The 72,089-nt window shown below is 35.2% G+C and overlaps 5 protein-coding genes and 1 non-coding gene across 11 annotated transcripts; 3 read left to right on the top strand and 3 right to left on the bottom strand.

Moving 5' to 3' along the window:
* Positions 1–29,464: 29,464 nt before the first annotated feature.
* On the bottom strand, positions 29,465–32,235 carry LOC149417699 (low molecular weight phosphotyrosine protein phosphatase-like). Its single transcript, XM_089640141.1, has 4 exons — positions 32,030–32,235; positions 31,651–31,841; positions 31,005–31,166; positions 29,465–30,757 (listed from the first exon to the last, which is right to left on the bottom strand). The coding sequence occupies exons 1-4, from the start codon at positions 32,064–32,066 to the stop codon at positions 30,677–30,679; spliced, it is 471 nt and encodes a 156-aa protein (XP_089496267.1). The 5' UTR covers positions 32,067–32,235; the 3' UTR covers positions 29,465–30,676.
* Positions 32,236–33,607: 1,372 nt separating this feature from the next.
* Positions 33,608–49,035, top strand: Axs (Abnormal X segregation). Of its 6 annotated transcripts, none has more exons than XM_089640137.1 (11): positions 33,608–33,682; positions 34,813–35,061; positions 36,045–36,438; positions 37,691–37,866; positions 38,711–38,869; positions 39,458–39,665; positions 40,462–40,682; positions 41,383–41,610; positions 42,921–43,064; positions 45,116–45,370; positions 46,914–49,035. In XM_089640137.1, the coding sequence occupies exons 2-11, from the start codon at positions 34,858–34,860 to the stop codon at positions 46,986–46,988; spliced, it is 2,064 nt and encodes a 687-aa protein (XP_089496263.1). In that variant the 5' UTR covers positions 33,608–33,682; positions 34,813–34,857; the 3' UTR covers positions 46,989–49,035. The 6 variants fall into 6 exon arrangements, with proteins under 6 accessions (XP_089496263.1, XP_089496262.1, XP_089496264.1 ...); XM_089640136.1 differs by having other exon boundaries at positions 33,610–33,693; XM_089640138.1 differs by having other exon boundaries at positions 33,620–33,687.
* A 789-nt stretch (positions 49,036–49,824) lies between these two features.
* On the bottom strand, positions 49,825–57,866 carry LOC149417697 (low molecular weight phosphotyrosine protein phosphatase-like). Its single transcript, XM_089640133.1, has 4 exons — positions 57,706–57,866; positions 57,136–57,323; positions 51,919–52,080; positions 49,825–50,621 (listed from the first exon to the last, which is right to left on the bottom strand). Exons 1-4 carry the CDS (start codon positions 57,746–57,748, stop codon positions 50,541–50,543), a joined length of 474 nt encoding a protein of 157 aa, XP_089496259.1. The 5' UTR covers positions 57,749–57,866; the 3' UTR covers positions 49,825–50,540.
* A 1,330-nt stretch (positions 57,867–59,196) lies between these two features.
* On the bottom strand, positions 59,197–63,928 carry LOC149417696 (protein THEM6-like). The gene is made up of 3 exons (XM_089640132.1): positions 63,594–63,928; positions 60,855–61,069; positions 59,197–59,451 (listed from the first exon to the last, which is right to left on the bottom strand). Exons 1-3 carry the CDS (start codon positions 63,733–63,735, stop codon positions 59,221–59,223), a joined length of 588 nt encoding a protein of 195 aa, XP_089496258.1. The 5' UTR covers positions 63,736–63,928; the 3' UTR covers positions 59,197–59,220.
* Positions 63,929–64,682: 754 nt separating this feature from the next.
* Positions 64,683–64,754, top strand: TRNAQ-CUG (transfer RNA glutamine (anticodon CUG)). Its single transcript has one exon. It is a non-coding gene; the product is annotated as a tRNA-Gln (tRNA).
* Positions 64,755–66,462: 1,708 nt separating this feature from the next.
* LOC149417694 (copper homeostasis protein cutC homolog) lies at positions 66,463–70,800 on the top strand. Its single transcript, XM_089640131.1, has 2 exons — positions 66,463–66,544; positions 67,444–70,800. Coding segments are annotated over exons 1-2 (762 nt in total). The 5' UTR covers positions 66,463–66,542; the 3' UTR covers positions 68,204–70,800.
* Positions 70,801–72,089: the final 1,289 nt, after the last annotated feature.

Raw genomic sequence — 72,089 nt, 5'->3', positions numbered from 1 at the left:
CAAAATTATCTTTTAATTACTGTCTTTATCTGTGTTTTCTCCTTAAATAAATAAATAAAATAAAATAAATAAATAAAATAAATTAGCAATACTCATTTTTCTCCTTATATGGTTCAATGAACCCAAATTCACTTTGAGTTTAAGTATCGTTTTCAAAATTGGAACTGATTGTGTGAAGATTCAGACAAGCGATGAAGTACCTACCATTGTGTAACATAATTTTTTTAACACATTTTTTTTAATTGTTACATCTTCTAAATTGAAATTGGTGCTCTTAGAGAAAAAAATAGATATATCTTTTGAGATTAGTAGGAAGGTACTTCAATTTTTTTTTCCTTTTTCTCGAAAATTTCGATTTTACTGCATTATTTTATCAAAATATCTTGATGCGAATGCGAAGTAAGAACGCTTCGAAGAAACTTAATTAAGGAAGACTATTATAAATTGATTTGTTTTTTGTTGTTTTTGTATCCCGAGCAGCGCCGGAGGTTCACCTTTAGACAACAATATCCCTTTGAAATACTAATTCAGTTATTGAATCACATCTCCAGTCGACATAACATTTGATATATTTTCACAACATATCTATTGTCCCATAAATAATCCCACTGGCCGTGTCGGAAACAATGGGGTATTGTCTTTGATTAGTTCACTGCAAAGGACGGTAATGTAGTTACAAATCAATATCTGTATATCGTTAACATTTCAATATTTTAATTATTAATCCATAATCCATTGTTAAATTGTTAAAAAAAACAATCTATAAGTTTTTTCTATTAGTTTTATTCTGCTGCCGGCACCATAAGTAGTTTTCACTTTATGCTTTCACGATAAATTATGTAAATCAAGTGTAAAAAACTGTCATGCGATATACATATTTTACAAGGTTAAAAATACTAAGAACTACGTATTAGCTTTGGAGGCAGCGATTTCAATGATGAAAGTTTATTTCAATAACTGAAACAATTTTCGTTTTGAAGCTTTCCTACCGATGACCGTAACTCATAATCAATTCTGTCCAAAACCTCTCCAAACCCTTGAAATCATTGTTACAATGGCAGGTTGGTTGGGCGGTAAAGGCAGAGGCTGTCTTCAATGGTCATCAAGAACATGAACTATCCAAATTGGCAGAGATCTCATTAAAGGTGCTAGTAAGCGTAGACCTAAGTACTAATATTTCGTCGAAACTTGATCCACTATTGGAACGCGATTAGCGATGCGCTTGCTTGAGCTTGCTTGCTAGGTACGCTTGAGCAATGCTAGTAAACTAGCAAGATAAAATGCATATTAATGCCTATTGTCAAACAATACTTGGCCGTCAATAATTGTCTTGCAGGGCAAGATATTGTCGTATTCCGCCAAGATCGTCGTGATATTTTCAGACAAATTCACAACACAAAATATCTCTTTCTAAGAATTGTATCTCTATTAATAATTGCGTTCTTTATTATGAGCGCTTTGGTGGCAAACAGAGACGCACATTATGTAAATGAGCGCGAAGGAAGAGTTGAGTCAAATGATTTGACTCGATATAGATATATTTTCGTAATATCCGTAGTCGAGCGAACTCACTGTCAAGACAGCACATTAATACGTCCACAAGAAATTTTATTTATTTATTTTTATAATATTTATTACATGGAAGCTTTTGACTGTCCAACTAGGAAGGTTTCCCCTTTTTAGAACAGTCAAATTAACAGGTTTTAAATTATCTTAGAGGAATACAGGATTTAAGAATAAAGAAAATAAGTATGCAAAAGCGAAGATACAACTTCGTTCGTGATAAAAAATTATCAAATTACATTTTTTAGTAATATTTCAGAATCAGTCCTTCCTAGATCTAATAAGCATGTTGTTATTTTTGGACCGAAGGATGACAATTCACACAGTTTCAGCTGTGAGGGGATTTTTTTTAATATATTTTAGGATCGAAATATGAGAATTGTTTCTGATAAGCCGCTCTTTTGCTTAAGAAATAGAACAATATTGCGAAATAAAGCTTGACAAAAATATATAGCCGATAATAAATTGTCATAAAAAGTTGCTCGTTCGGTTCCTTAACAACCAGCGAAAATATGAAAAGATAAATCGACCATAATCCTCCGTTTTACAGGGACTGGTATCCGCAATTTTAAAACAAAAACTTACCTAGATCACTTGACCTTTGCACGTAACAACTCCTCCAATACTAGATCAGCATCGGGCATTGTACGGATTGTTGTGATGATCAGATGATCGTTAATCCTGCCATTTGAAGGGCTTTATTGATTACTCAAGTAATCTGAAAAATACAGATGTATTGTATTGAGCGATGAGCACCTTGCCATGATCATCGCACAACCCACAATGGACTCTTGCGAAAGCTGGGAAGATGCTGCCATAGAAAGCTGCAATAGTGGATTGTTGCTGATCTACTTCCTATTTTGATTTCGCTTTTTGAATTGTGATGATATTATTGTATATTGTTTAGCCAATTTTTATTTCCCACGAAAATTGCGCAGTCAATTTTGTACCTACTGCTTCACCCATTTTGGTGCTCCAAACAGTAATCAACATGGAAAACCTCCGATTAAGGATTCATATTATATTCGAAATAAACAAAAAATGCCATCGGGTAAGTTTTTAGATTCTCACGGCCAAAAGCATTTTTGTTGTTTGTTTTTGGGGTGTTATGCCGTGTTGCGCTAACTCCTTCTTTAGCCGACGTTTCGGACAGCGTTGCAGTGTCCATCATCGGGGCAGATCCGGTAGATCCGAAGATGTGATCTAATCGCTAAGTGTAATCGCTTCGGATCTACCGGATCTGCCCTGATGATGGACACTGCAACGCTGTCCGAAACGTCGGCTAAAGAAGGAGTTAGCGCAACACGGCATAACACCCCAAAAACAAACAACAAAAAAAAAATGCCATCGTTTATATATTGTTCTTATATTAAATTAATCATCACAACAACATACCTACATACTATTTTCGGTTGTCTGTGATAATGTGCGTTAGTTATTCCTGTGAGAAATTATTCACGTTCAATTAACTCAAATTTTCTTTACGCGAAAATTAATCATACTCATCAGGTCTGAACTCTCTAATGGTCAGTTATTTCACAGAACTTGAACAATTCATCAAATTTTAAAGTTAATATTCAAGTTCTGTGAAAGGTCTACTCAAGTTCTATTCGAGTTCTATTCAAATTCTATTCAAGTCATATTCAAGTTCTCTTCAAGTTCTGGGAAATAACCAGCCCACAATTTAATATTAAGAGAATTCGAATAGAACTTTGACAGAAATAAAATATTAACTTTAAAATTGCTTGTAATGTAATAGTTCTGTAGAAAAACTGGCCCTGAACGTACGTTAATGATTTTAAACAATAATTAAATATCGCAATTTTTCTTCGCTGCGACAATTCGGAATAAAGAAGAATAAATGTACACTTAAAAGAAACGCCAGTTATGTTTTCTAAACGGTAGTTAATTAGCCATATCTTAACTAATCTTCTCTACCATACTCTAATAATAATAACAGTGCTCGATTTCAACTAACCAAGTAAACACGGTGTTCAGTATGCATGTCATACGAGAAGGCGACGATGTCGGTTTCGGGTATAATTCTGCGTGAAATGAGGCAATTGATGACAAGTGCATTGTCTATGACCAGAGTTCGTGATGCGAGTCGGGGAATTGACAAGAAAGCATCGACGCTGTCGTGACAGAGAACTGATTCTGATACAGAGGGACGTTAAATGGTTAATAATTGATGTACATAAATTAACTTAAAAATAGAAATGTACGATGCGATGCTTACTGTTATTAAAAAGGGGGTCTTCTAGATGTAGAATAGAGATAAACAAACAAGCGCGTACAGTATGAATCCATCGAAAATTAGCCTGATGTTAGTTGCGTTGATCAGTGCGAAACGGAAAATTTGTTGGTCTAACGGTTATCTCTGGCCTATTTTAAAGCTTTTCTGTTTCAAATTTCTGGTCAACCCTAGTACGTTTCAAATATATGAAAGAAACTAAAAATATGTTATGATACAGGATATTTTTGCAGATTAAAATGCAGGTCAAAACATAGATAACTTGGTGATATGAGTTAAATTGGTGATGAACTACCGTAACTGAGTGATTAATGATTTTGATTTCAGGAAAGAATGACAAATTACATTGTTCTGAAATGAATAACAGGAATACGAGACATGAAAAGACTTAAAAAGTCATATTCCTAACTTGGTGATAACTAATTTTACAAATGAACAATTACGTCCACATTGTTCAAAGAAACGAAGTTAGCAGTCCACAATGGATTGCTGGTACCTACCCTGATGTATGGCAGTGAAGCATGGAACTGGCAGAGGAAGGATTAATTCTGTAGAAATGAGTTGCCTGAAAAGAACTTTAAAAAAAAAGTTTTGTAAAACCATGAATGATCGTGTGAGAAATGTAAAGATCCGCAAAGAACTTTTTTTTTTAAAGATATATATTTTATATAAAAATATAAATATTTTTTACTAAAAAAACTAATTACATTAAAAATGTTTTCTTTTTAACCTAACTACCCAATTTAATAGAGAAAACGTTTCTCGTGTTTGAGTTGGGGAGTAGTGCCATTACAATATACATTGGGTAAAGAAAAGAAAGAATGTTTTTATTTATAAAGTAAGAAATAAACAAAATGTATATAGCATGATAACAAAAGTATAGATAATGAAAATAGACTAAAATAGCAGTTACTAAATTAGATACACAGTCAATTTAAATAAATTTAAGAATATATTTATTTACATTTAACATTAATTTAAGAATAGTAGTAAAATAAAAATAATATTATTACATTTCGACTAATAAGTAGGTAGTAGGTGGTATAAGTAAATGGAGTTATTTCATTCATTTGGAGTAAACGGAGCTGATAATAATTGTAATTAGTAAGATAAGGAAAGGGACGCTCAGATAGTTTGGGCATGTAGAGCAAATTAACGAAGAAAGAAGTGTAAGGAGAATATGCGACGCAAATGTGAATGGTAGAGGAAGTCCGGAACGCTCAAGGAAAAGTGGCACGATCAAGAGTACTAGATACTCTAGTCGGGCGATTTCAAGAGTCAGAAAAACAACAGAGCGGCGATTGCAATACTCTATCTGGCATATAAAAGCGTACATCTAAATAAATTACATAATAATAAGTTGAAAATAAAATAAAATAAAACATATTTCGCACTTATACTGCGGTAGCTTGAGAATAGAGGTTACTCGGTTTTATACAATAAACAAACTCCAATTATGGTACCATAGCCAAGTTTTCGCAGTTTACATTATTTTTAGCATGCAAATGTCCAATGATTAGATAAAACGCCATATTATTAAATAAATTTATTTCTTATTTTAGGAAGAAAAAGAAATGATTCTGAAATGAAACTGGCATTCGATAAGGCTTAATCTCACGACGGTTGATCTCCCGGGCGGGTGATCCCTCTGACACTCGATCCCTTAAAAGATTATTTTTTATTATAATTGCCGCCCTTGTAACCTACGCAGAGAGGATATATAGCCATATAATAAAAGCCAATATACTTATCTGTAGGCCTCCTTTGTCTAGGGGTAAGGCTCTCGACTATCAAGCCGAAGGTCGCGAGTTCAAATCCCGGCGTGCGCAAGTAAATTTTGTTTCTGTTATTTCACAATTCAATCATGTGCGGTTTCATATTTAAAAAAATCTGCTGACGTCTCTGATGGAAATCCGGTATTCATTAATTTTTACTAGTACACACAAAAGGCTATTAATTTAATACCTGATTATCTCTAACAAACTAGATATCGAGCGTATTGTTTGCTATAAATGCCAATATCTCGGTAATATCAATAAACAAACCAGACAACTACGAATAAATTTATAAAAGGAACAAGATCTACATTAATGTCAACTAAAAATTATGCACCATTATTATGCAAGTAGATTGAACAAGTCAAATGAGTAGTAAAATTAATTTATATTCAAGTTCTCCTTTCACATTATGTCACCCTGGTAGAAATATCCCATAAAATCTCGTTTATCGAATAAAATGGATTCATGATTTAATGGGATGTACCTTTTAATATACGGCAGGTTGTATTGCATTTTGCGTAAGCCAGTTTGACAATAAAATATAGATAATTAATAAACATCGAGTTACACCAATTTTAAAACATTCAGTTCATATGTGGAATTATGCTTGACACCTATATTTTGTATGCAGGAAACCATTAAGTCTCCACCAATTGATACATTTAAGCTGGATTGAGGGAGCCATATTAATAAAAAGAAAATGTAATAAATACCAAAAATTTTAATTATGTATAATTACCGGTCGGTGGCTGAGTTAACATCGCGTGTGGATCCCACCCAGGCGTAGTGTGTTCAATTCCTCGACTGACTAAGTCCTCCATCACAACACAACCAACATTTTCCGTTTACTATGGTAGTAGTAAGAGATTTTTAAATATTGTCAAGTTATTAGTAACACGGGAGTGATTGTCTTTCTTTAAAAAAATATGTATTTAATTAACTTAGATATTTGTAAACTTGGATTTCAATCTGTAAACCACAATGTAATCATTTTAGTACCTACACATTATTTTATAACATTTGTTTCAACCATGTAAAGAGCGATAGATAAACATTTATTTCCTGAAATTATTTGTTGCCAAAACTATTGCGTACTAGATTTGCTTGTCGGCATTTCATATGATATCAAATTGTCTTTTTTTGTTTTGTTTGATAGGTTGATTCTATCTGTAGTTATTTTAATGCCGTCTTACCTTATCTGAATCGAACGAGTTCTTACCATTCTTACGAAATACTAAAGTACAAAAAAAGAGTAACACAATAATTACGATACTGACCTAGTGGCATAGTGTTATTATAATCTTTGAATCTTGTCTCTGAACTCGCGGGTTCAAAACCTGTGTAAAATCTCTTTTGAACTTGAAATCTCGCTTCTGGGTATCTAGCACGGTAGATCGATAAAACTCAATACGACACTGACGAAATCCTTCATCTATGATCAGTTGGCGATATTTGCGAGCACAGAATATGATTCAAATAGTCGGTAGACATAAGCCGCTGCTTTTAGCGCGGCCTCCAAGGATAAGCTGTCAATATGCAGAACTTTTTGGATAATGTCATTCGTTATGCAAAATAACTGGCTTATTAACTAAGCTCTTAGAATTGAAGAAATCGTATACACAATCCACAGACTTAATTAATTCTTATACGACGCGATCAATTGATTCCGTTTCAACTTGGAGAAACAAAAGTTGTTAGTTTTGACTAAAGACCTCATGAACCAATTAATTAATTTCGCTTTTTTTATCAAAAGTACATGCGGACTGTCAATGTATATTAAAGTTAATGTTTCAATTGACATTGTCAATTAATTAGTATTTTTAACTATTACGTAGCCATCTGGCGTTTAGGAATTTCAATTCATACACAAATGCGCCAGTGTTTTCAGTGCATATCAATGTCTTATTTATTTCATTATCACTATCAGTCTGGCTATCAACAGTGCAACCGTGCTCGAAAAATCGGTATAAAATATTATAGATAGTTGGGAGGGAATGTGTATGAGGAAGAGGAAGGTGAGGAAGAAAAAAACTCAAAAATTCTGAATGGTGGTCTTTCACATACTGCGATAATCTTCCACTCTGAAACCTACCGCAAATACTATATAAGGTAAATTATTTTTAATCAACAGTGGAGGCAGTCAAATAATAATGCAAAAAATAGGTAAATCTTTTATAAAACCTTTGAAGTGGTTTAGGTGCCTATATCTTGTTGCAAGACATAGTTAGAGTTAAAAGGAACATCTGCGGCCTTTTTCATACAAAACATGAATTTTAATGGATTTGAGGCCAAAATACCAAGTCAAACTGAATAAAAAAAAATTGTGAAAAGGATTGGATGTGATCTATTTTTTTATAAATATAAGCCATTAAAGATTTTAGGGGCAACTTTGGCAATTATTTGTGGGTTCGATCCCGATTCGACCCACCGCGCAGTGGTCAGACGCGTCGCCGCTAAGACCTGGACCAAACTCACCCCATGAAACCGGGCACCCCAGATAAGTATGCGAACCAAAAAATAAAATATTTCGTGCCTATAAGTACTTTAAAGTTAATCTACTTATCTCTGGCTGAATTTACTATACGTTATGGAATTACTTCTTGGGGACATTCTTGTAAAACTAATACAAGCTATATACAAACATTACAAAACTCCATTATAAAATTGTTAATCCATAAATATGACAATCAACACAGAAGTAACATTAAATTAATATACAAGTCTCTGAATATTTTACCTGTTAGAGGATTATTGTTTTATAATATTGTAAGTCAACATGTTATATTGTCTGATTCATTATATAGGGAAAGAGTTTGCCATAAACATAACACAAGATTCACTCAAAATGAAGGACTGGTAGTTCCGAAATGTACTAATAAATATGGTGAAAGAACTTTAAACTATATAGTACCCAAATTTTTTAACCTATTACCAATGACAATTAAAAATAATAACGTGTATACTGCTAATGTTAAATATAATCTAAGGAAATGGTTATTGGATAATAATGATCTATACTGATGCCCCTGAAATGGAATTCATATTCTTGACTACCTACCTCTATTTATGAAACTATTGATGTACTTGTTGATAATACTAATTTGTTCATACATTTATTTTTACTTGCTTATTATATAATATATATGGCTTTTATGCTGCTATTTAAACTTTTCTGCAATGTAACCAATTTATGTAATTATGTACCGTTCAAATTGTATCTTATGAGTGTATAAATGTTGTCTCTATGTCCCTGCTGACAAACTACATTAGTAGTTTAGCGGGTTTAAATGGGAATAAATAAAAAAAAACAATTTCTGAGATTTGTCTACACGAGTATGGATACTATCTGTGGCTCTACAATACATTTCTATAATGGTTTGAACACTCGGTTATCATGGAGATCATTCATTTCTATGTTCCCGATGGTTATCTTCGTCACCGACAGCGTACATTACACTGTTCTATCTTCCAGCCTGAATGACTAACTTGCCACTGGTCTTGCCGGAGGGCAGAGCAATATTGCTGTTGAACAGAATCAATTCGGATATCGACATTTTTAACATCAGTGTGTGTCAAGGTGCCTTTAAAAGGCAAGCTCTGTTTTTACTAATATATTCTATATATATAATAATTATTCTGTACAACTGTATTTAAAAACGCATTAAAATTAACAATTTTGAAATGCTTTTAAAAATTAATAAATTGAATTGAATTATTGAAGAAAGCAAACACTTTGTGGCATGACATTATATAAATGGAAAAAAATCTTTTTATTAAACCACTTTATTGAGTTACATATGTCGACCGTTTTCGGTTGCACTTAACGAACATTTGAAACATAAAAATCCGAAAAAGATACGGTTACATCTAGGACTCGAACCCAGGGCTCTTGCCATGCCGGGGTACCGCTCTACCAACTGAACTAATGGGACCCTATCTCCTTCGGTCACATTTAATTATAACATACTTCGAATACGAACTACCAACATTGTTTTCATTTTCTCATCGCACATTTTTATTGTCTGCTATATTCATGTTTGATCACAAAATTCAACTCGAACTAAAATAAAATATTAAAATAATTAAAATATTCATCCTATACTTGCAGAAAAAATCAATAGATGTCGCACATTAAAATTAAAATAAGATATATATATATATATATATATATATTTTTTTTTTTTTTTTTTTTATATATACAATTATATTATTATTGGGTTTATAAAAACAGTTTATTTTTAAACAAGTTCTGCTGTGTAATTATTATTACGCGTGACAGCTGTTTCGCCCTCTGAAGGCATTATCAAACTGTCCAGTTTGTACAGTTTGATACAGTTTGATAATGTTCTGTACAGTTCTGTACAGTTTGATAATGCCTTCAGAGGGCGAAACAGCTGTCACGCGTAATAATAATTACACAGCAGAATTTGTTTAAAAATAAACTGTTTTTATAAACCCAATAATAATATAATTGTATATATAAAAAATAAAAAAATAAAATGGAGTTCTACAAATTAAACTTAATAACAATAAATAAAATAAGATATATTTATCTAAGACACTGCCTAGATTGCATTTAGTTAAGAAGAAAATAAATCATTTATAAATTGAATTGCATTGAATTGCAGTGACTTTTGGCAGAAGTGTTGGTTATGCAATGAATAATTCCCGGAGCGGTGGTAACCATACCTGCTTCCAAAAATGCGCGTATTTTACTAATACGTTATGCACACTTCATAAATTCCTATACGACCCTTTTCCGTAGATTTTATGTGTGTTCACCGTTTCTTCTAGTCTTCTCAGACCACCGGACTAGAATAATATCATAAAGCTGTTTCGAACCGCCTATTCCTTGTCCAAGTAACGTTTTATGTCGGCCATGTCTGATATGTTGTTAGTCGGTTCTCTCCAGCGAATAGTGAATAGTGATCCACTTTTAAAAGGTATTCTAGGAGAATAGGATTGTATGTGAGAGTCCGTCCAATGTGCCAACCCATGAAGAGACTATCTGATAGAAACGTATTGTTGGTGTGTTTGTGTGGCCGAAGTAAACTCTATTTTATCTTTCCTTGGAAAAATCTGACAAAACATTTTCAAATTAAATTTAACTACATTAAATCCGACAAACCTATGTTTGTGGCATTATAAAATAAAGAACTGACTAGTATTTTAAAAATATTATCATAAGAGCTAGTGAAAATACTCTACCCAAACCTGGAAGATGGATTAAAAAAGTCTATGAAAACACTCTATCCTGGAGAGAAGGACAGAAGTGATTGTTTCACTGAATTTGAACAATTCATCAAATTTCAAAGTTAAAATTGAAGTTCTGTGAAAGTTCAATTCAAATTATCTTATTATTACATAATGGGGCAATTGTTTCACAATAAGAAGTTGAATAGGACTTTCATAAAACTTGAGGAGAAAACTTTGAAATTTGACGAATTCTTCCAAATCTCTAAGAAATCTGTAATACAACCCGTCCTAAAAAATATTCTATATTTATTTTTATATTGTTTATGTTTTATCTATACCTATACTGTACTGGACGGGAGTCCGCACAAGACTGTAGATTTAGGCGCCGGGTCCAAACCGTGTCTTCAACCGATGAGAATGCTCCTTTACGGCCGATGATGATGATGATAGTTGTATATTTGATGAAATCTGCCTCCCGCACCCAGGCTTGGTGAATGGTGGGCACTGGGTGTGCTTTCGTCTCTGCTCGCTTCTGGTGTTGGCGGTTTTCCAAAGGAGGGCCGGCTGGTCTCGAAGAGGTAACACCAGAAGATCTTGGAGCAGAAGACTCGGCGAGGTGAGGCAGATGTTGGGCAGGAGTCACTTGTAGATAATAAAACGCTTGGTTTTGGTGGTAAAGATGAACTGATTTATTTTTAATTATGTGGCTGCTTATATTTAATTAGCCTGACTCGCGCCCGACATTGGGCTAGGAGCCCAAAAGTGGTGGGGGGTTGTACCCGCGCCAACAATGAGTTTATAGCCTCCGACAAACTGTTGCATATTCATTTTGTCGGCAGCAATGGTGATAGTGGTCGCTTAAATTTGCGAGTTAGAAAAGATTTTGAACGCTTACATGAATGACAATTACATAGTTTAAAAGCATAGTAGTTATGAGAATGTGTATCTTGACAACTAGATTTTTTGTTTGCCAAGATACGACAAAAAATAAGAAATGTTTGTAAAATAAATGTGTAAAAATGATCTCAAGCGATCAAATTTGTAAAACATGTTAAGTTAGTATTTTTCCGAGGTCCCCCGTAACATAGCGCTCAGAAAGAGATAAGATTCACTATGCTACGAGGTTCCTGGATTTTTGTACACGCAAAAAAGGTAAAAAATATTGTTCAAAAATGGGTTTACATATGGGTGAAAAACAGCTTTTTTAATATCTCCTCAGCGGTAGTATATCGAAAATAGTGTTTATTTGACTACCGCCGAGGGGATGAACAAGTAAAATATACATATTTGCAATGTTTAAAAATTGATTTTTCTATGTAAAATTTACATAGAAAAAATGCTGGACATTGATCCACGCGGCAGGTAAGCCGGCGATGTGGTATCGAAGCCATTCGGAGTCAAAGTTTTCAAGCCGCTTGGGCCGAAAACTGGACAAAATAACCAGTGGCGGGGAGTGGTGATTTTGCCAGTGGCGTGGAGTAGGGACATTTTATAAAAGTAAACAATTTTTATGAAATTAAATAATATGGTCAACTACGTCCGTTACACTCCCCCCGTTTAGCTATGCTGAACTAAAAAATAGGACGTTTGTTGGTACGTCGCAGTCCACGGCGGCCAGTCCCTCTGGGATGGTGCTGGGCTGGTGGTACTGTTGATGTTGCATCGGTAGGCGGGGCCGGCAGGATTACAGCGAGCTTCACATCGGGGTGGACGTAAAATCCGGTGCTCGTCTGGATCCGGGCGGTCCTCACTCGGCCGTCTGCAGCAGGGGTGAATGGAGGAACATGGTGGGCTAGCCTTGATGGCGGCAAGGGCCCCATCAGAGGGGGGGCTGGCTTGCTCCTGCGCATCTTGCAGGTGGGGCAGTTGTGGGCGATCTTGCGAAAATTTGTTCGCAGTCGCAGCACATGGTAGCTGCCTCGCACCTCAGCCATTGTTCTCTCATTATTCGGATGATCGGCTTCCTGGTGATGACGTCTCACCAGAAGTCGTGCATATGCATGATCACCATCCAAAATTATTGGCGTCCGCACTGCTTGGGGCACGTTACTGAGGGCTCGTATTCTTGAGTTCATCCTCAGTAGGCCGTCAGGTCCAAGGAAGGGGCTCAAGGCTTTGAGCCTACTGTCACTTGGTAGTGGATCTCCTTTCTGGAGCGCATTTATGTCATGATAAAATGTCTCTTCTTGACATTTTCTTGCCCATCGGGCCTCTGCTTCCTTGATTTCATCGGTTCTTAAATGATTATCAGGTTGTTCGTGGCTTTTTCCACGACACCTTTTAATAGAACGATGTATCCGGCAGGTAGTTTGAATAAGATGATTAAATGAGGAGAATTTCTTGATGTCGGGCAGTGTTTCTGCCACAGTTGAAGAAAGGCCAACGTTTTGGCGCCTTACTTCAATGTGCCTGGGAGACCCTTTCGCGGGGCCGACTGATTCTCTCGTACCATTTGCAGGCACAGATCCAGCTGGTACTCCTCGTACGGCCGCCTGTATCAGAGGTGCTCGCGGTACGGGGCCAGATGGTCCATGGGGCGTGGTAGAATGCCACCGGGCATGGTGCCTGGGTGGCTTCCTCTGCAAAGATGCTGGCACAGATCCAGCTGGTACTCCTCGTACGGCCGCCTGTATCAGAGGTGCTCGCGGTACGGGTCCAGATGGTCCATGGGGCATGGTAGAATGCCACCGGGCATGGTGCCTGGGTGGTCTTCTCTGCAAAGATGCTGGCACAGATCCAGCTGGTACTCCTCGTACGGCCGCCTGTATCAGAGGTGCTCGCGGTACGGGTCCAGATGGTCCATGGTGCACTGTATAATGCCTCCCGGCAGTGCGCCTGGGTGACAGTGTGGCTCGTATGGCCAATGTAGTAGCTTCATTCACATGTCCAGAGGTCCCTCCGCCATGGGTGGTCCACCCCAACGCCGTTCGTGATAATATTCGCGTAGAATCACGAACGTCGCGCACTTCCCTCGAGACAATTAAGTTAGCATTGTCTTGCCCGATGAGAAGTGTGGGGGTGATGCAGCGACCGTGGTACCTCTGTACAGGAAGGCTGAGCTGCTTGATGGTATTGGCTTTGATGACGTACTCATCAGAGATTCCGGCGCCGCGTATGGTGATTGGCACGCGGCGGGACGTCATGTCTGTTGAGCACATGTTTTTTGCTCCGTGTAGTCGTAGCTCACGGGCAGGTCCGGTTGTGCCGAGTTTTTGTGCTGTGGTGGCGTCAATAAGGGTGACTGTTGAGCCCTCGTCCAGAAGCGCAAAGGTTTTAATCTGCCGCTTCGGGCCCGACAATATGACTCCCACCACTTTTAACACGGCACTTTCGGTGTGGCGTCACATATTGTGAACATCTGCCACAGTAATGTCATTATCACGATTGTTATTATAGTTGTGAAGAAGTCGGTGGTGGGGGGATCTGCACTCCCCCACGCCGCACCATTCACTAACTTTGCACTGTTTTGTATAATGTTTGCCATTGAGGCACAATCGGCACAAACCGGCGTCGTTCACTGTTTCAAAACGATATTTTAAGTCTTTCGCGGCAAAAGTGCGACATTCGCTAAGTTGGTGGCCATTTTCACCACACTCGACACACCCGGCGCGGTTGTCGAACTCGCGAACTTCATCGTAACTGTTTTGCACTTTTTCCCCGCTTCGATTATTTTCTCGATTATTACCAGACAAAATTTGGGGCATTCGATTATTACCAGACAAAATTTGGGGCTTTCGATTATTTTGCGCGAACTGTTGTTTTTCACTAGAATTGTTGTTGTAAACATTGTTTTCCCGCGATAAAAACCGTTCTGACGCGGCAGACGTGTTTAAACTGTTGTCACAAGTGTCACTTTTGTTCGAATTGTTTTTTCGCGAAAACTTTTCTGACGCGGCAGACATATTTAAGAAACTTTCACAGGTATCACGTTTTTTAGCACCGTTTTTGCGCGAAAACTGTTCCGTTGTCGCGAGCGTGTGTTCACGGCGTGGGCGGGACCTCGCGGGGTCAACCAAACCGGACTTTGGGATGGCGTTCGCGACGGTTTTCAGGAAGGCGGCAAACTGGCAGATGGTAGCGGAGGCCTCGTAATGCCGCACTTCCATCAGCCACGCCAACCGCAAGGTGGGCGGCATCTTCCCCGCGATGTCACTGAGCAGCGCTGGATTCGTCAGATAGCCATCATTGTTGAGGGAGCGGAGTGATGCCACCAGGTTTTGAACTGTGCCAGAGAAGTCTGCGATGTCCTCCAGAGAGGCCTCAATTGTGAGGTGGGGCAGCTTCTTCACTTTGTCCAGCATCAGAGCAGCGAGTGAAGTAGTCCCTCCAAATCTCTGCTCCAGGACTGCCAGGATCTCCGGAACCTGGGCAGGGTCCATCAGAAGGGGGCCGACGGCTTCTCGGGCTTTCCCCTTGAGGGCCCGCTGTAGGCGGATCAAGTTTTCGCTGGAGGTCATCCGACATGTGGAGGTAGACTGGTTGAACTGAGCCCTCCAGGTGGGCCACTCCAGTGGATCTCCAGAGAATGGAGGCAGGTCCTTGGCCATAGATTGTCTGGCAATAAGGGCCGCCATTCGTGGATCGTCCTCGATTGTGGGACGGGGGCTGTCCTGAGCCCTTGAAGCTCTGATGGCTTCTGTCAGGGCGGAGGCCAGCTGAGCCATGGGACTGCCATCATGCTGAACCCAGGCTCTGGTATGTTGGGCCGTCTCATCCGCCGTAGGTTGGGGCGGGAATCTCGGCATGGAGCTGGTACTGGCTGTGGGCGGGCCATCTGGCCGTGCCGGCACGCCATACTCCTGTTCGCGCAGTGGTACGGGCGGCACATGTCCAGATGGTCCAGATGGTCCAGAGGGTCCAGGTGGTCCAGGCTGTGTCCATGGCACGTCCCACTGCTCCAGCAGTCCGGCAGGTGATTCTGGCGTCGGCGCTGGGTACCCCGGGTGGGGCAGAGGTACGGGCAGCACAGGGCCATGAGGTCCAGGCTGCACCAGTACTGGGCATCCCTGAATGGTCCAGGGTGCTGGTTGCGCAGGGCCTGCTGGCTCTTGCTGCGCTCGTGATGCGTACCTCTGGTCCACCAGAGGTACAGGTCCGGCTGGCACTTCAGGTACGGCTTGCCTCTGTTCTATCAGAGGGGCGGGCGGTACGGGGCCAGAGGGTCCAGGCTGCATCATGTTTGGCCACCCTGCATTGGGCCAGGGTGACGAGGGCGGGGGACCGGCTGGCCTTGGCTGCGCCGCTGCTGAGTACCTCTGGTCCACCAGAGGCACCGGGCTCGGTTGGCCGGGCTGCACCCATCCAGGGCTGTACCCTTGGAAGCGCCAGGGTCCTCCTTGGGCAGGATACCCTTCCAGGAGTACGGGTCCAGATCGGGCAGGCACTGCTGCTGCTGGTTCCTCGTACCTCTGGTCCACCAGAGGCACCGGGCTCGATTGGCCGGGCTGCGTCCATGATGGTGGTGACCTCTCCAGGAGCTTCGAAGGTCCAGGAGGGGCAGGGGCTGCTGCTGTTGGAGCTGATTGAAGAGCTGCTTTAAGTCTCTCAATGTGCTCGGTTTGACTGCGAAGCTGTTGTCGCAATGACTCCATCGCATCCTCTTGAGATGTGGAGGGCGGTGAGTCATGATGTGCAGGTGGTGCCATGTCAGGAGTAGTGCTGGGCGTGGGCATGGGGGTTACGTCAGGCGTGACGTGAACCGCAGCCGTGGCCTGAGACCCAGCGTCCAGGGCATCTGCAGATGGTGTTGAGGATCCATCGTCTTGGATCCGGCTCGAAGGACCACTTGTACTGGACGGGAGTCCGCACAAGACTGTAGATTTAGGCGCCGGGTCCAAACCGTGTCTTCAACCGATGAGAATGCTCCTTTACGGCCGATGATGATGATGATAGTTGTATATTTGATGAAATCTGCCTCCCGCACCCAGGCTTGGTGAATGGTGGGCACTGGGTGTGCTTTCGTCTCTGCTCGCTTCTGGTGTTGGCGGTTTTCCAAAGGAGGGCCGGCTGGTCTCGAAGAGGTAACACCAGAAGATCTTGGAGCAGAAGACTCGGCGAGGTGAGGCAGATGTTGGGCAGGAGTCACTTGTAGATAATAAAACGCTTGGTTTTGGTGGTAAAGATGAACTGATTTATTTTTAATTATGTGGCTGCTTATATTTAATTAGCCTGACTCGCGCCCGACATTGGGCTAGGAGCCCAAAAGTGGTGGGGGGTTGTACCCGCGCCAACAATGAGTTTATAGCCTCCGACAAACTGTTGCATATTCATTTTGTCGGCAGCAATGGTGATAGTGGTCGCTTAAATTTGCGAGTTAGAAAAGATTTTGAACGCTTACATGAATGACAATTACATAGTTTAAAAGCATAGTAGTTATGAGAATGTGTATCTTGACAACTAGATTTTTTGTTTGCCAAGATACGACAAAAAATAAGAAATGTTTGTAAAATAAATGTGTAAAAATGATCTCAAGCGATCAAATTTGTAAAACATGTTAAGTTAGTATTTTTCCGAGGTCCCCCGTAACATAGCGCTCAGAAAGAGATAAGATTCACTATGCTACGAGGTTCCTGGATTTTTGTACACGCAAAAAAGGTAAAAAATATTGTTCAAAAATGGGTTTACATATGGGTGAAAAACAGCTTTTTTAATATCTCCTCAGCGGTAGTATATCGAAAATAGTGTTTATTTGACTACCGCCGAGGGGATGAACAAGTAAAATATACATATTTGCAATGTTTAAAAATTGATTTTTCTATGTAAAATTTACATAGAAAAAATGCTGGACATTGATCCACGCGGCAGGTAAGCCGGCGATGTGGTATCGAAGCCATTCGGAGTCAAAGTTTTCAAGCCGCTTGGGCCGAAAACTGGACAAAATAACCAGTGGCGGGGAGTGGTGATTTTGCCAGTGGCGTGGAGTAGGGACATTTTATAAAAGTAAACAATTTTTATGAAATTAAATAATATGGTCAACTACGTCCGTTACATATACATTCTTAAAATGTTAAAATTAATAAGAAATAATTAATTTTTTTGTCGAATCAATAATAATTTTTTTTCATGAGAATACCGCAAGTTTTCCGCAAAAGTACCAACTGCTCCCGACTGTCCGTAGTGGGACGATGGTATTCCGAATAGGGTTTGTTGTGAGGCTGAAGGTGGCGGTTAAGGGAAGGAGATCAGAAAAATGAAAGTTTTGAAGTACTTGGCTAATCAAATCTGTTCACGCTCTGGAACGGGTCGCAAATAAACTATTCATATTATTGTTTTGAATTAATAACTGTGAAAAATAACACAAATTCAATAAATAAAATATATGTGACCCCATTTTCTCACCACGGTGACACTTAGAATATTTACCACTCTGGAATTTGCCGCGGGTACGAATTTAGATACACGGAGAAAAAGGGTATTGCTGATTTATTAAAATCCTATTAAAAGGGTAACAGCAGGCCATTTCCTAAAATATATTATATCCTATCAATACCTTCATAATTTATCGGAACACGTGTGCAGCTGCGTTTATCCTGTTATATTATATTATTACGGAATGCGAAATTAAATGGAAATAAAGGGATTTTTAATGAATTAGCAATACTTTATATCAGTCAGTTTTTATATTTGTAGGTAGGTACTATTTAGTTTTGAAAACAGTTAGCAGACTGCGCGTCCAAAAAAGTATGTGTTTGTGTTTTTATATCAAAACCAAAATTTCCTCTGAAAACATCAGATTTAAATTTTTTATTTATTACAAATTAATATCCTATAAAAACACAGCACAAATCGTATAATAAGAACAAAAACGGTAGAAATCAACGGAGATAATGGTAGGTACCTAAGTACAAATTAACTACAGTATTTTTTTTTCTTTATTCAGTGTTTTTTGGTTATTACAATGTTTACAGACCACCAAACTAGGCACATGCCCGTCTTGTCATATGATGTTTTTATAAGCAGGTACAAGTACCTACCTACCTACTTAATTAATTAATACTACGATTTCACATTTAAAAAATAACATTTACTGGAATTATCATTTACCATTAAAACGGCCACCATCTTTAACCGGAACCAGAACGTTACACACGCGTAGTCTTCGCTAAGCTCAGTCAATTATTTTTATGTTGAATAATTGGCCTGTCTACGACCTAGGAAAAGAAGATATAAACTGTTGATGGTAGTTTTTTTTCGAATCGGTGTCATATTGCAATAAGGAACTACACTAAAAAATATTGTTGCTTTAAAAATATATAAATCAACAAACGCTGATACAGAATATATAAGTTTTAATATATAGTATTGTTAAGTTGTGTGATAATAATAATTATTTTTTTAACGATAAACTAATGTTTATAAGACAAGGTTTTATGTATAGCATAAAGGATAACAAATTATTATAAGCAATGAAATATCAATACAAATTGAAAATATCTCCCGAGTAAAAATAAATGCCGCCAACGGGAATTGAACCCGTGCCTTCTGATGTCCGGTCAGGTGCTCTGAAACCACTGAGCTATGTCGGCTTATTTCCAACCCGCTAAATAATTCAATATGTACTAGTACCTCAATCAATAATTACTAACACAAGTTAGTAGTGTTAGTAACACAAGTTGGTTGTTTACAGGTACATTATTATAATTTACATTATTAGTTTACAATATTATAATTTATATATGTTTAATATTATTATATGGCTTATATTTACATAGAAAATGAAATACTTGTTTTTCTTCAACAATAATATGTAATAAAAAAAATTCCACATAGAATTTATAAATCTTAATTTAAAAACGATTAAAACACCATCACATTAAAACACACCGTTTGTTTGATACGACTGAACTCGTGATTAATCACAACCAGTCTACGTGAATAATATGTATATGGTCTACAAAATATACATCAAGGTTGCCAATTCTCGGATGAAGTGGGAAATTCAAAAAATGGGTTTTTCGCGGAGAGCATCTTTTTGTGAGGAAAATGTGGAGATTCTGGGCATTTCTTTTCCGTATTAAAAAAATAATATTTACAATAATTAAGAGAATGAAAAATATTTCGTTTTCTTTCGCAGCATAAAAGTCTATGTTTAAAGCATTAACGAAAAATATTTCAATAGAGTTTTGTTTCATTTTGGAGATTAAGGAACTTTTGGGGATTTCGTGGAGAATTTGAAAATATCTTTATCTCTTATTGGTATTTTAGAACACTCTAGATTCAATATATTAGTGACGATAAGCTAGGTATTAAAAGCGAGTAATCTTAAAAAATATATAAAATAACGTTTGCTATTTGAGACTGATCATCGGTGACGTAACGGTTCACCTCCATAGATTCGATACGTTTTCACGAGATACCAAAAATTAAATTTTAAGAATTATTTTAACTGTTAAAACTAACTTTAACAATAAAAAATTTACAGGTATTTAATTGATAAAAAATAAATAAAAATGGATTGCAGTGCCTCATTCTACTAATTTTCTGTTCAGTGGTACCAACACAAAGTTTCGCTACAAGCTAAATAAATTGTTAAGACAATGCATAGAGTGTTCTCGCCGCGGCCTATCGAACATATAATATAATTTATTATTAATATCAAATATCACCGTACGACACACGCTAAACTTGTACCAACGCGTTTTCTTTAGACATAAATGATATATTATATTGGTACGGTACAAGGAATGTTGTATGGGACAACAAGTTAAGTATAAGTTTGTACTTGCATTCGGTTATTCTCATATTTGTTATGCTTGCTTTAGCTTAGTTTTATTTTATTTAAAATATTCTGTGATATTCATACAATCTTTCTCAATATTGAGAAAATAGTCAGACGAAAGAATTGGAGAGAGTGAAGTTTATAGGTTTAACAGGAGTGTACTCGAAGTGAACCTTCACACAAGGACGATTTGTAAAAATTAAAAGGAAACGCAGGCATCGAGAAATTCAGCCTTGCAGGGTCTTTGCTTTACCACGTAGCTAATTCTACCCTATCATATTTAACTATCAGAATTATCTTCATTTTCTTGACGCATATTTTTATTGGCTGCTATCTTTATGAATGATGTATGTAAAGATTTTCCTGAACTATATGTAATCTATATAGGATCTTTTATAAATACATCATTTTTTTATATGTGCAACATCTATTGACTTTTCTACAAGTCTATGAGGAATAGAGACCGAATCTTTATTCTGATTTTTCTATTTCAAATTTTTATTTGAAAGTCGCCAATTCTATAATAATATATTATTAAGAGTTCATGATTGTACAAAAAAGAGGAATCATTATTTTGTGGTCATAACACATGGCCACAAAAAGAATGAGTTCGCTTCTTGATTCTAAAGATTATTAAACCAACCTGACTATGACTGTTAAACCAATCTGACAGCTTGTATTTGGGCCCGCTCCGTTCTCCTTACCTTAGGCATATCGCATCTGAATACAGGGAGAGTTTATTGATATGGCAGATTAAAAAAACTGCGTTAATCTGTTTCCTATATCGAGTGCGGATGTCAATCCAATTTATGGGTGCATGCAGGGCCGGCGCAAGGGGTAGGTACAGCCGCCTAGCACCCCGTATATATATATATGTGTGTACCTATACAGGGTGTATCGGCACGTACCCGACAAACTTTAACTAGCTATTCCTTAGCACATTTGGAGTAAAAAATGTTATGGGCACTTTGCTGTCCGGTAACATTTTTTTTAATAAAAAATTTACTATTCATATTTTCACCACATGTCACCAATATTTTATCCTTTGTCAAAGTTTGAAAACCCGTCTGGCAATATTTTGTTCGAGTTTTGTTGAATAATGTACGTACGTACCTACGTTGGCGCGCTTTTACAATCACAACGAAATGGCACGGCACCATTCGTCTCATTTTTAACTATTATTATTTAGTGTGTACGAAAGAGCGAGGACACTTTTTGACACACTTGCTAATAACACTGTTGAATACGAGAAACAATTCCAATGACAGTGACGGAGTGTGGATTTTTTTTTAATTGAAAAACAATGTTACTGGACAGCAAAGTGCCCATAACATTTTTTACTCCAAATGTGCTAAGGAATAGCTGGTTAAAGTTTGTCGGGTACGTGCCGATACACCCTGTATAGATTATTTATTTAGTTAAACTGGAATTTTACAGATGATCACACTTACGTGAGAACAATCCAGTTATAAAAACTCAGTTAAAACACAAATAGGGACACATAATTACAAAAATCTACTTATACATGAAACATAAATTTGCGTACACCTAAATAAAGATTCGCAAACAAATAAAAATACGAAATTATAAAAAATATATAAAAGCTCGCTCAAATGACAAATAGTTCAAAGAGAGGCAAGAGACAAAAGAGACACAAGTAATAAATAAGGGTGCGTATAAGCAGGAGAAAATTTCTGCGAGCCGAACTACGAATTACGGGAAAGGAACAAAGCAACCTCAAGCGGTGTTTAGCGCCATTATAGCTGTGTGGTTCCAGAGTGGTCATACGTTCAATATCGAAACTTGGTTGACTTGCAAATGCAAATTTGGTAAACAGATCAAAATGAACACGGTGACTGCCATTTAAAACCATGCGGAATGTTTGAATTCTGAAATGTGGTAAATGCTGTGCGTAGACAAATAGATTTTTTTTTCAAAATAAGACAATTTTTATTGTAAATTTTCAGTTAAGGATTGATCTGAAAATAAATTAATAACGACGGATCACCAATTCCAGTACATAAACTAAAATTCAGTTCACCGCACGTTTCAGCCGCCCGTGTGGGCCATGCCCAATGCACGTTAAACTGCGGCGCCCCTGGCATACTCCGTCCCACTTTAAAATGTCATGACGTATTGTTAGGCGATATCATCGTCTCTTTCTGCCGCCGAAAGTAATTCTTCAAACTTCAAGTATTTTGTACAGATACTTTGAGTTGATCCCAATGTGCGACATGGATGGATGATGGGGTGACCACTGAAGATCAATAAATTGGGACAGGATAATATTTTGTATTTATTTTTAGTACACGCACTGCGAACTGTGAATAGTTACAGTGACCTCGAAATTCCTAACAGATAAATCTGTGTAATTTTCATGATGCGGGAACTCACAGTTTGTGAGTTTTTATGGATTTATTTATTTAATCTCATAATTGCATGTCATAGAAAACAAGCATGAACATATTCTAGAAATATATTTTATTTATTATTCGCATAATGACGACAGAAATTATAAGCTCTAATAGGATACAAAATAAGGAGATACATACAAGAGATAAAAAAAATTATAAACAACTTTAAGTTAGATATGATTTGAGATTTGAGATAAGTATTATAGTGATTTATTTTTGGGGTATTATGCCGTGTTGCGCTGCCTCCAACATTTCGGACACCATTACAGTGCCCATTATCAGAGCAGATGTCTAATCGAAGAGTTGGGTTTAATTAATATTGATTTAAAAGATAAAGTAGTATAGCCTTTTTGTACCTACTTTCCGCGCAGTTAAACAGATCCGCCACATCTACGAATCTTTTGCTAACTTCATGTAATCTAGGTACAAGCGAATGTTTGAAATGCTCAGTCCTGGCATACCAACAGCGTAAAAAACTGGTTAACTTTTCGTTAAACTGGTTAAGTGAACAAAAATATGTACTTACTTTGATTGTACATTAAATTATTCTAGAATATGCTTTCGACGGGAGAGTTTCTTTCAATTACTTTTCAGTGTTTGAATTTCATTTTCAGGATTTCCATCGTGAGATAAATATGAAATTATGAAAGATCAATAGTTCTTTACCTAATAAGGTAAACTTTCCAAAAACTGGGCCCTATTACAATGCTTGTTATTTTTTAAAACTAAAACCCCTGCATTCCGGATTTTTACCGATGTATAACATTTTTCTCTTTTAAACTTTAAGTTTTTAAGTTCTTAGAAAAATTTATGTTATTTAAAAAAAATACATTTATACATTTGTAAAGCCAAAACAGTAATTATATAAAATTCCCTCGATAGAAAAAAAATCGCAATGTGTGCTCCAAAAATTATTAAAAACACGTTTTATTCTGTTATTTAAAATGTGATAGGTATGAAAAAAATCACAGTGTATCTTTAAATGCAACTTAAGTATGTGTAGAGAGATTTTTCCTCAATAAGTCGTGTTTTATTAAATATTTTCATAATTTTCGCTTAATTACTATCGTTTTTTTTTAATATTGGGGCACTCCTTCTAACATTCTTATTTACATATTCCCTTTCAAACCATCTTTGAACGCTTACTACGGGGCCTTTATAAGAAAAAAACACCGCGAGAACAGTTCTTAAAAAATCGATTAAAACCGTGATGACTTGATTTTTTTGTTTCGTCCATTTTATTTCTATTATAGTATTGACATATTTCATATAATACTAGCGCATACCCGTGAAAAATCACGGGATAGTACGAATTCTTGACACATGAATTTCTGTTAAAATATTGTAGGTAGATACTATAAGCACTCCAGTTTTCGATTTGACCATTAAATTTAATTAATATTAACATAGAAACGTATGAACTGCTTACTGCAGTGTAAAGCTAATGAATCCACCTAGATTTCACCGTTTATTTATTTATATTTTCAGGTTCTTTATAAATTTGGCTAATATGGCAATAGATCGTTCAGGACGTTTTGCAAATTTGCCATTATATACCAAAAGTCGTTCGGGTGGATCGTCTGAATTCTTCACACAATCAGTTCTAATTTTGAAAATGGCACTTAAATTCAAAACAAATCCTATTTCATTGAACCAGAGTTACAATCACTCACAGAGTGACAGAGCCACAACTGAAATTAGAATGTTTGATAAGGAAATGAAACCGGGTAGTAAAACTCCCAAATCCTAAAGAATAGTATAAATAATAAGCAATCGATGAAACTTAATTATTTTCAGATCGTTCTCAGGTTGATATTTGAAAGCACACTCACCCCCGTCCTCCGCTCGTCAAGTGCGGGCCGCGGTCCCCGGTCCAGATACAGATCGGAGGCTGATTGTATTGACCGTCAGTGCCATTGACGGGGGAGACGTGGAAACGGACGGACATTGGACACTCTGGACAGCCAGTCTTCTCCTCTATGGGACTATTGCCATTGTTAACACCGACTTTTTATCCATCATTGTTAATAGGACCGGATTTAGGTGATGCGCGCATGATGTTTTTATTAACTGATGAAAATAAGTTTTATTAAATATTAAACAAGACAGTAAAGTGAAAAGTAATATATGAAAATGTATCATTTTTTATCAAACTGTCGTGCAATTTTCCAATGATTTTTTTAATGAACACTCGGGCATTTTAAAAACTACCGAAAATATAGTTATAGTAAAACTTTTTATTACATGTTTTTTATTATTATTATTTTACAAGAGAAGCATATACAGGGTGTCCGGGGATAAAGTGCACAAACTTCGGGAGGTGATAAAAAAATCATTTAAAAATTACTTGCGTATTCGTGCAGATTACAAAAAAAATATTGTATCTGTAATGTCTGCGATTAGTTTAACTAGTAGGTTAAACTTTTTGTTAAACTTTAAAGTTAAAATTTTTTTCCTAGTTATCTAAGAAGTTTCTTGGTGTTGGATTTTTCGATATCTTGTTGAATCCAATCGTCAGTTGAATTTGGAAAATGGTCCAAGTTATTCTACATACATAAAGTTTTGTTCAGGTCCCTTGGAAAACTTTTTAAAGCGAAGCATTAGGTATGAAGTAATGCAAAATTGTTTGTTTTTGGTTTGAAAATTTGATCGTTTAGAAATATTGATGCTTAATTTAATAATTCTAGTAAAACATACCTTGACATTTAAAACGATCAAGCACTTTTATAAGACCAGAAAAAAATAAAATATAAGTCCTATAAAAGCTGCTTAGAGCTAAATTTCCTACTTATGAACCTCATTTACGGTTGTGGTTTTATTATGTAATGTAGCAAATTAAGTTCTTTAGAAAATGATTGTAAAACATTTAAATTTTTGTGCCTGAACTTTGCAAAATAAAATAAAACACACTTTCTGGCGATGTTTTTTTTGTTGCATAAATCAGGCGGCTGGTGTTAAGCGAGAATTTGAACCTTATAGCCATCTACATAAGGAGTGTTATTGTTAGCGGCCCGATTCCAAATGTTACACGACGTGGTGCATTGCATTAAGATAGTTTCACTGGTTGAAGAAGAACTACAATGTAATCAAATTTAATTTTTATTCTTGACCAGGATTATTTACAATTCTTTTCACTATGTCCAACCCTAATCCAAATCTCAATAACCCAAATCAGAACAAAATAGATCTACCAAACGCACAAATAAGGCAACTTCATCAAAAGATACAGGTAAGTTCCAACGTCATTTCAATCGGCAGTCAAAGATTCGAATACCTTGACTATTGTACATGTCTACTTGTTTGTTTCTTTGGAGACTATTGAAATATTCACAGATCACAGATGCCAAGATACGGCCGATCTAGATAACGTCACATTCTCAATCACCTCGGATCTCGGATCGAAGTCAAATTCTTGAAAAAACAATTTATTGTTCTTGGAATTCTGAATGTGCTGACTTACGACATTCGGTGACGTAAGTGACTTTACGTTATTTTTATAATAGATCGGTTGCATGGTACTTTCGATACTTACTTTAGCAATCTGACCTTATGTAGATATGTAGACAGGTATTTGTCTGAATATGTATATGTATGTATATACATTCAGACAAATACCTGCCTATCTGTAAACGTAATATTTCCGATTTTATGTCCGGGTTAAATCTTCCCCATAGGAAAACTTTTCCACAAATAATCATCTAGTCAATCAACATTATGCAAGTGGATTATATAAGCAAAATAAATACAAAACAATACAAGAACAACACGTCAACTCACCAGAGATCAAATGGGAAAATAATTCACCGACTCCAGATATTTGCATATCAGAGGGTTCGACTCGGTAGAACTTCTAACAGGGCCTATAAATCCTACTGATCCCTCAACATAAATATTAAAAATCCTTCGTTATCCTAAATGTATTTCAAATGACTGATTTTTGCATTTTTATATATAATTTTTTTGATAGATCTAATACGCCTAAATTTTTAATGAGAGAACTAGGTATAATGCCAGTAGCCGAAATAACAAATGATAATAATTTTATAGTCTGAGAATGTCAAATTCGTTTTTATCTCATTTCCTAAATCTGTATTTTCTTATTTTTTTCATTAACAAATTTTTTAATATTACCTACAGGAATTTGGAATAGCGACATCAATGATATAAGTTATTTTTTTTAATTTTACCATGAAAAACTATATCCGGTCTATTATGACTAATCGCTCGGTCTGTTAGTATAGTTTTATCATAATATATTTTATAAATATCGTTTTCTAAAAATGAATTTGGTTCGTATTCATAATATGGTATTATATTACGGCAGTCAATCAAGTTATGTTTAATTACCAAACTTGATTGTGCCTAAATGTATACTCGGACGGATAAATAATAATATTATTTACGTACTACAGTAAAATAAAGTGTATCACTCAAGATAACATGTAATACGATTACATCTATTTTAAAATGTCTTAAAAAATAAAAATTGGTTCGACTGAGGATTGAACCTTTCTTCCCAGGGACTGGAGTCAACCGCGCTAACAACGGCGCCAAATACTGATTGGGTGGGACCAACATTTTTGTCGTATATTATCTGCAGTAATGATCAATTATTAATCCAATTACAGAGAAACGCATGTAGGTCCGTGTGCGTGAAAGTGATTTCCGCCAAAAGTTGATAGAATGCATTGTCATCGACAACGAGTCTCCGAATTTCCGCTTCTAAGATTTGCATTCATTCACTACCGAAAATAAACGTGAAATTCAAATAGATGTATTTAAAAACATACACTAAAGTGGTCAAAAATTAACATTATGTAGGTATACGTATACATTATATAGAACTACTAGTGGGCCCGGGCAGACGTTGTCCTGCCACAGACCGCCTTCTATGCAGGGAAGTTAAAATTTAAGGTTGTATGTATTTTTGTAAAATTAAAAAAATAATAATAATAATTTTATATCTCGACAACAGCGCCACCTGTCGGGTCCAAAACTATCCTATATTTCAAGCTGGAACCAACCATACACATTCACAAAATTTCATTGAATTCGGTTGGGCAGTTTCGGAGATTAGCGTGTACGAACACAGTGACACGTGATTTTTATATATTAAGATGACCGAAGTGCACATTTTTCGTTTTATGAATGTGTATTTATACGCGGTATCCGGTAACTCATAGTACCCACAAGCGTTAAATTGATGAATCTACATCACAAAAAACCAAAAAAAAACTTTATTTTCGAACTGATTATTTCGATTATTCTATTATCATTACCTTTTTATTTATTTTTTTTGCATCGTAACAATATGCTTCTCATCTCTTTTTTTCATTCCAGGTTGGTGATACATCTACACTTTACTCTTTTCATTTTTTTCCTCTCGGTTTTGTCAAGTGATTGCGAATGCTACGTTCTCCAAAATGTCCACCTTTTTTTTCTTATTTCTGTTTTGTTGATGTCTTTCTTGGTTGAGAGGTATTTGTTGCTCTGTAGTTCCTTACCTGTAAGCGCTCGCATACCGCTTCCTAACACTGTATGCGGGGACATTGAAGGTCTAGATTCTTTCATATATTTTGTAGAGTCGTTTACACAAAAAAAAATTCTTGCGAGAGCTCCGAAGGGGTGACCATAAGTCACCTATACCGGGGTGGGACAGCGGTGGGTCACTTCAATGATTATTTCGATTTTTAAGGGGTTAAAAAACACTTGTAAATCATTTACAAAACACATTAAGCAGATGATGTTAACCAATACCTCCGAGATCCCCAGTGTCTCGGGGGTAACGTATTAAACCCCTATCGACCGGAAAAAAATAAGTTTTTTAGCTGTACGTGATGTAATTAACCAGTTTCCCGCTTGTACTACGAGTTTCCGGACACCGTGTATCATATACTCGATTGTTGGATGCACTGTTATTTAGTGTAAGGTTCGCCATCTATGATCGCATTTGTAAACACACTCATATTTTTCATTGCATAATTTATTGATATTTACACAATACTTACATAGATGTCACACATCATTGTGCAAATTACAAACCGTCAAAAATACAAATTTCTATCTAAATCTGACACAGCAAAGCATTGGAATTCGAAGCAATGTTATGCTAATAATAGCATTTTATCCAATACAATAATTAATACATACACGAGAATATGAAATTTTTGAATTAAAAATTACACTGTAACTTTCATGCAACTGACAATTAAAATAAATTAATTATTGAAGTCAACTCTCAAACGAAAAATGTGAAACAGAAAAATCAGAAAAAGATTCCGTCGCATTTAGGAAGGTCTCTTCAGTCTTCCAAGATGCGACTGAATCTTTTTCTGATTCTTCTGTTCCAGATATTCGTTTGAGAGTCTCTAATATTGTCTTTAATGAGTGAAATAATATTATACACTTATGAAAAGATTGAAAAAGTAAATACAATTTTTTAAATAAATAATTTTTTTATTAGATAAATAATGTTTGTAGATATACAATATTAACTTCAATTAACATAATATAATATAATACTTTCTGTAAATACTGGTAAAGCTTAGTACAATAAATTTCTGCACTGAAAATACATAAATAATTAACACACATCAGGCCGAAAAGGGTCCCATCCGAGAAAATGGATTTTGTTTTAAACAATCAATTAATCAATTAGTACTCAACACACCCCAACTATAAAAATAATTGTCTGAAATTAAAACCTAATTTTGTAATATGACTCAATAAACTGAAGTTGAAGTCAGTGTTGCGCCATTTAGTAATGTTTTATTTGTAAAAAATGTACATATTTTATCATATTACATATTTTTTTTTTTTATTTTGCACAAATCATTACAAAAAAAAAACAAAACTTCCGCATATCTAGTGCGAAACGATGTATTACCCGTTCTACGGTTTTAAATATAGTGTCCTTTCGAAAAAAAATCTTCTGCACAAAAGACAAGAATTTGAAGAAGGTAGAACTACCCTTCCCACCGAAAGGATGTTTACGTAAAATATACTTCGTGCTTCTTCTAGCGCTAACAATACTAAAATCTTCTTATAAACTTTCCATCTATCACATTTGTGTATTTAATATTATGTATACATATAGAATACAAATTATCAAATTTTCATTTCTTTCTTTTTTTAAAAGAACGATCAACATTCGCAGGTTACAAATAACCTGACAATATTTGCTACCATCATTATGAACGAAAAATGTTGGTGGTGCAATGATGAAGAACTTAACTAGCAGGAAATTGAACCCACCTAGCCTACGTTGGAACCCAACACATTTCTTCACTAAGCTACTAAACATTGACATAATATTTTCATAAATAATCACAATAATATCTTGTGAACCAATTGGTCTAAAACATAAATTTAATATATCTACCTAATAAATTATAATAAGCATGTACTATGTTTGTCATAAATAAATCTAATGGTACGAATACATTTGCGAAACGAGCCACAAATTACGGAAAGGAACGTAGCAACTGCAAGCGGCGTTTCGCACAATTTGCGGTTGCTTCGTTCCTTTCCCATAAGTTGAGGTTCAGTTTGGCAGTTCGGCTCGCGTATGTATACGTAGCATTAAATCTGTATAAATAAAAAAAATTACATGTTCCTTTGTTCATAATCTTAAATCTCGGAAAGTTCTTCACTGATTGCTTTGATATTTTGACACAACGTTGCATAAAATTCAACCATTAAAAAGTTGTGTCACTAATATTTGGAAGTCCGAATTACAAAATGTAGCTTTTTTCTAGGACATTTTTTCCAAAAAGTTTTTACAGCAACGTATGGCCTGCTCATAGCACTTCTCAAATCCCAGAGAATCAGCGTCCTGAAATAAACAGATTAAGCAAATATTATTGAAGGTATGAAAAGCAGTATGTCTTGTTAACAAAGCTTCATTCACTTAATGGTTGGATAGGAATTAGACAACGAGCAATAGTTGTAATTTAATGGAGGCATCTGTACATGAGACAAGATTACATCAATCAACATAAAAACAACTGAGAGGAGACAACATCACAGATCGTTAACATTACATTCGCATAAACTTAATTACTTCTGTATTCATAACTTACGCAATAAGGGTCCCTTATAATCCTATCTCCTTTGGGATCAAAGTCTCCGAGGAGCAGCAGCTGGGCTTTACTAGACTTGGGGGCTCGATGCTTGAGCCCAATCATGTTCTGTTCGTCCATTCCAAAAATGAAATCAGAGTTCTCGAAATCTGTCGCTTTTATCTGGAAAATGTACAGATTTTGTCAGCATTTAAAGTTAATACACTAACAAAAAGTTTTAATATTAATTTCTCACTGGATGAAGTGAGAAACACGTTGGTCGGTAAATTATTCCACAGCCAGGTTGTTGAACAAGAACGAAACGTAGAAGCGACCGGTTCTTACAAGTACATAGTACAAGTGCTAAATATGTTTTATTTTCAACTTAATATCATTTAATTGAGTAGTGCACTCACCGCTATGTTCAGCTGAAATAAAAGAACATAATTTAGGTGGAATTTCAACCTTGAACAAATGTTAGGCGCTCGTTGGTTTCCTGGGGAAAACAACGCCAGAACTGGGCCCAAAATGAACGAAGAGCACTGAAGTAAGCCAGGATAGGGACATAGAGAGATGCCTTATCAATGTGATGGGTCCCCGTCCCAACTACGACAAGGGGAAAAAGATGAAATGAGATTTGTGTCTGTTATTCCAGAATATAACATACTTGCCTGGCTCTGTTGGTGTAGTTGAAAATGTGATTTTTCCTCATGGTTTCCTGCGCCTTATAATTTGGTTGATCACCAGCGTGCCATGACTCCAAAGCGGCGCTGTCAATGTCCCACTTATCGGCTTGACCGCTCTCCTCAACGAGCTTTGTGAAAACCGCCTCGACTATTGGTGACCGGCAAGTATTACCTGAAAGCCAAACACATTTATTAAATAATCCAACAAAAAAAACCAAACATTTTTGTGAAAAAACTAAACGCTTTATTGGGGTAAAACAATCGGAAGAATATCAATGAACCGAAAGAAAAGATAATCAATTTCACCACATTAACGCAACACTTTGGCTTAAACTCAATTTATTAATAGTATTTTTTTACCTAGGCATACGAACAGCACCTTCTTCTTAGGAGCCATTTTTATTATACAAATTAATTTATTTGATTGCACAAGACTGGAAATTACTGGGAGGCACAATATGGTAATGCGTCATTCGATATCTTGTGAATACTGGGAGATTCTGAAAATTTGTCATATTTGACACTTTGGCACAAATAAACCTGCTTTGGCATGATTTGTACATAAATATTAAATATACCATTTTTCTCTGGATTATTTGAAATGTCAAAAGAAATGTTACCATTCATAAAATATTTCCACTTATTTAATTCACAAACGGGGTGTGTTATTGTAAATTTTTCCATGTTAAAATTTAATTTCAAGAAACTCTTAGCTTTGCTTTTTTCTGTTGCTTTGTCAAAGGGTGTGTTTAAAAACTTGTTTTCCAAAGATTTTTGGAGGAAATTGTGAGGACATTGCAAAAGAGCGTAAGGGTAAACAAAACATAAATATGTCAAAATCGTTTGCAAAATAAAATACGTTTTGCAAGTTTTACTTTAATTTTATGGTGAATTATATATTTTCGTATGTGAATTGTGATACGAAAAAATTGTTTTTTTTTTTTTTGTAAATCAAAACTTTTCTTACACAGAGTCGATCGTATGGGAGCGGCCCGCTCCGGCCGACGAATTGACAAGTGGCTGATAATACCTTACTTAATTGACAATTTGTTAACCAAGTCTTAACAAATCGCTCTTCAAATTTTTTTTCATAAAAACGGCTTCACACAAAAATACAAAAAATGTTCCGAATATTATTGATTACAGTGATCACCTACCTAGGCATCTACACGGGTTGGGTAACAAGGGGTTCTAAAATTTTATTCGTACCACGCGCCGCCCGTTTAGATTATAGCTGTCGTGAGTGGTATATTTATGTGGCCGGCCCTGGGAATACAAACACAACATTGGATTGAATCATCGAAACAATATTTCATTTGTATGCTTTTCTTGAAAGAATTAAGTTTCTAATCAAATTTCACCGTTATTACTTTATTACCGTGCCATAAATTATTTTTCTCGCAAGATAAATACTGTAAGGCAAGGTTCGTGGCGTATATTTTAGAAACCGTGCCCTTTTGGCATCTATGAACTGATTCATAAACACACTCATCTTTTCATTGCATAATTTAATAATATTACCACATTATTCACAGAGATGTCGCACATCATTTATCGCAAAATTATATCTGACACAATGTTATTGTGCAAAAATAAACTCTAAAATCAAATTTTGTAGAGCATATTATCGCATTAAATTGCTGTGTCAGATAAAACGTCCTTACTCGTGGGGATCGATTTATAGATTTCCGAAATATTCTTTAGAATTTAAAAAAATACATCGTGGTTTATTTTAGAATAAATATGAAATAAACATTGAAATCGTTTATTATTAAATCGCTAAGATTTTGAGAAGAAGAACTCCTCCATAAATAACTTATGAATCATGATAAATAAAATTTCCATCCATAAACTAAAATAAATATTATTATCTGTCGTACAATACATTTTTATTTAAATTGTATTATTTTACCGCGTATTTACTACCTACTGCGTGGGTGAAAATAGAAAAATATTCATTCAAACTCAAATATCGTTTTGAATTTTGATTGCGTTCAGCAGTGGGGTGGAGAGGTGGAGTACGAGTTAATAAATTATTTAGTTATTTATATTCCAGCTCTATTAATAGTTATATTTTTCAGATGTGGACTGATCGAAAGATTACTCTTGTTGACTTTTCAATAAACTTCCACGTGTTTTGTTTACAGTTTTACAGTTTTTTGTATGCCCAAAAGTTAGTTCGTTACTAAATGTCACTATTTTTCTATTCCTGTATTTTCACTCAAAGTTTAAGGGTAAGGTATTGATGGAAATTGACCTATATATAGTTATGTGGTTATATTTTAAATATGTTTTTATCAAATAGGTATATCATTACTTCCTCGTCTCCTGTCATCTGTCAGTGGAGAGCAGCTGATTCCCAAATTTCAGTGTTTTGAGGTTATGAGCACTATTTTCGTTTGATTTTGCCATTAACATCAAACTTTCGAGTATCACGAGATTAACTAGTGACATAGATGATTTTTTAAATAATTGCCCTGTAATTTTAGAGTTTTACATTTTAATCCATTTTATTGAAAAAAAAAAAAAAAACTCATCCACTTGCTCCAAGCATTCATTGTTCAGAACCATTTCCAACTATTTATATTACACACTGTTTAAAAAATCAGATATATAATAAAGCTTTGGTAATTATTTACCTACGACTACCGTTTGAGAAAATATTCCGTACATGTTAGGTTAGGTTGGATTAGGTAGAATTAAATCACAAACCAGTCTATACAAACCTAGCGTAGCCCACAAACTACTTGAAAACTGGGATATAACTCTAAAGGGGACGCGAGCAGGCGTTATTAAAGGGGCAATTTTTTGTAGTAGTAAAAACGGTAGTCGTAGGTAAATATTTACCAAAGCTTTATTATATATCTGATTTTTTAAACAGTGTGTAATATAAATAGTTGGAAATGGTTCTGAACAATGAATGCTTGGAGCAAGTGGATGAGTTTTTTATTTGGGAAGTATGTCGCGGAAGACACGGCAAGAGTCAGAATAACAGAAAAGCATGATGCGATATACAAATGTGAATATAGCAAGGAGTGTATGCCAAGACAGAGTTGTGCTGGGATCCATTATCTCTGCCTACCCCTGTGGAGAAACGGGCTAGTGGTTAATTTGTTTTATTATTACACTTTATTTACTTACAGCCATTGGTGTTTTGAAGTATTGATGAATCTATAAGACAAATCACAATGAAGTTCACGCCGACCTCTCCGGATGATAACAGTTCATCGGATGAGAGTCCCGCAGTGTTTCCTCAAACGTATATTGTACTGAAGTTCTCTCACAAGGCGAATGAAAAGGCCTTAGCATGGTTCATCAGCAAAATCAGAGGGAAAAGGAGCGAAGGAGGAGCGGAACTCTCTATTCGAAGACAACCTTACAGAGAAAATGAGGTAACTAATTTAAACACTAATTTATTTGATTGATTTTAGAAGCCTTCTGTCAATGATAAAACAATATATCCAGACTTGTTTTTGTCTCACATAATTAAGATAAATGTGGCAAGTAAGAAACACTCCAATGATTCCAGTAATTTATTTATTCAAATGTTGTTCGTGCATGACAAAATTAGACATTGGTCGAGTGGTCGAGGGGATAAAGTCGTTGGCTCAACACCGTGTTGGTGGAGACCGGACTTGTGTTCAGCACTGGGGATGACGTTGAGTCTTCCTAGTACTCCAGTGTGAAACAAGAGAGCCGAAGACATGATTGACCTGAAGATGTCGCAGGGCCAAGGCGCAGACCAACGAAGATGTCGCAGGGTCTATGCGCGAGGGGAGCGCAGGCCAGGGATGATATCCAAGGCCAAGGCGCTAATGTAATCCATTATTATCCATAGCCTCTCATATAAGGTTCGTGCAACGCCGGGCGCAGTGGGTCCGTGGCTCGTAGCTGCGCAGTAGGGTAATGGCAGGACGCGGGGGGCCGGCCAAGGTGGCCGGCTGACGAGTCAGCGGCAGGCCCTCGCACTCGCTTGTAACTGCTAATTATTGACTGACCAACTTAGTACCTGGACGCTGCCGTTTATATAGGCGGGAATGCATCAAGAATAATCCAGCGAGTAGGTAGATGGGCAGTACCTATGATGTTTCGCTAGTAGGTTCTAATACAATGCGTTTTACATGGGCGAACATTCCCGAATATTCCAGTAACCTACCGCTATAATACCCTAAGACTGACTAGAGTCGAGGACCTGGGCCTCTTTAACTTTAAAACTTTACCCCAAACCATTTATAAATCCCTGAGCGACTCCGGGTACACGTCAACTAGTATTTAATAAACCGTTTACAATCTACAATATATTTATTGTGTTTGACTGACAAATATTGCCACCTCTCCAGTTGATTAATTTATAACTTGCTTGCTTTACTTCCAGGGACTCATTTTACACATATCAGCTTCAAAGATTAAGTTCCTTCAGGTTGCAGAAGAGATTGAAGTAGTCAAAAGGGACCATTCGGGCGTGCTGAGAGAGTTCCTCGTCAGTCAATTGGAAGACTTTCTAGAGGAAGGAATGCACGTTGATGACTTCCTCACCACGGCGGAGAGACAAACCATAGTTAGACACGAACTAGAAAACATTAGGGCGTCCGTTGAAGAAAACCATGTCCCAGGATATCATAACATTACCCTCTATCAAGGGAAGTCGATTCTACAGGCACTTTTGCAAGCAGGAATCATTGAAAAGATTTATGCACTACATGATGAAGATGAATTGAGGAAGTTGGGATCCCAGTGGTTTATGGCGCTTTTCAGGAAACAACCATTTGGTAAGCATCAGGAGTCTCCATAGTGACGGCCTCCGTCGTCGGGGGTAAGGCTTTCGACTAGCAATCCGAAGGTCGCGGGATTAAATCCTGGCATGCACAATTAAATTTTATTCAATTAATTTGTGTTATTTCGCAATTTTATAATTCAATGTAGTATATGGTATATTTGTGACATATTTCAGAGTGGAAGATACTTTCAGTATCGCCCTTCTGTAAGGCCACCATTCAGAATTGAAATGTTGCTTGAAATTTATTTTATTTATGTAATGCCCAAAGGGCTTTTACATGTAGATAGTATGTACAACATTAAAATGACAAATGGCTTTAGCCCTGTTTGGTGACCAGATCTGAATAGCCAGGTACTTCTCCACCTTCCTCTTCACCATCTCCTTCCCCTCCCCACCGCCTTCAGCCTTACAACATACCCCAATAGGTGATGCTATTATCCAGGCTCTGGGTAGGAATCAGTAGGGACTCTTGTGCTTTATTCACATAAAATGTCCCATGTCCGGGCCTATAAAGGGCCAATGTGTAGCTTTAAACATAGGCCCTCTACCGTTGTATCCAGTTTCACTGATTCTTGGATTCCACATCCGAAACTGGCATTTCTTTTTGTCTGTCAGTTCTTCTCATTTGTGTGTTATCTCTTGTTTCTCTTTCCTAAACAAGGATGTCATCCAATGAGATTGGAATTTGTAGGCGTGCTTCATTTCTAGCATAGTATCACTTAACTTGTTCAAGCAGATTGTGGCAGTAATGATGGCTACAACATTCTATCTCGCAAGGAATTACCTTATTTTAATAATTAGTCCAGCACAATAAACCTTTATTCTTGCTGAAGCACCCGGCATTGGCCGGGCTTTTTCCTGCTTTAAGGGGATGATGGTGGTTTTTCCAAATCTCACTTAGACTGTGACCTTCCTCTTGTTTTCAAGGTCATGTGTGCAAAAGTCATCAATCTCGCTACATATAATACTGTTGATTTGTATAAAAAACAAAACTGTGAATAAATTCGAACAGTTCATTCAATATATACATAATAATAATGTGGAGGCAGTTGAAAATTCAATGTGTGAAAGTTCACTAAAACTCCAATTTTTCCCACAATTGTTTTCAATGTGAGAAAATGTTGTTTTTGTTTTTAATTTGTTTGATTTCATTCATTCTTCTGACATTTTTTTGTAGACAGTTTAATTTCTGAATTCATAATTAGTTGCCATGTATTTTATGTATTTATTTTTATTTGTTTCAGAGGAGATTAAAACATATTTTGGGGAAGCGGTTGCATTATACTTTATCTTCATAGGGTTTTATACAACAGCTCTGATTTTCCCAATGGTTCTGGGATTCATCCAATTATTTTTGAGCCATGAAATGCTAGTGTTCTTTTGTATATTCAATATCCTATGGGTAATCGTCTTTCTGGAAGTGAGTAAATTATTACATAATAAAATAATTAATATAACTAGCAAAGTAGATAGAACGCCACATTCCTCTCTTTCACTCTCCTGTCTCAAGTTTTTGATTACTCGGTTGTGACAGTTTTCTGGGCCATCTCCAATTCTTGACATTTCACCGATAATTATTTCGGCGTTAGTTCACATACAAGAAACTGGGCTTGAAAAGCAGAACACTCATTTACAGTTTAAGTGACAGATTTATGAGAAAGGGTCAATTTTCTGACTCGTTTTTGTGTAAGGCCCTTTTTCCACAGGGACACCCAAGTATTCGATACTCGTATTGTCTACTCCCTTCGCAATCAACTTATCGCGCCCAGTCCATACATGTCATTATTTAAATCATGAGACCCATGTCACTACCAATCATTGTTGAATTCTCAAAACACCAAAACTAGAATGCTTTCATTACCTCATTCACAACCAAACAGAATATAAAACATTATTAACACTACAGCTGTAGGTGTCAATTTTATATGCTGTCATTCTTTGTTGACTGCTTTGTTCCTAGCATTGTCAGACTGTAAAGTATATAGTATATGTGACGCCATGTTTAATGTCTCAAAGATGTGAGTGGCGACAACCTCGCACGGCTGGTCGCGAGAGACTGGCGTCGCCAACGAGATTAGAAAATGTCTGCAACGTGTGCCTGTTTACAACCCTCTTCACAGATGTACAGCGGTAGTCACCAAGACACTTTATTATCGAGTATGGGATACTTGCATATCTCTGTGGAAAAAAAGCCTCATATGTGGAACAAGCTATCGGCATCGTTTTTTTAATTTTAATTTGATGTATTGTTAACATTATTTCAGGTTTGGAGAAGAAAAAGCAATGAGTTGGCGTTCAACTGGGGAACCATTGGAATGACAAGTCTCGATGAGCCGAGAGCTAATTTCCAGGGCGTCATGGGAATAGACCCTGTCACAGGAAAAGCTTTACCAGTGGCTCCGAGATGGATGACCAATCTTAAGGTTTCATTGATTGTTTTTTTTATTTGTATTTTCTAATATCATTTATTGCGTAACAACATTACAATTAAAAGTAAAGATATTTGTTGCTTCTCCATTATCATAATTTTTATTAATTTTAATCTTTAAAAAGCACACTTCTCCTTCCTGAAGTATTTGCATTTTAGTCGAGAGGTTGCTATTTTGATTCTTGCACAGAGCAAAAATATATTTTTAATTAATATGTCGAAGATGCCAGACATGTTGTCTAGTTGATTCTGGCCATTTAAAGTTTTGACATTAGAACGGGTCCCATCATAAGGCCAATGTTCAGCCTGTTTCATCTTTTGATCAAATTTTGAGCAGCTGCCGAACATAATCGTTGTGTTTGTTAACTTATCAAAATTTTATTAAAATCAAGCATTAAACGGTGTCCCCAACCGAGACATTAAAAAATTAAAGATATTCAAACATTATTAGAGACATTTAAAAATATGTGGTCTTGTTTTGTTGTGAGAATAATTATAATAATACATCTTAAATTTACATTTACGTTTTATCTATATGTGCTTGATGTTAAATGAATATTTGAATAAGTCCTTTGCTTTGCAGATGTACTGTGTGTCTTTGCCAATCGTTTGCCTGTGTCTGTGTGGGGGTTTTGTCATCATGCTGTGGTCGTTCTGGGCCGAGGACGACCTGAAGACGCAGTTCGAGCCCAACAGTTGGTTCATCATGATACCCAGCGTCATCTATACCGTCATAGTCTTCATTGTAAATTTGATGTATAGAAGTTTTGCCACCTTTCTGACCGAATGGGGTAATTTAATTTATTACTCTATTTCAGCATTCAGCGTATGTTCTTGAGTCAATGAAATTGAAGATGGCAGTAATTGTCATTACAATGCCAACATTAAAAAAAAATTATGTTAACATGCATACGTCGAAACAACGATATGGAAGATAAAAAAATCTAACAAAGGTTTGATAAACTTTGTGGATTTATTGTTAAATTTCACTTTGGATCCTGACTTTAGGGCCGCACCAAGCTTAACCGCCATTTTCGTTGAGCGCCAACTTTGCTTATCGGCAATATCAAATACTTTCGTGGGATTTTGCACCTTAAAAAATGCTCCTAGTGTACAAAAATATATTTTATTCACTTGGCATAATATATGTGTCCTAATATTATCCTTCTTGCAGAGCTCTTATTATAATATTACTCTATTTATTTAGATTCTTTGTGAAGAACACTTATTTAGCTTTTTGAAAATATTATAAAACCATAAAAATATCTTTATTTAACTTTTGTATCAACAAATGCAATGATTAACTCTTACGTATTTTATATAAGAGATAAAATGAGAGCTAAATCATTTCTCTGAAGAGCCAAAACTAAATAAATATATGTGTAAGATTGTAACATTATTGTCTATGGAAGAATCATGTTTAGGTCAGTGATTTTTTGTATGTACCTACATATTATTTTAATTTGAGTATTGTGATGTTGATTGTTATGTGATCTGTACGTTCACGACTACCGTAACATATTATAACTTTACGTAAATAAATTGTAAATCTCATGAAATGTGACAGTGAATTTTTTTTATTTTCAGAAAACCACCGCACCCAATCTCAGTACGAACGTCACCGTGTGATAAAACTGGTGCTGTTTGAGTTTGTCAATAATTTCATGTCTCTCTTCTACATTGCGTTTGTTCTGCAAGATCCAGAAATGCTGAAGCAACAAGTGGCCACCATGTTGATTATTTTGCAGGCAATTAACCACTTCCAAGAAGCAATACTTCCTCTTGTTCTTCGAGGATCGTTTAACAAGGTAAACATTATATTATTAGCTATATTTTTTTATGCATGCTGAAACTTGTGAATCTACATCGCATAGAGAACCCAAAAGAACGTTTATTTTTTTTGACATTTAGATGTTTCTTTTAAAACTTTTTTAGAATTAATAAACTTTTGGTCTACGCTTCAATGAATTTCAAAAGACATTGAACAGCTGATATATTAACACTTGATTCTTTTTAAAATTCTTTCTTCCTAAAAAAATTTCAACTTTAGACTCAAAATGGAAGTTTAAATATTGAAGACAATATTAGTGATTTCTAAACGAAAATCTGAAACAGAAAAATCAGAAAAGGATACGGTCACATGATTTTCGTTTAGAAATCACTTATATTGTCTTCAATATTTAAATATTACAATTTGAGGTTTTACTCAATAAAGTTATTCCGAAAAATAAATATTCAAAATGGAAGCTCAAATCAAAAAAGTTTCACCACAAAATTGACTCCAATTGTAATTTAGATTCTCCAGTTTCCCGCTTGCTCTACAAGTTTCCGGACACCGTGTATAAGCGGTTACGGTTGATAATAGCTCAGGCTCCGTTGTTTGACTGTTGAAATTGACTCAAATCTCCTAAGTTGTAACACTATAAATAAAATTTAATAAACAATGTATTCACAATTTGATGACCTGCATAGGTACCTAATTGTATTTTATTTCATTTCCAATTATAGATTGACAGCATCAAGAGTATATTTTCCGGTTATCCCAAAACTTCTACAAAGAGGAGGAGCTATACATTCAACGAGGATCTGGTCATTTTACCTTTGGTGTTACAGGATGTTGAATGTCTGCATTATGAGGATCCCAGAATCGAACAGGCCAATTCAGAAGGAACTATGGAAGATTACGAAGGAACGTACGACGATTACTTGGAACTTTTCATCCAATTTGGTTATGTGGTAAGAAATAAAAACACCACTAAAGTTTTTTCCCCTTCATCTTGTAGGAGGTGGACTATGGTTGTGGCTTCGCACTATGCTGAAGAGAATAGCCGCCTGGCTACCGTTTCAACCTTTCCAAGGCGTAGAGAAATGACAACATGTCGATTACATAGTTTACTTATTTATCGATTTCTTAAAATCAATTGTGTGCTTAAATCGCGTCTTGTTGAGTAAAGAACCCCATCCCACTTCTACCGCTGATGAGTCTAAACTCCAATGCCTTCTGTTGGTCTCGCTGATATATCAGCACTCTGCAAATTCCTCCAAGCAGGTGAAAAACAGCTGCTGGTCGTCACTTAGTATATTAGTGGACATTGGCTTTTTGACTTTAATGAATTCGGTAAAGAGTCTCGCTTAGGGCCCTTACATTTATTGACCTCAATTCAAGGTTCGTCTTTACCTTTATGGCGGGCTAAAAAAATCTTCAATTGGGCCGCAGGTTGGGCATGCCTGGTCTACTCATGCCTGGACGCTTAGGACGGGTTGTTTCGGAGAATTTGAATAATTCATCAAATTTCAACGTTCATTTACGGGTTCTGTGAAAGTCCTATTCAAATTCTGTTATTATATCATAGGCTAGTTGCTTGACAGAACTGAAATAAAAACAGAACTTAAAAATATCTTTCACAGAACTTGAAAATTAACTTTGAAATTTGAAGAATTGTTCAAGTTCTCTAAAACAACCCGTCCTTAGTCTTATTTGCAGTGAGCATGTACCTTAAGACGGTAAATGCTAAACTAAATTTGCACAAGGAAGCAAATACTTTTTAATGGGAAAAATGTTTAATGCGCAAATGGCTTGGATACATTAATATTGTTATTGGGTTTATAAAAACAGTTTATTTTTAAACAAGTTCTGCTGTGTAATTATTATTACGCGTGACAGCTGTTTCGCCCTCTGAAGGCATTATCAAACTGTCAGACACGCGTAATAATAATTATACAGCAGAACTTGTTTAAAAATAAACTGTTTTTATAAACCCAATAACAATATTATTGTTATATAAAAAATAAAAAATTAAAATGGAGTTCTACAAATTAAACTTAATAACAATAAATGGCTTGGATACACTTCAAATGATTGCAACTTTTGCAGAAACTGTTTGCGCATGCAATTCACTGTCGTATGAGTACCGCACACCGTACCATGTTTTTGCACAAACTGATTGCGCATGTACAAGTCCCTGTTTGTCGACGGATCTTTATAAATACATATATGTTTGTATGTGTAATTTATATTAAATAATATTCATGTAATTACATTTCAGGTGCTTTTTTCTTCAGTGTATCCGTTGGCTGCATTTTGGGCTGTGGCTAATAACATCATAGAAATAAGAGCAGATGCTTTTAAACTGTGTCGAGTTTACCAGAGGCCTTTGGCCAGGAAAGTCAAAGACATTGGAGCTTGGCAGGTAAAATTGATTTGTTTAGTTTTGTGGATACATTGATATTTTATTGATGTCCTCTGCCTGGCAACATTACCGTCGCAATAATGTAACAACACATACTCGAGGGAAGGAAATGGGGAAGAGAAAAGGTGTACCTGGCTATTCAGATCTTGTCACCAAAGATAGTTAAAGTCTTTGTTTTTTTTTTTTTGTTTAAAGAAAGACAAATATTCCCTGGTTACGAATAACCATACAATATTTGAAAATCTCCTATTTCCACCACAGTAAACAGAAAAAATTGCATGATGGAGGACTCAATTCACAACGCCTGGGTGAGACCCAAATGCGATGCCAACTCAGCCGATGACCGGTCCATTTTAACTTTTCAATTGTGAATGGTGGTCTCATACCAAGGCAAAGCTGACTGTATCTTTCACTCTGGAACGAGCCGCAAATATACAGGGTTTTCCAATAAGAGGTGTTATTTTGATATTCAATCGTAAAAGATCAATGGTTTCGTTGCTTGTGTGGCACGTAGCGCCGTCTTGTTGAAAGTAAACATTGTCCAGATCAATACCATCCAATTCCGGCCATAAAAAATCAAATCATCTCTCGATAGCGCAATCCATTCACCGTAACTGTTGCTCCAGCCTCATTTTCGAAAAAGTAATGTCCAATGCATAGACATATGAATATTAGTAGACCTGCCCTAAGTGATTAAAAGCGTATTATTCCCCACTCCCCATACCGGTTCCATTGGAGCCGGCTGGGCTCGCGTATGGCTTCCCGTGAATCTTGAGAATGTGACGTCATCATTCTTGTTCGAACTAGCGTCGAGCTATGGTCGAGGCATTTTATGAAATAACACGGCAAAATAGTGGCTTGTGATATGAAAACTTGTAAAAATAGATGTGAAAAAGAGAATAAACCCAATTGTCGTATTACATTCCATATGTAAGCATCATTTTAAGCTTATTCACATCGTATAATATGAATCAGTTGTAGAAACATATACTATTACATCGAGTTACATCTGGTCGAATGTAGCGATTCTCAAGTGTGCGCATCGTTGTTACTGGGAAGTAAATTATGAACACTTATAAAAGTGTCTTAACTAAATACGTAAACAAAATATTCGACTCTGAAAATAGAAGAATTTTTTTTTGCCGAATTTGGACTTCGCAAATTTGTTCATAACGTGGCGAGTAATTTGCGCTCCCATGTAAAAATGTCTATTCATTCAAAAGCAGATTTTACTTTTAAGAACTAAATGGTGATATTAAAATGCGAGATGCCTATATACTGTCAAATTGATTTATTGACGAATCACAGTCAGCTTTACCCCCTTCGTTCTTCAACAGTTGATTTTACCCCTCACCTTTAATTTCTAGTCTATATATTCTTATGTCTGTGGTCCAATGACTTCGCCGGACCATAAAATGCACCACACAGTCACACGTTGAGGATAGAGAGGCTTTTCAACAAATAACTCTTGGGTTTTCCTAGCTCCAGATGCGACAATTTTGCTTGTTGACAAAGCCACCGAGGTGGAAATGGGCCTCATCACTCAAGATGATTTGCATTTGATTCACTCAAGTGAATTTTAATAATTTCAATGCGTTGTTGAAGCGTGTATCGTTCCATTTTTATTAATGGCGTAGTTTCTACTTGTCAAATGTCAAAAAATGACAGCTTCAAAAGTAACATCTACCGAAATAGCGGGCTATTCAAAATAACACCTCTTATTGGAAAACCCTGTACTATATATTATTATAAATAAATACATAAATTGTATAAATATGCAAAAGATAATCTATATAAATAAAAATGTTAATTTTCATTTGTTCAAAATCTTAAATCTCCCAAATGTTATTCACTTTTGCTTTGAAATTTTGATACAACGTTGCATTCGAACATCTGGGGGGTTTTATATACCTACATCATATAGATGTCACATGCGACAGGTAAAAACATGCTTTAAAGAAAACTCGCTATTGTTTCTCTATCTGCACAGACAGACTGAGGCACAGCAAAGCGTGGCGGGGTTTTTAATTTATCATTATTACAATTTTCAGAGGTCTTTTGAAGTAGTAGGTGCCATGGCAATCATGACCAACTGTGGCCTCCTCTGGCTGTCCCCCCAAATAAGGAGCTACTCCGAGAGTCTTGACATGAAGCCCCACGACCTGTTCTTCTACTTTGTGGTCCTCGAACACCTCCTGTTGGGTGTGAGGTACATCCTGCATCAGGCCATCCCCGATAAGCCGGAGTGGGTGAGAATAGCCTTGGCGAGGAAAAATCACATTTCCAAAATGGCGCTTAAAAATGAGGTTAGTTCAATATATAGTTTTCTTTGCCATTACGATTCATTGAATCGGTGATTCCTTTTGTATTTACAGCTCGTTGGTTATACACCGTGTCTGGAAACTAGTAGTATAAGCGGGAAGCTGGTGAATCTTCATCTCATTTGGTCTCAATTTTCTGGATTTTTTTTTTGGATTTGAGCTTTTGTTTTCGAGTAAATTGAGTTTGAAGTTGCAATTTAAAAGGTAAAATTTGAAAAAACTCACTACGGGGTTATTGTACTACTACTAGTTTCCGGACACCATGTATAAACTGATCTCAATGTTCCCGCTCCATGTTTTACCCCAATGCCCAATTTAAAACAGTTTGAAATTATTTCTTAATTACGTTTTTAAGTCATTCTTCCTAAATGTGTTTTGTTTTTAATATTACACTGATAAGCTTCGATTCTGGACACAGAGTTTGCGGGTTCAAATCCCAGCGCGCGGGATAGAAAAACTATGGATTATTTCACACAGTTTAAATTAAATTTTAAAAGTATACTTACATCTCGTACGGATGAACATGCGATACATGATGAACACGAGGCAAAAGTGGCTAGTAAAAGTCGGGGTCGCCCAAGCATGACATGGCACAATGAGTCAGGAATTGCAAGGTTGATGTAAGCGTAATGAGTAAGATTAAGAAAGGGACGCTCAGATGGTTTGGGCATGTAGAGCGAGTGAGCGAAGAAAGGAGGATATATGATGCAAATGCGAATGTTAGCAGAAGTCGGGGACGCCCGAGGAAGAAATGGCACAATCAAGTGAATCAGATACTCGAGTCGGGCCATGTCAAGAGTCAGAGTAATAGAAGAGTATGTATGAGACAATGTATGAATGTGAATGAGGCAAGAAGTGTGTGCCAAGACCGAGTTGTTTGGCGGTCCGTCTTCTCTGCCTACCCCTCGATCGGCGTGATGGTTACTTAGTTAGGGTCAGGAGATGTCAAGAGTCATGCCTAGTCATCACTCGAGGACAGGACAATATTGTTTTGTCCCAGTTCTGTCTCAAGTTTGGAGGACAGGACAAATGGCTGAGACATTGTCCTAGAGATACGTGGGCAGGCTATCTCCGTAGGCAGTGTATTGTACAGGACAGTAGGACAATAGCCAGTCGCTCCGTGCTTAAGTATTGCTCCCACGCATTTTTTCAGCCGAAAATTTTGCATAGATACCCAGAAGAGAGTAATAAATTGATAACTATGTATAGCGAACACAACTGCGAATAATATTTTTTAAGAACTCTCTCGTAATGCGTGTCATTGTGTATCCATTTTCACAGCGTTCCGCGTTTAAACTATGGTCGAATTATTGTATTGTCCTATCCTGCGCGAGGCTGTTCATGGAACCGGAATAGGACCATATTGTACTGTCCTCGTGTGAACTCGGCATCAGAATTACATAAGTTGATGAATAATTGTGAATAATGCAAGGTAATAATGTGGTTGTCGAAACTTTCCTTGTTTTTTGTGTAACCTATAAAACGAATTAGAGGTTTATAACGTAAATAATCATTTATTTATTTCCAGAGGCTTCAAAGAAACACCCGAGTTCTCACTAGGAGGTTTAGATCTGTTTACGGAACTTCCAAAATAAAACTATAACAATCTTCTAACAGTTTTAGCAAAAAAATAAGACTTGAGCTTTATTGAAATTAACCCTGTATTGTTTGAATCTCAAAATGATCTATATTCTACCGTCCATTTTTTTTTAAATCTAGTCTTCCGGCTAGATCTGGCTTCATAAATACATACCTATTGTTGTATGATTTTTTTTATTTTTTTTATATGTAATTGTATCATCATTTTTATTTGAAGTTTTACAGTTTTTAATTTGTTATTTTATAGAATGTAATATATTTATATAATATTTCTTGGAAGTTAAAGTTAGGTACACTATACGCATATACACTAACTACATAACTTACATACACACATAACCACTCAAGCGATTGGTGGTATATATATGTACATTTACCATATTATTTAACCTGTTGAAGGCCGGAGCATAAAACAGAAAAATGTGGAACCTAAAGTTTTATTAGCCCAAACGATGCTGATTTTGTTTTTCATACATTTTTCGAAGCATTAAGGTCAAAATCGCATCGCAAATTATTCTAACAAGGATCATATTAGAATGCTCGCACGTTCTCCAGATACCCATCGGCGTTGGAACGCTGGAACGTGGACTGGTTAATCAATATCTTTCCTCAAAATATTAATATATGTATAACTGACACTGAAAATAAACCATTTTGCAAGCTTGTATGCATAATATTATTATCCAGACTACAAGATATTGTTTAGTATAAATCTAAACTTTTGGCAACATCTACACCCAAGTAATGACGGGTTAAAATTTCTGCAAAATAATGAATTATTATTACGTAAAAATCATAATTTATTCTTATATGAATATGGCTAGAATGCAGTTGGAATAACTATTTTATAATAATTTTTTTTAAATGTTTTATATATTATTTTGCAGATTTAACCCATGAATTCATATGCTACTAACTTTAAGGTGAGTACGCTAACCAGAAGGCTGTCGATATCTGTAGACAAGTTTGCTTTTTCAAACGTGTCAGGATAATTAAGTAATAAAATAAAACTACTGCACAGCGCAAAGGATTTTAGGAGCAGTGAATGAGCTATAAAATGTGTCTTATTTAAAAAAATCTTAGTTACCTGGTTGGAATTTGCGCAATTGCTGGTATTTCTATTCTGTATACAGGGTGTATCGGCACGTACCCGACAAACTTTAACCAGCTATTCCTTAGCACATTTGGAGTAAAAAATGTTATGGGCACTTTGCTGTCCGGTAACATTTTTTTTAATAAAAAATATACTATTCATATTTTCACCACTGTTTTATCCTTTGTCAAAGTTCGAAAACCCACCTGGCAATATTTTATTCGAGTTTCGTTGAATAATATACGTACGTACCTACATTAGCGCCCTTTTACGTTCACAACGAAATGGCATCATTCGTCTCATTTTTAGCTATTATTATTTAGTGTGTATGAAAGAGCGAACACGCTTTTTGACACACTTGCTAATAACAGCTGTTGAACACGAGAAACAATGCCAATGACAGTGACGGAGTGTGGATTTTTTTATCATTTTTTGTTTTTAATTGAAAAAAAATGTTACCGGACAGCAAAGTGCCCATAACATTTTTTACTCCAAATGTGCTAAGGAAAAGCTGGTTAAAGTTTGTCGGGTACGTGCCGATACACCCTGTATATAAACCGAAGACCAACAAACAAAATAAACATGTTTGTTATTTATTGGTGTTTTTTATCAGATTTGCAATTCAATAAATAATTTTTTTAAATATTTTTCATAGCAATGTGTGTGTGTGCATGTTGCATGTATCTGTTCATGTTGCATAATATGTATGTTTACATGCATACTCGTCATATGTAATTAAATGTTTTACTATACATAAGAGGCTAATTTTGAAGTTTATTTTGTAAAAGTTTTCTTATTCCCGATTTAAGATTAAAACGTAACATTATTTATAATCATGCATTCATAGACGGGACTAATTTAATAATTAAAATACACTTTTTTAAGCTATGCCGTAAAATATTACGATGAATTATTTGTTTGCACCCATACATATGCTATATAAATATGAATAAATACTTTTGTCTGTATAAAAACTCTAAATTCTTTCAAGAAAGGCATACAAATACAATATTGGATTTAATCACTGATACATACAATATTGTATATGTACGCCTTTCTTGAAAGAATTGGGTTTTAAGGACAAAACTGTTTATTCATATTCATACCATATGTACGGGCGCAAAGAATAATTCATTTTAACATTTTAAAGTATAACTTGCAAAACATGTTCCTAAAATAATTAAATTAGCACCGCCTATGAAAAATATTTTAAGTCGACTGGCGAAGTATTTGTTATTGGAATGTTTATTTATATAAGTATGTTATTCCTTAGGTATCAAATGTGTACTTATTCTACCGAAAGGATGAATTTTAATATGTATCTATACCTAATGTTGATGCTTATTAAAAATTAATACAAATGCGCTGGCATCTATTTTTGTATTTGCACAATTAAACCAAATATTGTAATTTAACAATTAAATTTGTTTTTAATAAATTTTGTTGTATCGAATAATACGTAATGATCATTATTATTTACGCTTATTTTCAGCTCAAATAATTATTTCACACTAATAAACAACAGTACTTATTTAAGACTACAATAGATTTTACTATTGTAAAATCAAAACTATGTATTTTGTATGTAAAGTCCATAAGTGCCTCAGTAAGTTGTGACATTTTGTTAATATTTGTAATTTTCTAAGATTTTTACCATTTATAAATTTTATTTCTTGTTAAATTTTGTAACCATATATATTTATATATAATAAATTATATTTAAATAAAAAAATATAACACCAGCATATCTGATTCCCAATCTTCTTTATTTTATTTTTGTATTCGCCTTAAGAACAATGTCATCTAGTCTACATATATTCGATTTACAAGCGTCATTTAATTCACTATGAAGATGATGTGACCAAAGGTTTAAACCCTATTCTTCGGAAGACAAAATTTGAAGGACTTACATCAATAGTATACTTTTTAATGTTTATATTGCCTTGAGGGACTATCAATAATATGTACACATTTTATTATGTGTATACATATTTCCAAATTTGGACCTTAATCAATTTAATCAGTTTTATTATGTGTGTATCTTCATTTGAAAGGACCTACATCAATGGTACACCGTTTTATTGTGTGTATCGCCAATGTTGAACGACAGTTGAATCAATAATACATTCACACACATTTTATTATGTGTGCATCTTTAAATTTACAGGACTAATCAATTATAGACTTTTATTATGTATGTATTTTTAACTTGAAGGTCTTAAATCAATAATACACTTTTTATTACGTGGGCATTTTTATTTTGAAGGACTTAAACGAATTATCCACTTTTTATTACGTGTGTACATATTATTGCGTTATTACCTTGTAATGTTTCTATAAATAATCACAATAATGTCTATAAGTAATATCATAATTAAGGAATAATCCGACCATTAAAAAGATGAGTCACTATTTCGAAGCAATAATCTTTTGAATGGCCGAACCACAGAATGTAGCTTTCTACTAGGAATGCTTTTCCAAAAAGGCTTTACAGCAACGCAAGGCCTGCACGTAGCACTTCTCAAAACCAAGGGAATCATCATCCTGAAATAGAAACAGTAAATTTTAATTAAAATCAAAAGGATCTTTTTACAGACAAGATTTATTTTAAAGTTTAGCGGAATCAATATTCAAACAGGCATTAAGGTGCGATCTCACCGGATCTATTCTAGTGAGAACAGGCTCTTCTATTATTTGTTATTGATAAACTAACGTTTATAAGACAAGGTTTTATGCATAGCATAAAGGATAACAAATAATTATAAGCAATAATGAGTCATCCGAAATACTAATACAAATTGAAAATTCAATTCCCGTTGGCGGCATTTATTTTTACTCGGGAGATTTTAATAATTTTTAAACTTCCGATTTAGTTGTCCGGGTTAAGTCTTCCCCAAAGGAAAAACTTAACCCTTCCACTCACTTTTCCACAAATGATCAGCTAGTCAATCAACACTATGTAAGTGCATTATATAAGTAAAATAAATACAAAACAATACAAGAACAACAACACGTCAAATCACCAGATATCAAATGGGAAAAAAAAATTCACCGTCTCCAGATATTTTCATATCAGAGGGTTCGGCTCGGTAGAACTTCTAACAGGGCCTATAAATCCTACTGATCCCTCAACATAAATATTTAAAAAATCTTTTGTTATCCTACATGTATTCAAAATGACCGACTTTTGCATCTTTATATATAAATTTTTTGATAGATCTAATACGCCTAAATTTTTAATTAGAGAGCTAGGTATAATGCCAGTAGCCGAAATAACGAATGGTAATATTTTTATAGTCTGAGAATGCCAAATTCTTTTTATTTCATTTCCTAAATCTGTGTATTTTCTTATTTTTTCACTAACAGATTTTTGAATATTACAGGAATTTGGAATAGCAACATCAATGATATAAGTTATTTTTTTAATTTTGTCATGTAAAACTATATCGGGTCTATTATGACTAATCGCTCGGTCTGTTAGTATAGTTTTATCATAATATATTTTATAAAATTCGTTTTCTAAAAATGAATTTGGTTCGTATTCATAATATGGTACTACATTACGGCAGTCAATCAAGTTATGTTTAATTACCAAATTTTGGTGAATTATTTTTAAAACTTGATTGTGCCTAAATGTATACTCGGACGGTGCTATTACTATTATTATTATTATTATTATATTATTTTTTATATATTACTTAATTTGTATTAGTATTTCGGATGATTAATTATTGCTTATAATTATTAGGCTCTTCTATGAATCTATGCTTTGGTCTGAGGGTCTGGTTTCCATGAATAGTCTTGATTGATCAATTTTGTGTATAAAATGAATATAGCTTACATAATAGGGGTCCCTTATAATCCTTTCTCCTTCTGGGTCAAAATCCCCGAGGAGTAGCAGCTGGGCTTTACTGGTTTTGGGGGCACGGCGCTTCAGCTCCTTCATGTTCTCCTCGTCCATGCCAAATATGAAGTCAAAACTCTGGAAATCTGCCTCTTTTATCTGCAAAATGTAAGAAATGTACAAAGATTTCATGTCCAAGATTTTAGGCTAAAGTGACTTGTGTCATGGTAACTGTTTCGTCACTGGCCTTAATCTAAATCATCGAATATGAATATGGTAATTCTATAATTTCAAAGAAAACCACAGTGGAAAAACAAGGAATGTCGGAGTAAACAACCAAAGAAAGCTCTACCGGTGAATTATTACACTCAGGCTAATGATTTCAAACATGGACAACCCTGAAGGTTTTTAAAACTGCAGATTCAGGTTTATACCTTTGGCTCGCCGGCATACCAACAGTTTTACTCGCAAATTGATTAGAAGATTTCTTAAAAGAGTTTATAAATGAATTGGTATTGACATTATTGCTGCAGTGAAAATATATTTTGAGTTTGTGTGACTCTATTAGGAACATGAAATAAAATCAATTGCAATAATGCAAGGCTGTCAATAAAGGAATTAATGATTTTAAAAAGAAAAATGACAGATACCAATCTTACGTTGGACAGCATTGTTAATTTTATTATATATACAGGGTGTTAAGGGACGTACTTGACTTACTTTAGTGATTGTGATTGCAACATTATTTGGAGTTAAAAATGTTAATGAAATTTTGGTATTGGGTGATTTTTTTTGTTTTTCTACCTAAACATAGAAAATCAGTAGGAATTGGACAGCTAGGGTCGATGTGAGGGATTGGGCAGTTACCAATGTTGAAATGTGGAAGAATTTTTTTTAAAATTGTTTTTGTAATATTAAAAAAAAACATTAAAAAGTCACCGGAGACCAAAATTTCATTTACATTTTTACAAATAATGTCAGGAATCACTGGTTACAGTCAAACATGTCCCTTAACACTTGTATATATATTAATACTTTTTCATAGGAAATAAAAGTTTATTTTTGACTACTTGCACGTGGGCGCTCATAATTCTTGCCTGCTACAAATAACCAAATAAACTGCCATAGTTTTTGACAGTGATGGTTGCTGCCAAAACAATTTTGCAGTGTGAAAAACGCACAGTACTTACTTCAATTTGGGATTTTAACTGACATTCCTTAGTTTTCACTTTTGATCAGATTAACCTCGAAAGAAAACATTTCTCTCATCTCTTTTGCAACACCAAAAATACAAAAAGGTAATTTTAAATTGTACATTAAGTCCCATACGCATCTGCGAGCTATAACCGTAACCATTGCAGACATAGTAACTAGGCTTGAATATGTATGCGATGTCCACACCACTGTAACTATAACGGCGAGCCAGTGTAGAGTGCCCTTTGATTAAAAACCGACGGCTATTGGCTCGCTGCGAGCCACGTGCAACACCATGATTTTAATAACGGTTACGGGTACAGTATGCAGCTTTAGGCGACTTCAGTTCATTCACACATTTAACGGTACTGTTTTCACAGACTGTGAACAATAATTGTTCTGAGCTGCAACCTGCAGCAGGGTAAAGATTGCCCTGATGATAGCTAACCTCAGGGAATCAAAAGAACAAGAATAATAATTGATTTACGCATTAAAACTAATGATTTGCACATTTCTTTAATTGCCAATGAATAACTAGCTATAAACTTTAATAATACAAATGGCTCATTTATCTTGTATTTTCAAACTACAATTAAATATTACGTTTGCAACTTTGATAAATAGGTTTAATATCAGAGTGTGAGAAAAATACGCTTCTTGAAATGGATACAATAGCCAAGCTCCACCTTAATCCTATTGTGAAAATAATCACTACAGAAATTTAAGCCAACTTAGTAAATGTAGCACAAAAGAGAAGCCTTGCAAGATTTTTGCCCTTGCTCAAACAGAATAAGTAGTGTAAGATCATTGGGTGGGTAGGGAATATGCAAAAAAAATAAGAGAAAAAAAATTCTTTGCATACAGTTTTATAATTAGAATTTATTATTAACAGGTCAGTATATAACTAGATTTTATGTGACATTGATGGATTAAAAGTTTACAGTAAAATATAGCCATTAGTTTAGTCAGTTTTCTGCAAGGCGTCGTTTATTTTGGAAACGAGCCAAAATATTTTAAAACCATCAGGAAAAAACAAATCAATAATGAAAATAATTATTGATTTACCCGTATCATACACATGGTCCAAACCGGATGGCAACATAGTTCTACTGACTGTACACAGTACAGATAGGAGGCCTTTTGCAGGGTGTTACATAGAAAACTTTTCAAGATTCAAATTCAAATATTCAAAAATGTTTGTAATGAGATGATTAGATTCAAAGTGGATTATTCAACCTTCATAATAAAGATATGTCTAAATCCAATGTCAATTTGTAGCCATGTAAACCTAATGACTGTTTCAATATAAGCTTTCACATTATCCATTATCCAATGGGCTCAAATGGTTATTACAGTACTAAAAACTACCAATTTAGCTAGAAGTTTTTCCAAGAAGAATAAGGATGGGTTATTTCACAGAATTTGAACAATTCTTCAAATTTCAAAGTTAATTTTCAAGTTCTGTGAATGTTCTATTTAAGTTCTGTTATTGTTAACTGGCCTATAATGATATAATAACAGAACCTGAATAGGACTTTCACAGAATGTGCAAATTAACTCTGTGAAGTTTGATGAATTGTTAAAATTCTGTGAAACAACCCGTTCTAAGTGTATGATGCATGCAAATAATGTTTGCAATGGTTTTTATTTACTTCCCACTGGTGCTGACTAAAGCACAGTGCATTATGGGAGTAACTGTGTAATTAGGTAACAACATGCGTCAGTCAGTGAGGGGTAATTTTAAACCTTACACCTTTTAAAAACATTTTAAAACTTTGACTCAATCTCAGATGAATGGACTGGCTTTGCTGTTTGGCGGACGGCCCACTTAACTAAAAAAACGTTTGCAGTGATTCTGGTGAAAAGAAAGAAGAACCGAACTCTTAAACAATGGTGGAGTGATAAATTGTTGAAAATGTATTTATGAACAAATCAACCCATAAAAAAGTTTTTTACTTTAATACAAGTATTTTCAATTTTCGACCTAGTTGCGCCATCTCTTGGGCTTGCTAGTAGTCAATTAACTGAGGATTGAACCTTTCTGCTAAATCCCCAGGGACTGGAATCAACCACGCTAACAATTGAGCCAAATCCCAATCGGGTAGGACCGACATTTATTTCGTATTAAACTGTTATAATGTTTTCCAATTTCAGAGAAATGCATATATGACCACGTTATGTATGCGTGATTGCCACCAAAAGTTGGTAGAATTATCTTCGACAACGAGTCTACTTACCGAGTTGCAGCTCGATCGAAGGTTGGTAAGTGGATTAATTTCCACTTCCAAGATTCCACTTCATTCATTATAATTAAATGCAATATTTCAAGTGTATAATATCTATCATGCTAAGCATAAAGAATACAAGTCAAAAACAACAACTTTTCAGGAAAGCGATTTCAAATTTATAAACTGTGATTACTTTTATTGAGTGATTAAGTAACATATGGCTATTTCTAATTGAAATATATATTGAGGTTATTAAATATATTTTGATACCACGTGAAGATATTGTCGCACAGATTAAAAAAGTGAAATAAACTACAATATCATTTTTTGACTTATACTTTTTATACCTAGCATGATAGATACATATGCCTGAGTGGGAACCTACATATTTGTCTACTCAGCTACCAACCCGCTATTTCCTATAAAAATTTCATGGTGCACCACTGGGTCATTAGGCGCACAATGTTTCCAATGATTCCGTGTTCAGAGCATATTTCTCACATCATGATAATGTAAATATTTATGTAGCAGAAAACTTGGTGATGGAGTAATAATGAGATGAAACAAATATATTATAAATATTTGTATCTGTTATCGCTGAAATATTTATGAGAGGAGTGGCACGAGTCACGAGATGGGATTGAGTAAGGAGTTTGACTATCGGAGATGTGTTCAGCATCAAACCTCGCTACTTTTTATAAATAAATCGCAGGTGAGGTGACAGATTTCCGCATGAAATACTGGCGGCGGTAAATATACAGAAACGCTCATCATCCAAACGCTCAAAATTCACAAAATATTTAAAAAACACTTTTTATCAGTTTGATTACAATGAGGAACAAACATATCTATCACTGAAAAAGGAAAATAATGCATTTAAATAGCTATTTCATTTGAATTAATATTCAGTTAGTTATACACCCTTTTTAAGCCATATTTATGTCAAATGAAAATATGTTTGAGGCTAGTTTTTTTGTTTTAATTTAACGTAAATTAAGAACCTATTTAACAAAACAGGTGTTAAAAATACTAACCTAAAAACAATTTTCAATATTATTCTATGAAACTATGAACATTCAAGATGGCCGCAAAGTGAATGTGACGAATTTGTCAAATTATAATTTTTACATGCATTATTTTACTTCTCTGGTGACAGAAATAGTTGTGTCTTAGGGTAATTAAACTGTTACAAAGTGCTTTTAAAAATAATTTGTTCATTAATATGATAGGATGTTTACCCTGGTGGAAATTCCAGAGGGAATATGTGCAGTGGGCCGCCCCAGAACAATTAGGGAACAACTCCTGAGGCTGAGAGGCTGGGCCTGCAGTGAATTTTACATTAGCTCCACGAAGGAGGCCCTGAGGAAAAAAAACCAATTTCCTCAGGTACTATGTCATTTTTGGGGATGCTGTGAGGTCAATGTTTCCAGGAGTGACGGACATATGATTTTATTCCTCCCACTGCAGTGAAAGGTGACGGTTCAAGAGAGTCCAGCTGGTAGAATCAAAAGGTCTCCCTCAACCAGTCTCTCCCGATCCGGCCCGCCACGCAGCAGGCGAGCAAACGCATTCACCGCCAGACCTAGACAAACCTCAACCCATGAACCCAGGCACCAAACGTAGTAAACCGCTTGAGGTGACTTACGGCAGGGGTGTTGGTTATCTAATAAATAATTTCCGGGGTGGCAGTACCCCTACCCTGCGTCGAAAGGATGGGTTCCCGACCAAAGTAGGAGAGGGGGAAAAACATGAGATAAATATTTGTGACTGTTATTCCAGAACATATACATACTTGCCTGGCTCTGTTGGAGTAGTTAACATGATTTTTCTTCATGGTTTCCAGGGCCCTGTAATCTGGATGGTTGCCAACATGCCATGACCCCAAAGCCGCGCTGTCTACGTCCCACTTATCAGTCTGCCCACTTTCCTTAACAAGCTTTATCAACACCCCCTCAGCTATTGGCGACCGGCAAATATTACCTGAAGACAAATCCAATTTATTAAAAAATAAATAATAATAATTAGTTATTCATTAAAAATATTCGTTTATTGGGTAATTACAAATATTATCAACATTTTAAAATTCTATTTATTTTCAGTAACAAGTTCCATTTTCGTGTTGGAAAATACAAAAGTATGCGCAATTTAAATTATTTATTTATTCGCGATATTACGTTAAATTTACGCTATACTGAGATAAAACCATCAGAAGATTATGAATTAAATGAAAGATAAGAAAATCAGGTTCACCTCATTAACTCGAGATTTGGCACAATTTATTGATTTATAAATAAATAACGCATGCATGTTTGGTCAGTTTAGTTATAATTTATAATACTTATAATAATAGTAATTTTATTACCTAGACATACGAACAGAGCTCTTTTCTTAGGAGTTTCAGACATTTTTTAGAATTTTCCGATAAGAATTTAAATTCTATATATTTAATTACAGGAAACTGGACAGTGCTGGAAGGCAAAATACGGCAATGCGATATATTGTGAATATTTGGCACGATTTGTATTTCTTTTTTCTTTGGATTGGTGCAAATGTCAAAAAGAATGTTGCCACTCTAAAATATTTTTATCTCTTTTGCCGGTACTCACTTGTCACTTTCATAAACGGGGTGTGATGTGATAAATTCGTAATTATTAAAACTATAGTTTTCCATTGCTTCCAATAAATTCTGCTTGCAATAATATTTCTAGTCTTTTGGACATTAGAATGTAACATAATATTATTTGTATTTTAATGGTCAAATATTTGACCTTGCCATTTAAACGTAGCCACATGAATTAGAGTTAATTTTATCTACTAACTTATTTATTATCAGAACTGAAACAAAAATTGCAAAAAATAACTACACATTAATTGTAGAATTATAAAAAAGTAGACACGGTGACCGTTATATATACCGGTGATATAGTCATTAAAAATGATGAAATAAAAATTAGGTTAGATTTTTCGTTGCCTTTAATGACTCACTTTTTAAATGTGTGTTGAATTGTCATTGTAGTATTGAGTTATCATGGAACCCGTGGCTATGTCTTCTGGTTCTACAATGTGTCTTCCCATGTATCTGAGCCTTGTTCCCAAAAGAGTGGGACATTAGCACCAAAGGTGAATTGGAGTCTCTACATCCTTTTCAAATTTTCTACATCAATCTATAGGTGTTTTCCACTCCCAATAACTGCATGTGTCTCCTGAGATGGCAGTGTCCTGTTAGAAGTCCTACCAGTTCCCTCATTGAGTAGTTGCCTGGTTCGGCTGGGGTCAGCACCATTAATGAGTTGCCTCATTGCCGGTGCCCTCTCAGATCCAATCCCATGCCGGGATTTGACTCACCTTTCAATATGTATTTTGGTGTGACAAGCTGCTACTCCTACGGCCGGCTTGGATCCTGCAAGTGGTGCTTTCACCCCTTTCCCTGACATTCCATTTAGCCCGCTCGTTGCCATCAATTCCTTTATGTCCTGGTATTATATATCATATCTGGGTTTTTTTATTGATGGTAGCAAGTTCTTCAAGAATGGTACTGCATTCCATCACCAGTCTGGAGTCACATCGGTTATTTTCCAGTGCCATCAGAGCATATGCTTTTTATAAATAGATAAATAATTTAAAGGAAAGGTTTTTTATCAGTTATTTATTAACAAAATGGAGTATAAAAGATTAAAAATAAATAAAATTAGAATTAAAAATTGGTCTTTAATAATTTGTATTCCCGCTACCCCCATAACTATGGTTATAAAGTTTTATTACATTATCGTTAAGTAATAAAAACAGGTAAATCATTTAAAATTATATCAATCAATACATTGGTTGATATTTCGAGCTTTAAGCGGGTAATAATATTGATTAAATGTTGTCTATATATTCAGTCTTTCTTCCTCAGTTTAGCACTCGAGATTTCAATAGATTCCAGCCAATGAGTAAGTTCTGGTGGACAAGCGGGCTTGGTTTCAAACCCCTCAATACCCTTAAACAATGCGTCAACTTCCACACCCACAATATTTTGTTTAGAAATATTGACAGCCCTCACAAACTTGTCTCCCAAAGTTATAAATTTCTGTTCAATGTAGATTGCCTTGTCATCCCAGTAAACAAGCTGAAAGAAAAAAAATATTTATTAGTATAAAATTGAATGAAAACATGACGTCTTTACAGGAACTTGGCCTCTATTGATGTTTTTGTTGATACCTAAGTACTTGCTCACTTTGTATATTGATGTTTTATGGCAACCCCGTGTCTCGTAGCATTCCGTAGTGAAATTTTTTGCATTACCGTGTTCCAAATTCAAATTGCATCTTCTTTCACAAGCAATCCAATGACATCAAATACTTATTCTATTTATTTGTTAGAAACAAACAGCTTATAAAATACAAAGATAGAAATAAATGTGTGAAGTTATAATTTTTTTTTTTTGATTTTATGTATTCTTTTGTAATCCTCTAACTAGCTAGGGCTTATAACAATACCCTTTCATGTGTCTATCTAACTAGTACTGCGGCTAATTTGGCCTTATTACTATTACCATCTGATGGTTATATTTACTGACTGATTTTACGTTACATTAATGTGTTTTATGAGGAAAATTTTTTAACTGGACAAAAAATAAAGTTAAACCAAAAAAACCCTAGAAGAGAGACGATACCTTCAACTTTTGACATTCCCATACATGCTACGCTAGCGCCTCCTAGCAGCAAGAGTTCTGCGGATTGGTTTTCTTTACATTTTAATGGATTTTGTGTGAAATATTTTCTTTCTCTGGGTTGATAAATTATAAATATCTAAAATTAATTAAATAAATAAATGGTAAAATATACAACCAAAACAAAATGGTAACATACAACCCCACTCCTTTTTTGATTATATATATTAAAAATATATGAAAGCGGTTATTAGGTTTTTATTATCAGTCGTAAACCATTGAAGAAGAAGTCATTCCGCCATTGTCTGGAAGGAATGTCAACATGCTACACTAGCCCCTTTAGTGGCCAGTGTTGGGAATATACTGTTAATATTTAACTGGAGTTGGGCGTATCATTAATATTGTAGAGAATTTGATGTCATACAAATATGTCATTGCATCTAAGTCGTTATGAAAACATTCCTTTAAGACTGGCTTTACATGCGTGCATCAGTCAATACAGGAAAAGAGGATTCAGAAATTTGGTCAAGCAACCTGCAACTCTTGGCTTTCCATGCAACGCAGGACCAGCAGTAGTGGAGGAGCCTCATTCATCAGGGTAATTAGGGTAAAGTGAGGCAACACTCAAGAAGTAGAATCAATAAAAACAATTTTTGTAATGGAATATCTTTTGAGAAAACCTTAAATTATATTTAATCATTATCCACTTTCAAAACGAAAAATATAAATCAGAAAAGACAGAAAAATTCGGTTGCATATGGCAATTCAGTTCTGTATTTCCAGTTTCACAGTTTTCATTTGAGAGTGGTTAATATTGTCTTCAATGACCATAAAAACAAAACTATTTTTGAGATACCTACCCTTGTTTCTACTTTGTAAGCCGTGAAGATAGGAATGGTTCTCCTGTATCGAATGCTAGAAGCTCCCTGAAGGGCATGGCCTTTAGCGGCCATTATATTTTCATAGATGCCAGTTCTGTCGTAGAAGTGGAATCGGGCGAAATCCAACTCCCTAATGTAGCGAGCATTGTTCATGTGGCGGAGGAATATGTCAACATCATTTGTTGTACAGAAACCTGGAAATTAAACAAACTTATAGAACAAAAATGATTATAATAATACTATCATATTATGCAAGGCTGAGATGGGCTGGACATTTTGAAAGAACGTCATATAACATGTCCCGGTGGAAATGACTCAGAGGCAGGACGGGGAACATATGGAGAGACTGTATTGAAAAGGATTGGAGGACAGGAAGGACTGAGAACTAGAGGTGAATGATGAGGGAACGCAGCCGGTGAAGAGCATTTGTGGAGAAACCTAAAACCCATCTTTATTTATTTATCATTATCAAGTTTAATTTGCAGAACTCCATTTTAATTTTTGGTCTTTATTTTACATATTACTAAATATTAGATTTACACAGCAGAACTTGTTTATAAATAAACTGTTTTTTGTAAATTGAATAACAACATTATTGAATACATAAAAGGTTTAAAAAAAGCTAAAACCCACTCTGGGATAAAGCTCTGTATAATGATTTTCAGAATAAATGTACCTAAATATAGATATTATATTATTGACTGAAACCTTAATGAGGAAGTACGCTAGTAAAAGGATGTTTTTATCCATATGTACCTATTTAATTTATGTCCAATACCCTAAAACGTTTATTGAAAAGATTACGTTTAGTAATGAATGGAAGAAAAAAACAAGCAGGTGCAAAGGTACATTTTTTGTATATTTGGAAATCAAGTAGACATAATAACAAAATTTTTATTTAATTAAAATAGCAAAGGTGAATTTATCATTAGTGAACCATACATTAAAATTAAATCTTCTAGTCATTTTAAAAAGTCTACAAAAAAAGTTTGACTAAGCACATTCACAAAAATAATGAATTGGTAATGGAATTAAGCAAAGGTCAGAGAATAAATTAATGTTATATGTATTGTCTCGGTGCATTAATTAAAAAATTATTAGGTAACGGATTTGACTTACTAAATATTATGCATAATACATCGATGATATTATGTAACTTTACCGGAGACCAAAAGAGTAACTAGTGACTATTAAGCAAATATTGTTTTTTTCTGTAAAATATCTAAAAGTGTCAACTCATTCAACTGCAAAGTTAAGTGCGTCAACCTTTATAAATATTAATTGACAGGTTTCTACATAAAAAAAATTATTGGTAAAGCATTATTTTAATTTTATTTAATTTATCATACAAGATATTAATAATCCATTTACAGTACCTACTTACAAGATTTCTTATAATTTGAGAAGATAGGTATGCAAAAATATTTATGGTTATAAATAATAACTTTAGATTTTATTGTCCGGGTTAAATCTTCCCCATAGGAAAAACTAAACCCTTCCACTCACTTTTCCACAAATGATCATCTAGTCAATCAACATTATGTAAGTGCATTATATAAGCAAAATAAATGCAAAACAACAAAACAAAACAAATCAAATGGGAAAATAATTCACCGACTCCAGATATTTTCATATCAGAGGGTTCGGCTCGGTAGAACTCCTAACAGGGCCTATAAATCCTACTGATCCCTCAACATAAATATTTAAAAAATCTTTTGTTATCCTACATGTATTCAAAATGACCGACTTTTGCATCTTTATATATAAATTTTTTGATAGATCTAATACGCAAAGGTGAATTTTTAGTGTTTTATTATTTTGCAACAAATAGAGGTAATGATATATATCCTTACTGGGATCATTTGAAAATTATTAATATTTACGAATTGGGTACCATAAAGTAATACTAAATATATTAAATAGTGTTTTTTTCTGAAATAATTATAAATATATATTACATGGTTTTTTGTTCAGTTGAGTGGTTTCAGTTTCAGTCTGTATTTGGTGTCAGTATATTATCTATTTTTGATCTCCCTATGTTTTATTTCCTGCTTTTTATATGAGATTTAAATGTTGTTGTGAGTTTTAAATGAGAGTGGGATTTTGTTATAAAGTTTAGTACCAGTGTATAGGAAGCTTTTTTGCCCAAATGTTGTATTTGTAGTTGCTTGTGCTTCTAATATATGTGTTGAAGAGTTAAATATATCATGTCTTGGAAATTTCATTTAATAGCACCATTCCTCTGTGAATCTATGCTGTGCTAGAATATCTGTTCTGCCGTGCGGTATCTTGAACAAGTCGTGGTGACTACAGCTTTAGTTTTCAGGCATGTTATAAAATATTAGCTTCATCCTCCCTGTGAGAAATGTGTTATATTTTGTCAGATTCTAGTGGGAAACAATACAATCTTTTATGTAGCACTAATTTTGTGATATCACGTAAAAATCCCAACTGCCCGAAACCTGTGGGTCTATGGCACCCCTAAATCGGGGACTGGGGCTGAAGGAAGTGGATGGGAAGGAGGTGGGACTAATTGGCTATTGAAATCTGATCGCTAAAGTGACACAACCTAGGCGGAAGTCAATTTATTTTATTTTGAAAGCTGGTTCTATCACAATTGCGGTACTGAGAGATAATACATTATTTTATTACTTAAAATCAGGATTATTAAAAATATCAAAGCCACTGTATCAGAAATAATAAGATAAATCAATTTACCGTAAATAGTTGTCGCTTCGTTGAGTTTGCACTTTTTGTCAAGTAATCTTCCAAGTCCGATCGTCACGAGTATTCTTATAAAGTAATTCACATCCCAAAACATGTACAGGAGGGTCACGATAACAAGAATAGCGCAAAACATTTTCAAAAAGTTTTTATTGCCTAAATTGATATCGTCGCGTAACCGAAGGATACGATTTACGAAAGTGAACTAAAGAAATTTATGCGATTTGTGAAAATCAACTAATAATTATGAATATTCATAAAATAGTCAGCACTTTGCGACGCATAAGGAAAATTGTAAAAGAACTGACATCGGATTCGCTGACAAAACATTCCACAGTAGACAGAACGACAAACTTCACTGACGTTTGGTACCGGTAACCGGTTTTGTCGTTTTGTGTACGGTTAATTACCAAATATTCTCAATGTGTGTGGCGCACAAATCAAATCAAATAATAATAATATGACTTATTACATTATTAATGAACAAATAAACAGTTGGCAATAACAATAATAAAGTTGAAATAATATTTTGTATCAAGTTTTTTTTACGGGGATGACCATTTTGTTATTCGAAAACTTGAAATTCTAAAATTCACGCGCCTTGGTTTACTTTTGGCAAGGTACAAGATTAGTCTACGAACCTTGGGCTAGGTACCTACTGACTTGAAACTTTAAAACTTCTTCTTGATATAAATGGTATATCATGGGTGTATTATGGTGTCTTAACTGTGTTGTGTATTCTGTGACCGTGAAGTGGCTATTTAAATTCGTAATAAAGTAACTGAAATAATTTTCTCCTTCGGGCCTAATAAGCTTTTTTAGGTCTACGAAATGAGGATTATAGCGAAAAATGCACACCTTCTCTCGCAACATTAATTTTTTTATTGATAAAAACGAAACAAAAAATATATACTTCGTTTTCGTAATTTTTTGATATTCCTAATAAAATTAAAGTAGGTACCTACATATACACGTAATATAATACGTAACTATTACGTTTTTCCATGAATTGCATAATATTATATTTGCATTTTCTCTATGTACACCTTAACTAAATTGCAAATTTTGACTTTCACCGTTGTCGGTTCCATGGTGTAACGGTTAGCACTCAGGACTCTGAATCCTGCGATCCGAGTTCAAATCTCGGTGGAACCTGATCTTTTTTGATTTTTTTGTAAATCGAATTTGTTATCTTACATTTTTTAATTAATAGGTAATTATTTTTGTGACCGTATTACTTGAATAAAAATACGAATCCATATTTTTATAGTTTTCCATGTTTTATCAATTTCGCTTAGGTACTTATTTTTTTAATTCGTCTGTTTCATTAGTAGGGAATTGGAGTAGCAAATACCTCAAACTTATGACATTTTACATACATTCTGATGGCAGTATGCTATAGTAGCGCCTCCTAACGGCTCGAGTTGTGAGGCTTGGTATACTTTCATAAATTCTAATGGCACGATTATGGTATGCTAATTATTATTTTTTTGGTAAACTAATGTTTAAGACAAGATTTTTTATGCATAGCACAAAGGGTAACAATTATTTTATAAGCAATAACTAAAAGCCTGAAACACTCATCCACATTGAAAAATCTCCTGATAAAATATAAATGACGCCAACGGGACGTCCCGCATAAAGGGTAACAATTATTTTATAAGCAATAATTATTAGCCTGAAACACTCATCCACGTTGAAAAATCTCCTGTTAAAAGATACATGACGCCAACGGGTCTTTTATCAGGAGATTTTTCAATGTGGATGAGTGTTTCAGGATAATAATTATTGCTTATAAAATAATAGTATGCTACACTAGCGCCTCTAGCGACCAGAGTCACCAGTCAATACTCTGCCAATATTTTACTGGATAAATTATCTAGGGCAGCGGTCGGCAATTAATTTTGGTGGCAGGCCGTATGATTATGTCTTTTTTATTTTGTGGGGCCACAACAAAAAGTCATTCCATGACTCAGAAATGTGAAAGGGGTGCATGCAAGCAGCTTGCAGCCGTACCGGGGGAGCAGTACCGGGGGAGCCCTAACGAGCGAGGCGTATCGTGCGAGCATAGTATTCTCCAGGTTTATTTATGGTATTCTCATTGTTCGTACGCTCTGAGCTCACGGCTCTCGTTTAATTGAGCTGTCCTTCTGAGTCGACTCTGGGCCGTACGAAAATATTGAGCTGGCTCCCGCTCTTAATAAAATGGTTTATGACCCACCTATAGTCTGAATCCGCTATGATGGACTTTTTTTCAACATTACTGGAATTTTACTTTCTAAAGTCGTGGTCGCAAAAAGTTGGTTTGACACACGCTTCATGCAAGCAATGCATCTGTGTTCGGCGCGTTTCGGTAATTCGATCAAAACCCATAAAATATTGATAATAACATTTCTTCTGTATTTGATTTTTGATCGATCCAACCACAGATAACAAAATACACTCACCACACTCAAATTTCTACTCAAATCCAAGAATCCAACCATAATCCAACTGAATCCAACCATGTGACGAGTGACGTTCGTGACATGTGACAAAATCCGAAACCTGTCACGCATTTAGTAAGAAATTTGACAATGTTCTTATTTGCATTGTAAAACAGTTCTTAACCCCTTTTGCATAGAATTTAAAATATTCTGCTTAAGGTGTCTTTTCTGGACAGCCTATAACCCATCTCCAGAAGTTTTGACAGTTGCTTGCTTGCCAGCTGCCATCAAAGGCATTATTATTATTTGTTGTTTTAAGTTAAGATATATTCTTTGATGTTTACTTTTGTGTGTTTGCGGTAAAATTGAAATGATTTGATATAGCATTTATTTATATTACTTTAAATAGTGGCATCTAATTATAAGAAAGTGTTTAAAAAAAGTGCAAAAAGGAGAAAACTAATATAATATATTGTGGTAGAAACAATTAAAAATAAATAAATATTGCAATAATACCATGTAAGTATCCGATTTTAAAAGTAATACTTATTCTTATCGCATTCTTTATTCTATAGTAACATAATGAATGTGAGAATAATCAATAATTACTTATAAATGTGTCATATGTGGCAAATGAATAATTATCAGTACATTCACCTTTGTGTAATGAAGAACTTTCTCAAATGCATCAAGGTTAGTGTGCACTCTCACCTATATACTTCCTATTTTACTTACTAACAACAAGAACATAGGCTGCGAAATTCAGAAATCGTTGTAACTGGTAATTTATCGGTTGGTATTCATTATTATACTGTAATTAAAGCTCTTGCGACACGGTTAATGGGCACATTTTATTTTTCACGCTTGTATCAGTTAGATAACAATGAGAAACAACTATTTCGGTGACCGAATGTGGAAAATGATGCATTTTAATAGAGATTTCTTAAAAAAAGAGAAGATATTTTGATGACTTTTCTTCACGCCATGCTTTGAAATTTTTTATTATTTAATATTTGTATTTTTTACAATAAATATACAATGTTTACACGTACAGTATGATAATGTTAAACAAAAAATAGCCTTTCCTCCCCGTAAAGAGACATTAATATTACAATAGTTTTTGGTTTATTTTTCAATTAAACCCGATTGGGTTAAGATTTTAAATCAGATATAAAAATACTAACGGTAAATAAGAGAAGAAAACCTTCACTTAAAATGGCCGCTAAATGAACAATCGATTTTAATCTTAATAACTTTTAAAATGCATTGTTTTACATTTTCGGTTTACTTACTTTTTATTATTACTGACTGATAAGAAGTGTCCGTCTCACTTTTCTCTATATTTACCAACCTCTTGAAACCTCCAATACTCTTCAACCAAATGAAGAAGAATCATAAAAAATTGTTTGTATTTCCAGGTTGTTGGAAGTTTGTGTGGACTGTTTAGAATCTGCCAAGAATGCATTTAATGGCGGTGCCGCGAGGCTCGAGGTCTGCAGCTCGCTCGCTGAAGGTGGACTCACCCCCTCTGCCGGGCTGCTCTCTGTCATCAAGTACTCCCTTCCAGGCATCAGCATATACGCCATGCTGAGATGTCGCCCCGGTTCAGACTTCTGCTACAGCGCTGACGAGATAGAAGTCATGTTGTGCGATCTTCAAATATTCAAGAACCTCGGAGTCAATGGGTTTGTTTTTGGAGCTCTGAACATCAATGGATCCATCGACGAAGACTCATGCAAGAAGATCATCTCTGGCGCGCATCCTTTGCCTGTCACATTCCATAGAGCGTTTGACGTTTGCGAAAACCCATTGCAGTCTTTGGAAACAATTATAGAATTAAAATTTGAAAGGGTTTTGACTAGCGGCCAGCAAGGCTCGGCAGGCTCCGATATGGCCTGTAACCTGATCAAGGAAATGGTCTCCAAGGCCGAGGGTCGGATAGTGATCATGGCAGGGGCGGGCGTCTCTTTGCAGAACATTAACCGTATCCTGGACACCGGGGCTGATGAAATTCACGGCTCTTTAAAAACTAAAAAACAACTACCCGTGTTACAGAATAGAATAGAAATGGGCAGCAACGCATCGTCGGGAGAAACCATCAACATAACAGATGAGCACCTGGTCAGGAGCCTGGTCACATGCTTGGCAGAGTACCATAAACCTTCCCTCCCCACTTAAACGTTGGATATCCATACCCTGAAGTGTGTTTTAGACGCGAACTTATCTGCGAGATGTAACCACTGTAATTGTTGCAGACACAGTAACCAGGCTCTAGTAACCGTAACGGCAAGCCGTCTTAGAGCACCTTTTGATAATAAAAACCGACAGCCATCGGCTCGCAAGTCACGCACACTCGTACAACTGATTTTTGGTAGCAGTTACGGTTATAGCTCGCAGATGAGTACACACTTTAGAGATCAAATTCATGGCTTGAGGTCTATATGGAACAAGGATTCGAATGGACCTTGGAGAATTGAAGAACCATTATTACCATAAGATACAATAATACAAATCATCTTCAATTCAATTGAAATAGTGGAGTATTGATTGCATTCCTTACTGTAACAGTCAAGTATTGATTGCATTCCATACTGTAAATAAAATAATAAGGAAAACAGCAAGAATAAGGTATGTAAGAAAAAGTCACATTTATGATATGGCAATCATTTACACAATTGTTATGTGTTTTTTATTGTTTGCTACTGGTGTGTAGTAATTTTATGGAGTTTTTGCTATATGTCTTCCGTTCCGTTCCGCTATAGAAACTCTTTGGGAGAATTATGACTATATTATTATGTAAGTCTTGTCAATTATTTTACATTATGAAAGGTTAGGGTTGTGAACTAAATTACAATAATTCTTAATGTGCCTTAAAATAATTTGCACCCCCTTTCATATGTGTAAAAAATCTTATTCCATTTTAGTCATAATAATAAAAAAATACAACTAAAAAAAATCCAGTGGCTCACCTCTTCACCTTTCCGGAATGAAGAAGCTTTCTGTATTGCTTCTTATTGTCTGTGTAATTTCATTATTTTTTCTTTATAATGTAGAGTTTAACTTAGTCCAACTTATAATGCTTTTGTAAAAGTTTGCCATTTTTTACACACATTCTTCGAATGTAGTAAAATATATTATTATCTCTGTTTATTCTATTCAATGCATAGAGACTGAATTGCACAGTCTTACTGAAAAGGTATTGAAAAGAATGACAAAACAAACACAGGTACTGCTGGGTCTCTTGAAGATGTTAATATTAAAAGTATATATTATAATTATGTACGTGGTATCCGGAAACTAGTGGTACAAGCGGGAAACTGGTGAATTTACATCACATGTGGAGTCGGTTTTGTGGTAGAACTTTTTTTGATTTGAGCTTTCATTTTCGAGTCAAATTTGAAAAAAATGAGTCGCGAGGGGTTTTAAAAAATAAATAAATTATCTGAATACCGCCCTAATACCGTTCCAAATGCTCCCAACCATCTGGAGCCAGTGAGACTATAGCATACCCAATTGGGGTGTGTTATGAGGATGAAGGTAGTGGGGAGAAGTAGATGGGGAAAGGTGAAGAAGTACCTGGCTATTTCAAGCAACGTTTCAATACTGAATCGTGGTCTTACACCAAGGCGATACTGAGAGTATCTTCCCGTCTGGTACCTGCCTCAAATAAAACTTATATTATTTTTAATAATTTTATCATGAAATACCACGGAGGCCATGAGCTGATTACTGTCTTTTATAAAGCTTCGAAGAGTAAACACGACTCCAAAAATTTTTTTAACCCTTTAGAAGCTGAAAAAAAAAAACTCGAATTTAAATAGTTCTGAAATGATAAAAAATGTTTTTGGGTTCTCTCGTGATTCCCCAGTTTCCCTGCTTATACCGCTAGTTTCCGGATACGGTGTATTTTTTGGTCGAAAGTTTGTTGGACCAATTGAATTTGATTAGAAATTAAGATAAATAAGATTTTGCAATTGCAACAATTTATACAACGATTTCCGAAATATATAACAATATAGGTATTTTTAAGGTTGCCAAATTTTCTTATAGTGGTTTTAAAATATTATTGTTACTTATTATCCCTGTCTTTATTGACATGTTTTAGTCGGTACTTATGAATAAAATCCCAGTACTTCTTGGTCTCCATCAAAGCAGACTAGATGAGTAGATTGCCTGCCAAGTATCTGAGGTATTCAACAGACACGATGCCTGCTCTACACTCTTGGTGAGACTACCTGACGTATTGGTAATACACTATACAACCAGTAATAATCCAAGGGACAATGTGAATGTCTCGAGTAGGCATCGTGATATTAAAAAATAGAAACATGTATTAAGTTTTAGTGTTTTATTATATTCATTTTTATTAAAATCATCAAATTATATTATTAATATGCTTTCATTGCCTCACTCCAAGTGCTCAGTATTTAATCCATAGGGCCAGCAACAATCTTCAATAAATAAAAGTTAATTTTTGTTAAAGCTAACGTTTTGACAATACCATACTTGTAAAGTGAAATTTACAAAGTAATACAAAGGCAAAATTAATGCATAAGGTCGACACTGCAATTGCGGTGCTTCATACTGTGCATGGGCATAATTCTAAAACACTGCAAATGCAGAGCTCTGGTCCTTGGGGGTTAAGGTACTAAAAATTATGAATATAACAAAGCATGTCTTCTTGCCCATACTTCTTAGTATAGTTTTATTTGTATGGGCCAGATAGGTTATAAAATTGGAGGGGTTTAGTTTTGTATATTTAATAAAAACCTTTTGAAATACATGTGTTTTTTTACATTTTAATATGATATTTGTGAGAATATGAAAGATAATGTTTGGTTACATTGATTATTAATAATAGAAGGTAATAACGTACACCATGCGCGCTCTTGTGAGAAATCTACATGTGAATTGATTTATAAAATCCAAGGATAAATGTAATTATAAAAATTGATAATTTTTTTCACTAAACCCAGCATTAAAAAGATACAAAACTTTTGTTGTTGTTTGTGTCCAGTTAAAAAAAGATTATATGAATGTTTCTTTATAAAGAGTATTTACAAAATGAATAATGATTTTAATTTGAAAAATATGGGAGTTAGTTGAGGATAATAATGGTAATTCTTTAATTGAGATTTAAATGACAGAAAATAATCAGGTCTCAATAGCTTAGTGGTTAAAAGCGTTGTCCTGGTTAGACAGAGATCCTGAGTTCGATCACCAGTTGCGACCGTAACCTGTTTATTTTCTGTGTCTTGTTCTATTTCATGTTTCGTTAATTTAATTAGTATTATCTTCTTCAATGATTAAATATCACATTGATAGGTATAACCTTCAAAGATTATTGCAATATATTGAATGTTTTTTTTCCTAAGATTTTGATTATCATTAATTATCACCTCCTGCAGTTTGGTAGTATGAAGTACAAATACTTCCCGGAACACATTGTTGGTGTTGTGAAGAACTTGCCATTGTTGACTTGATACTGTTGATGTTGACTCGCATTTAGTGTTAACCTTTATAACCATGTAGGCATGTAGTGGACATAGTCATTTGACACCCATTAGTCCCTTTTGACCTTCTTTCAAGTGTAAGCAAGTGCTCAAAGATAATAGTCCCTATCGAGCTTCATCATTTCTAACATTCAAAGCATATCAATTCATCGTCTTTGATTCGCATTGAATCATTAAAGCAAAGTGTGAAATGCAAATGGCACCACAGTCTAACTTGCAGTTCTCGCACAGCGGGGGACCTGAAGATGGTGGACTAAATACACTGAATGCAGTACAAAATAGATTTCAGGCATGTTGACAATGCATGACTGACAAATTAAGTATGTAATTTAAAAGAAATCCAGACCAATCAATGTGGGTATAATACATTAAGAAAACCATACTTACAGAAATGGATGAAGGAAAAAGTTTCAGGAAAGAATGGGTAGAACGAAGGCATATCCCTGAGAGACATGGTACGATCAAGTGAATCAAATAGGTATGTACTTAAAGTAGACCACATCGAAAGTATGTATGGATGTGAATGGCATGAGTATTGTATACAAGGAAAA

This window comes from Hesperophylax consimilis, chromosome 15 (genome assembly GCF_061612785.1).
Source record: "Hesperophylax consimilis isolate HC1 chromosome 15, BYU_Hcon_1.0, whole genome shotgun sequence".
Lineage (NCBI taxonomy): Eukaryota > Metazoa > Arthropoda > Insecta > Trichoptera > Limnephilidae > Hesperophylax > Hesperophylax consimilis.
This window is presented reverse-complemented; position numbering and strand designations above follow the sequence as displayed.

Excerpts from the sequence above, each read along its gene's own strand:
- LOC149417697 (XM_089640133.1), bottom strand. The coding sequence starts at position 57,748 with ATGTCTGAAACTCCTAAGAAAAGAGCTCTGTTCGTATGTCTAG. Across the intron at positions 52,081-57,135 it reads ACTCCAACAGAGCCAGGCAA|ATAAAAGAGGCAGATTTCCA; the intron begins GTATGTATATGT and ends TACATTTTGCAG. Across the intron at positions 50,622-51,918 it reads TTATAAGGGACCCCTATTAT|GATGATGATTCCCTTGGTTT; the intron begins GTAAGCTATATT and ends TTTCTATTTCAG.
- LOC149417699 (XM_089640141.1), bottom strand. The coding sequence starts at position 32,066 with ATGGCTCCTAAGAAGAAGGTGCTGTTCGTATGCCTAG. Across the intron at positions 31,842-32,029 it reads GGTGCTGTTCGTATGCCTAG|GTAATACTTGCCGGTCACCA; the intron begins GTAAAAAAATAC and ends TTTGGCTTTCAG. Across the intron at positions 30,758-31,004 it reads TTATAAGGGACCCTTATTGC|GACGCTGATTCTCTGGGATT; the intron begins GTAAGTTATGAA and ends TGTTTATTTCAG.
- Axs (XM_089640137.1), top strand. The coding sequence starts at position 34,858 with ATGAAGTTCACGCCGACCTCTCCGGATGATAACAGTTCATCGGATGAG. Across the intron at positions 36,439-37,690 it reads TTTCAGGAAACAACCATTTG|AGGAGATTAAAACATATTTT; the intron begins GTAAGCATCAGG and ends TATTTGTTTCAG. Across the intron at positions 41,611-42,920 it reads TCATCCAATTTGGTTATGTG|GTGCTTTTTTCTTCAGTGTA; the intron begins GTAAGAAATAAA and ends ATTACATTTCAG.
- LOC149417696 (XM_089640132.1), bottom strand. The coding sequence starts at position 63,735 with ATGTTTTGCGCTATTCTTGTTATCGTGACCCTCCTGTACATGTTTTGG. Across the intron at positions 61,070-63,593 it reads CGAAGCGACAACTATTTACG|GTTTCTGTACAACAAATGAT; the intron begins GTAAATTGATTT and ends TTTAATTTCCAG. Across the intron at positions 59,452-60,854 it reads CTTACAAAGTAGAAACAAGG|CTTGTTTACTGGGATGACAA; the intron begins GTAGGTATCTCA and ends TTTTTCTTTCAG.